Source organism: Cibotium barometz, chromosome 19 (genome assembly GCF_041138505.1).
Source record: "Cibotium barometz isolate CiBa-2024 chromosome 19, ASM4113850v1, whole genome shotgun sequence".
Taxonomy (NCBI): Eukaryota; Viridiplantae; Streptophyta; class Polypodiopsida; order Cyatheales; family Cibotiaceae; genus Cibotium; species Cibotium barometz.
The window spans coordinates 17,153,655-17,225,743 of record NC_141064.1 but is presented as its reverse complement, the minus strand read 5'-3'; the positions used below and the strand labels follow the sequence as shown (position 1 = coordinate 17,225,743).

General features: G+C 43.0%; 1 protein-coding gene across 3 annotated transcripts; it reads left to right on the top strand.

Annotated features, from left to right (window-relative positions):
* Nucleotides 1-31,710: 31,710 nt before the first annotated feature.
* On the top strand, nt 31,711-68,435 carry CCB4 (cofactor assembly of complex C). Of its 3 annotated transcripts, none has more exons than XM_086813357.1 (11): nt 31,711-31,865; nt 32,028-32,068; nt 32,149-32,222; nt 55,738-55,846; nt 56,006-56,169; nt 56,389-56,488; nt 56,569-56,642; nt 67,061-67,236; nt 67,333-67,403; nt 67,498-67,581; nt 67,749-68,435. In XM_086813357.1, the coding sequence occupies exons 1-11, from the start codon at nt 31,820-31,822 to the stop codon at nt 67,845-67,847; spliced, it is 1,038 nt and encodes a 345-aa protein (XP_086669483.1). In that variant the 5' UTR covers nt 31,711-31,819; the 3' UTR covers nt 67,848-68,435. The 3 variants fall into 3 exon arrangements, with proteins under 3 accessions (XP_086669483.1, XP_086669484.1, XP_086669485.1); XM_086813358.1 differs by having other exon boundaries at nt 31,976-32,068; XM_086813359.1 differs by having other exon boundaries at nt 31,718-31,865; nt 31,969-32,068.
* The last annotated feature ends 3,654 nt before the right edge of the window (nt 68,436-72,089 follow it).

Sequence of the window (72,089 nt, the reverse complement as noted above, 5' to 3'; positions counted from 1 at the left end):
TAATTCCTAAGTAGATTAAGGTTAGAAAAATTGAAAAATGGTCAGCCATACAAAGGAGGTTATGGCGAAATTTTCTAAAAATTTGTGAAATAAATTTCATCTTTTATTAATCAAAAAGAGTAATCCCCATCGTTTGTGTATTCTAAAAGTGTCATTTTCATTCATGCATAGAAAGATGCATATTGATTATTTTTATTATAAAAGAGTGATTTTCAATAGAATTAAGTTCTATGCATAGAAAGATGCATATTGATTACTTTTTAATTATAAAAGAGTGATTTTTAATAGAAATAAATTCTATGCATAGAAAGATATATATAGATTATTATTTTTAATTATAAAAGAGTGATTTTTAATAGAAATAAATTCTATGCATAGAAAGATGCATATTGATTATTATTTTTATTATAAAAGATTGATTTTTGATAGAATTAAATTCTATGCATAGAAAGATGCATATTGATTATTATTTTTATTATAAAAGAGTGATTTTTGATAGAATTAAATTCTATGCATAGAAAGATGCATATTGATTATTTTTTTATTATAAAAGAGTGATTTTTAATAGAATTAAATTCTATGCATAGAAAGATGCATATTGATTATTTTATTATTATAAAAGAGTGATTTTTAATAGAATTGAATTCTATGCATAGAAAGATGCATATTGATTATTTTTTTATTATAAAAGAGTGATTTTTAATAGAATTGAATTCTATGCATAGAAAGATGCATATTGATTATTTTTTTATTATAAAAGAGTGATTTTCAATAGAATTAAATTCTATGCATAGAAAGATGCATATTGATTTTTTTAATTACAAAAGTGTTAATTTCAACAAAATGAAATTTATGCATAAATAGATGCATAAAATAATATTTTTTAATTATAAAAGTGTTACTTTCATCAAAATGGATTTTATGCATAAATAGATGCATAAAAGAATATTTTTATTATAATAGTGTTACTTTCATTAAAATGGATTTTTATGCATAAAATGATGCATAAAAGAAAATTTTTTATTGTAAAAGTGTTGCTTTCACTAATATTGATTTTTATGCATAAAATGATGCATAATATTATAAAAGTGTTACTTTCACTAATATTGATTTTTATGCATAAAATGATGCATAAAAGAATTTTTTTATTACAAAAGTGTTGCTTTCACCAATATTGATTTTTATGCATAAAATGATGCATAAAGAATTTTTTTATCAAAATAAGAGTTCACTTTAATCCTGTGTTTAAATCCCATGAATATTGGAAAAATAAATAAGTAAATACTCAATGAAGTAAATACTCAGTGAAGGAAAATTATATCGTTTTATATTCTCTAGGATGGTAATGAGAAAATTTAGAAAAACTATCGAAGTCGGAATTTTAGATAAATGACTAATTTATTCCTCATAGGAATTCGTGTTTAGTTTTGAATTCAGTAAAGTAGTAACTGAAATATTACCTTCGAGAAAGATAGTTCAGGGAGAACCTTTCCAGACTCAAACCCTGAATCAGACTATGACCAAGACGTAACTCCTTCGTCAGTTTCAAGAAATGACAATGTGACCAGTTCAGTAATCTACACTCAAATCACCCACCGAATCTGAAACTAAGTTGAGACCTTTGATTTTGATCTGAGGATCAAGATTACTGAATTCGAGGAATTTTGTTTGGGAATCCAGACCTGTGATCTAGAAGTCTTGGGATACGGAATTAAGATATACTCATTATATTCAAAAGAAAATCAAAATTGAAAACTTGCATAGAAACCCTGTTTTCTTAAAGGACTGTTTTACGCCAGAATGCTGGAGGGAGCATTTGGTATATGTGTGTTCTAAGGGAAGTTCGGTTGCAACAGCTGGCGGGGAGTGTTCAAAGGATGGCTCACACGGCAAAGCCTTGACTAGCAGCCTCGGTATGGTTAAAATGGTGCGCTTCTAGTACGATGGATGAGGGCCGACGAAGCGGTCCCTGAGTGAAGTGCCAAGACACCTAAGGAGGATCCTAGAGGGTTCTAACCAGGTGATGCACGGGCTCGCAGTGCCGAGGACACCCATGCATATGTCGTGGAAGATATATATGTATGATGATGAGAAACTTATTGTAATCTGTTAGTGGATCTCGTTGTTGACCTGCTGGTCTCAACGGAGAGTCCAGAGTGATACTGTTTTGTGAGAAACAAGGATTGAATGGAAATTTTGAGTTGTGACATCTGTACCGAGTAATTGTTTGTCAATGGATTATTTTATAAATTAAAGTCTAAAGAGGAGTGTGTGAGTATCTGTGTTCTAAAGCAAAAGTTAAGAAAGGCTTTCAATTATGGGTGAGTACTTGTCTGGTTCTACTATTCCAGTGGTTGGGTAGTGGCTAACCCATGGGCCGGATGGGGTTGGAATCAGTAGAGTTTTAATAATAAAATTGATTAATAAGATCATGCTTAGAACTCGAATAGTTAAATAATAACCTGAAGACTTCTCAAATGAATAGATCAATGACGGTTGTGTCTAATTCAATTAGAAAAAAAGCGTTGATTCCTTCAAGTTAAGTCTGTTCTAGTTTCCCTTCTATCCGATTTATTCAGATGAAGGTTAGTTCAGTCTTGACCTCGTTAGAAAAATTTGTTAAGAAATTCAAAATGGTGGAATCGTCTCCGCTTTTTGGGTATGGAAAATTTTTCGGTTTCGGTTTTCGGAATGACCACCAGCTTAGTCTCGTGCCCGGACATTCGAGGGGGGCGAGGCCCCGAGTGGGAAACCCTGTCCTGCGCAAGAGGGAGCTGCTTCTGGTGCCAGCAATTTGGGAATCCAGTGCGCGGAGGGGGCAGTGGGATCTCACAGATGGACATGCTTTTCTTTTCCACAGTATGCAACTCTTGCTTTAACTGTAACTTCCTTGCCTTTGTGTTAGTCTAGAACATCTGAAGTAGATTTTGCCATGCATCTGGTGGAGTGTTTGCATCCTATATGTGTCCTATCATAGTGTCTGTGACACTAATTGAAAGCTAGTACATGACTTTTCTTACACCCTGACTCCAATCCTTGAATGCCTTTATATTTACAAGAGTGGCATTCTCCTCAGATAACTCTGGAGGCTGCTCATTATCTCCTTCTACATAATCCCAAAATCCTTTACCCATTAGGAAATTGGTCATTCTGAACTTCCAGGCATGGAAGTTATTCTTATCCAGATTCTCACTAACAATGTGATTAATTCCGTCAGACATGTTTTCCTGCAACAATCAAATAACCTGCATACAGACAACTTTTGTATGCAACCTATAATACATCAGTATCTCCTATTGCCAGCAAAAAGCAGCAGTACTTCAGCACAGCCTGTGTGTCACCAAATGTGACCAGAGTACATGTACATACACCCAAATATCAACAATACATGTGCAAACCCTATCTGCTGTTGAGATATCAAGCTCACCGACTATAGCTGGATAGCATTTATGGTATAGCTGGTCGTATCATGCAGGTTTGGTAGATTAGACATGTGTGGCAATAATGGCTGGACACCCTGGCCGCGTGTGTGGACATTATGGTTAGGGTTACTCTAAGTGTGGACATAACACTATGGTGTGTATTCTCTCTAGTGTGAGAGTGTGGGAGTGCGAGACTATGGCTTCTCTTCATGGCTATGGTGATAATATACATTAGGGTTTGGATCTATGCTTGTGTGTGTGTTGCCTCCTCTTCCTTGTGTGTGTTTCTTTACATGGTATCAGAGCCTGGTGCTCTCATTTAGGGTTTTATGAGTGAGTGAGTGAAGAGGAAGAAAAGCTATGAAGCAAAGCTGCGGTGAAGAACTCCATTGAAGCTTGGAGCTTGGAGCTTGGTATCAGAGCCTGGTGCTCTCATTTAGGGTTTTATGAGTGAGTGAGTGAAGAGGAAGAAAAGCTATGAAGCAAAGCTGCGGTGAAGAACTCCATTGAAGCTTGGAGCTTGGGAGAGTTGTGGAGCACACAGAATACCAGATCTGAGAGCTAAGGACCATTGGTAAGTGCTACAAGACCCCCTCTGCGGACTGCAGGTAATCAAAGCAAGTGAAAGGCAAGATTGAAGTTGACAAAAGAAAGCAAAAAAATTCTGGTTTTGAAGCTTTCATGGAAAGCTTGTGAGTGAATGTATTTTGGCAAATGTATTGCAGGAAATGCAAGCAATAAAGTGAAGGTCTCATGTATTTGGAAGGGCACATGTACTAGCAACACAGGAGCAAATCATTGCAGGCAAAAATTGATGTATTTCATGTAATGTGTGAAGAAAAAATTCTGGTTTTGTGAACTCCTGCAAAACAGTGAACATACCCCCCGATTGATTGCACAAGCTAGAGGAAGAATTGAGCCAAACCCTTCAAGAACAAGGTAGCTTAGGTCATTGCTAAGGTGCTGATGTTGTCAATGAGCAGATGCCCCTTCTCTACAGGCCCCAGGAGCAAGCGGCGCTTCTTCATGCTGTATTCTGGATAGATTGTGGTGTTTTGGGCCTAGCACACCCATTTCTACATCAATTTGGAAGCTTTAAAGCTTGGTAGGCTTAGCAAAAGGTTGATTGAGGGTTGGATAACACTTGGAGTAGCTCATTTGATGAATTTGAAGCTCATTGAACTCAATTAGCAAAGATTTATAGGTTTACAGAAGTGCTGTGCAGAAATAAAGTTTCACTAATCAAGGCATTAATCTTTGCCTATAGCAAATTAGGCAAATTCCTTTGGTACAATTAAAGTCTAAGAGTTGCTAAACTTTTGGTTCAAGAGTTTTTGCATTTGGATCAGAATTGAAGGAGATAGAGCATTTTGAATGACAGAAGGTACCTAACATATGCAAAAAAAGGCAATCCAGAGAGTTACAAAAATTGATGGTTCTCATTCACCTTGAAGAATTTGATCAAACCCTTCTAGGATATGTTGGAGCAATATATCATGAAGCCAATGAATTCTTAAAAATCAGATTTGCACAAGATTTGGAGGAATTAGAGCAAGATCTTTGACTGGTTCTCTGGCGAGAAAAAAACCAGAAAATTTTTTCTTGAAGAAGTATCTCATGTTTTCAACTTTGATCGAGTACACATTGTTGATGAAGCATTGTGGGATGTAAAAGCACATATATTGCAAGCATTTGATGTGATTTGGAGAGATTTGGAGCATCACAGGTACTGCATACAACTAGTTCAATGGGTGCATCTATTGCATTTTGCAATCATGGGAGATGGTCCGGTCCAAATTGTTGGAGAGAAACTGGATAGAACTAACTTCCAAGTGTGGAAGTTTTGAATGAAGAGTTTTTTGAAAGGCAAAGGATTGTGGAGACTTGTATCGGATGAAGATCCGGAGCCACTTCTACCTCATCAACCAACTAATGCTCAAATGGTAGCTCACAAGCAGTGGGTAGAGAGGACTTCAAAAGTGTTGCATTACTTTTCTATTTGTGTTACAGACGCTTTGCTCATACATATTCAAGATGCAAATACACCAAAAGAAGCATGGGAAATATTGTGTCGGATGTATGAAATAGACACAGGTGCTCGAAAGATACAACTTAAGCAACAGATTCATAGTGTGACACGTAGGAATAGAAGTATTCATGAGTATGTTCAGGAAATCAAGGGTTATGCAGATTCACTATCATTAATTCATGCCCCAATGGATGATGATGATTTGGTTGCTCTCACATTGCGTGGTTTAGGCCGGGAGTACAAATCTTTTAATACTTCCATCTCAGTAAGGTTGGGAGGAATGCCAGACTTTAATGAGCTTGTGTCATTGCTTATTGTGGAAGAATTAAAGCTTGGACTTGGTGGTATGAATATTACAGGTGGTGCATCCTCATCCAGTAATGATGAGCATGCAAGGAATCGGGATTTTTACTCATCTAGAGGCCCTCGATGAAGGGGGAGATTTGCCCCTCGAGGCCGTGGAGGACGTGGTTGGAATGACAGGTCTACTCAATGACAGGCCGTGGTGGAGGACGTGGTTGGAATGACAGGCCCTCGATGAAGGGGGAGATTTGCCCCTTGAGGCCGTGGAGGACATGGTTGGAATGACAGGTCTACTCAACCACAATCAAATCAGAATTTTCAGAATTCACAGTCATCATTTGGACCACGTGGAGGTCGTAGATTTCAATCCCATAGGGGGAGAGTTGGAATAGGTGCTCGTGGTAGAGGACGATGGCAAGGTCCTCAACAAAATTTGAATGGGATTGAATGTCACTACTGTGGTAAACTTGGACATATGGTAAAAGATTGTTACAAAAAGCAAAATGATGTCAGGAATGGAAGACCACAACATGGAAATTATGTATCTACTAGTAACAATGATGGGAGTTTGAATCATCTTTTTGCAATGAAGCACATAATGGAGACAATGTATTCTCAGAATGCTGGAGATGAGTCATGGTATATGGATTCGGGTGCCTCAAACCACATGACGTCATGGTGAGTGGTTTGAGAAGATGCAACCATTGGATACAAATGGTTATGTGGTCACAGGAGATGATACTCAGCATCCTATAACACATGTTGGCAGTGTGCCTTTGAGGATGCATGATGGAAATGTGAAGAATATGTCAGAAGTGCTATATGTACTGTCCATTACAAAGAATTTGGCATCAGTAGGCCAAATGGTTGAGCAGGAACTACAAGTAAGATTCAATGAGAATGGCTGTTTTGTGGAAGACTTTAAGCATGGCTGCAGATTGATTGCCAAGGGCAAGAAGGAAGGAAGGTTGTTCAAATTGGATGCAGGCATACCAGAGTTGAACTTAGCCATGTTTTCTAAAAGCAATGGGATTGTGCAAGACATTGATATGTGGCACAAAAGGATTGGACATGTGAACATACAGAGATTGAAGAATATGCAGGTGAAAGGCATTGTTGGAGGACTACCAAGGTTCAAGTATGATGGTAATCATCATGTATGTAAGCATGTTAGTTTGGAAAACAAGCAAGGTTGCCATTCCCTAAAGAGGGAAACATGAGTAGGAGACCATTGGAGATTATACATAGTGATATTTGGGGGCCTGCTCAAACCCCAACTGGGAACAGATATTATATTACTTTCATTGATGACTACACCAGGTTCATTTGGGTGTACTTTCTCAAGGAGAAAAGTGAAGCACTTGGGAAGTTCATGGAGTTTAAAACTTATGTGGAAAAGCAATATGGTCATTGGGTCAAATGCTTGAGGACAGATGGAGGTGGTGAATATGTTTCTCATGCATTTGATGACTATTTGAGGAAGCATGGCATACGTAGACAGCTTACTTGCAGGTATATTCCTCAGCAGAATGGAGTTGCTGAGAGGAAGAACAGGGTCATTTGTGAAGTAGCAAGAGCCATGTTAAATGAGAAGAATATGCCAAATTATTATTGGGCTGAGGCATGTGCTACTGCGATGTATGTGTTTGAATAAGACACCAACGACAGCCATACACAAGAGCACACCAGAAATGAAGCTAACAGGTTATAGGCCAGACATTGGCCATCTCAAAGTGTTTGGGAGTATTGCTTATGTACATGTTCCAAATGAGAAGAGAAGGAAGTTGGATCCAAAAGCAGAAAAGTGCATATTCATTGGTTATGCACAAGATAGAAAGGCATATAAGTGCTATACTCCAGTCACTAAGCAGGTTCTCATTTCACGAGATGTGGTGTTTGATGAGTTGGCAAGGTGGTACAAAGACAAAGTGGATGTCATGGTGGATGACATTGATGCAGATGTGCATGTAAACTTGTCGAATGAGGTCTCTACCTCTTTGTCAGGACGTGCAGGATCATCCAGTGAAGCAAGTAATGTGAGTCCATGGTCAGGGAGACTCAGACATGAGAGTGCTAGCACTAGTAGTAGTGCTTTGGACAAAGGAAAGAAGAAGGTTGAAGGAATTGGCATTACAGGTTATGATTCTTCAAGTTCCGAAAGTCTTGATGAGGAACTTGAGATTCCAGTTGTTCGTACACCAGGTGTTGACAGGCACGAGAGATATGTGTCACCTCATGCCAGGAGAGTGCATAGTGAGCCACAGGTTGTCAGGAGATCACAAAAGGTAAGGTACCCTGTGGAGAGATTGACATATAGAGGTTATGCAATGCACTATGCATACATGACCTCAATGCTACAACATGAAGAACCAACATGCTTTGAAGAAGCACATGGAAAGCATGTATGGGATACAGCTATGGATGAAGAAATGGATGCTTTGAGTCATAAAATGAAACATGGGATTTGGTTCCACTACCAAGAGGAAAGAATGCTATAGGTTGCAAATGGGTGTACAAGGTCAAATGTAACTCAAATGGTTTGATTGAAAGGCATAAAGCAAGGCTGGTTGCAAAGGGTTATGCACAGACACATGGCATAGATTATGATGAGACATTTAGTCCTGTTGCCAAGATGGCAACTGTGAGATCAGTCATCTCTATGGCAGCTTCTAATGGCTGGGAGTTACATCAAATGGACGTCAAAAATGCATTCTTGAATGGTGAACTACAAGAGGAAGTATACATGGAGCAGCCAGAAGGTTATGTACATCCTCACCGTCCTACATATGTTTGCAGGTTAAAGAAAGCACTTTATGGGTTGAAGCAAGCACCTCGTGCTTGGAGTGATAAGATTAGCAAATATCTCATGAGCATTGGTTGTGTGGTTGGTACTTCAGATTCTTCATTGTACATGAAGAAGACAGAGGATGGTATTATGGTTATAGTCATCTATGTTGATGACTTGATTGTGACAGGTGATTCTAGCAAGAGTATTGCCAAGGTCAAAGAGATGTTATGTGCAGAATTCGACATGAAAGATTTGGGAGACTTAAGATATTTTTTGGGCATTGAAGTTGTGAGAAGCAAAGATGGTATATGGTTGGTCCAAAGACATTATGCTTTGGAAATGTTTGCCAAGTATGGCATGACAGGTTGCAAACCCATGAGTACACCTTTGGAGCAAAATGTAAAGCTGCGGGCTGATTTGGGAGATGAGTTGGATGATATTACTATGTATAGGAAAATGGTTGGAAACTTGATCTACTTGACTATCACAAGACCGGATCTTAGTTATGTGGTTGGACTTGTGAGTCAATTCATGCAAAGCCCAAGGAAACCACATTTGGATGCAGTGAGGAGAATAATGAGATATGTGAAGGCCACAGTGCATTATGGTCTACTTTATACACATGGAAAAGAGTTGGATGTACATGGTTTCACAGATGCAGATTAGGCAGGTAGCTCCTATGATAGGAGATCTACTAGTGGATATGCTTTTACTCTTGGGAGTGCAGTGGTTAGTTGGAGCAGCAAAAAGCAACCCACCGTTGCTTTGTCTAGCACGGAAGCAGAGTATAGAGGAGCAGCTTTGGCAGCATGTGGTGCTGTGGCAGAAAAAGCTGCTTATGGATCTTGGAGTGCATTATGATGAGAAGATTGTCATGTATTGTGACAACATGAGCAGTATACAGTTGGCAAATAACCCAGTTTATCATGCGAGGACCAAACATATAGAGGTCCATTATCATTCTGTGAGAGAGAAAGTACTTGATGGGCAGATTGATTTAGCACATGTGAGGACTGAAGAGCAGGTTGCAGACATCTTTACCAAGGCATTGGGGTAAAGAGAAGTTTGAGTATTTCAGAGATAGACTTGGAGTATTGGAGATGGACATTGTGAGCTTGAGGGTGAGTGTTGAGATACCAAGCTCACCGACTACAACTGGATAGCATTTATGGTATAGCTGGTCGTATCATGTAGGGTTTGGTAGATTAGACATGTGTGGCAATAATGGCTGGACACCCTGGCCGTGTGTGTGGACATTATGGTTAGGGTTACTCTTAGTGTGGACATAACACTATGGTGTGTATTCTCTCTGGTGTGAGAGTGTGGGAGTGCGAGACTATGGCTTATCTTCATGGCTATGGACATCATCTGCTGGAAGGACGAGGGTGCATGATGGTATCTTTGGGTTCCACTACAACTTAGCAGTGACAAAGTCATCCACATTGCTGTGTGTTATTTTACACCACGCCAATCCCCTTATGCCACACAACATGGTCAGTCTCACTATTCTCACATTAGCTGTTTTGGCTGCTGAGGGAAGTCCTCCTACTCGAGCACTTCCCTTAGCACTGCTAGCTTTTGAGGGAAGTCCTCTTGCTCGAGCACTTCCCTTAGCACTGCTGGCTTTTGAGGGAAGTCCTCCTACTCGAGCACTTCCCTCAGCACTGCTGGCTTTTGAGGGAAGTCCTCTTGCTCGAGGACTTTAATGCTATGCACTTTTGCCGCACAGGTCGTAGCTGGGGACTTGCCGGACACCGTATGCGAGCCACGAATGGCTGCAAGCATACAACCAGGAAGGCAAGCTCAAACAGAATGCAAAAGGTGTGTCACTCACTGCTCAACCGTCGCCTTGAAGGATTCCCACGTCGCAGTGAAGAAGGAGCCGTCGTCGCCGCTCTACCGCCTCTCCGCCGCCGTGCCGCTACACAGTGCTCGATCGCTCTCACTCTCTCTCTCTCTCTCACACACGCAGGAGAAGGAAACCAAAGAGATAAGGCAAGAGCAATCTTGTATTCACAACACATGAGAATAAGGATTTTAGGGTTACATTTGACTCTTATAGGTGACTTGGCCGTTCACACTTGGGCGCCCATACATGGCCGGCCGATCCTAACCCTTATCCTACTGATATTCAAGGTGCGCCTCTCATCGGCGATCACCCAATCCCCTCATCCTTAACATATGGTGCCGACAAGCCCGGCCCATGACTCAGAATGTTTAAATTAATGACGTAAAACATAGTACGTCTCCATGTCCATCATAGGTTAACATGCCCCCCTTCCTGATGTAGATTCCGTCCTCGGAAGCTATGGTATGGTAAGTGCAAGAGGGTTGTTGTGGTAGACAGTCTGCAAAATAGGGAAGTAGAGTGAAAGTATGCTGGAATTCAAAAGATATAAAGTGTATAAATTCAAGCATGTTAGACCACAATGGATGCTGCTATAAGAACTTAGTTTAAGGGTAACATGAATGAGCTAGTGTAGCAAATTAACAGGAGTTTAAAATTATTGAAAGTAAATCAGGAGTTAGCAAGGTGTCAAAGGTTAATCAAGGTTTATAACTGGCCTAAGTCAAGGAAAATAACCAAGCTTAATAAATAAATAGATGACCACACTGTGTCTACTCTAAGAACAAGTTAATACCACGAGCCTAGGGACACAAGAAACATCAGAGTTACAGGAGCCTTTTGCCTTTATTTTTTTTAATGCACGTGATAATTTTTACACACAATGGCGACCTTCCTAAAGCAAAACTAACATCGATCCTGGTACCATGTTTAACATAAGGCATTATCCAGGAATCTATTAGCTCACTTTAGGCAAGGCTACCCCCTACCAACCAAGGCATCGGTCTGGAGTAGAATACTCCTCGCCTACCAAGTATCAATAAGGCGATAGGCCAACATTAAAGCACATCATAGACTTGTATTGCCATTTATTGTAGGCTTTTTAAAAAAAAAATCTATTTCTTTTGATCTTCGCTCCTGAACTATAATTTGTCTTGCATCCTTTCGACAAAGGGGTAAAAGCTATGTCCTAGAGGTCAACACACACATGGCCAGGTGTCAAACATTAAGATGGTTTGACCCTAGACCTAAGATAATCGTATTCCAAGGTTAACTAAAGACGTCATGCATTCTCAGGAATATATCCAATAAGGTTAAACTTGTTAATGATTTACACTAGCACGTCAAGCAACTTCAAAAACTAAGTAGTTCATTGACAATTTCCATGTGGTCATGCATTATAGTTCATGCAATTAATTGAACAGAAAAAACGAAAGAGAGTGGGTATGGAAGAATTACACCTGTATTTTGGAGATCTCCTTGATTGATGAGAGAAATGCCCGCAATTTCATGAGATATTTATGTATGAGCGTTGCGGCTATCTCAGGACTTGAAAGTGAACCCACCTCAAACTTTTCAACCTGTACAATCAACTAACAAGCACTATACCTCGAGAGGCACATCAGTGTGAAAATTAAAGACTCGTTTAAGGAATCCAAACTAGAAAAAACTTGAAAACACTAACCTACCTACCAGTCACCACACTACTACTGAGGATAGGGTAAGAGGATGTTGTAGAGTCCTGGCTCTAGCCCTAAGGCTAAGCCTCTATCCACATCATCCAAATAAATAAAGTCAGCCTCAGTAGTGCCATGAGTTTCATCCATCCATTCATCATTGTCAGATATTTCCTTTTCATTTTTCCATCCACATAAACTCATCAAGAACGTAACCATGCGAGGATAGTCATCTTGTGGAAAAGGAAAGCATTGGGCTATTGGGGATATTTCCTCTACGGAGTAGGGGTCAGTCATGGTCAATAGGCGAATTAGCCATTCTAATTCCTCAATATTTTCCTCTCTGGCTAGTACATCTATATGATCCCATTCAGTTTCAATTACAGGATAGCACATGTGAAATATCTGAGAAAGGTACAGATGATACCTCTCACCAAAGGTGGGAGTGGATGAAGTGTATGATGATCGTGCATCTGCCATATCTGCAAACACAGATATAGCATCAGTAGGTTTGTGTGACAGGTCAATTTAGTTCTTGATTGTATATACGGATATTTCTGCTCTTAACGTGCTTTGCTCTTTTTACTATTTTTTGTTTTTCTTTTCTTTGTTTTTTTTTGTTTTTTTTAAAAAATGTATGAAGCTATATATATACATCCCCTTGAATTTGGCAATTACATGGTCAGGGGAGAAGGTTAAGGAGGAAGCATTAGAATGTCGAGCGTGAGTACATGCTCCCCCTTTCCTTGGGTAGATCATATTATTTGCAATGATGTTGCAGCCTCTTGGAACCAATTTGTCCAGCGAATCATAGGTTGTGATGTGGGCAGATAGCTTTTTATGACCTTTGTGGCCACATCCAATTGTAGAGATGGTAGTGTACGCTCCCATTGACGAATGGAGGAAATGGTTTCCGACGATACTATTACAAGGGGAGACGTAGACTCATCGGTCTTTTGTTGGGTGTTGACAAGAGTAGGTGTAGAGCATGTAGACACTTCTATATGAGTGTGTGCCTAGCATGAGGAGCTAGAAGCTTCATGTGGCTCCCCCCTTCCTGAGCTAGGTGGTAATGATCGATATCGTTTGGGAATCCAAACTAACTCTGGAAGAAGTGGTGCGGAGCACTCTATTACCTTTCCCTTACCACGGTCTTGAATTGTCATTGGGGTGGCAACAATTGGTTTGCAAGGTTTTACATTTTTAGGGATCCATCGCGATGTTACATTTCCCTTCCTCGGGTGGTTAGCTACTTTCCTTTTACGAGGCTTCTTGGTGGCTGAACGAGATTGAGCAGGGGAGGTAGCTGTTAACGAAGCTTTGGGGACCCATTTGTATGTACTCTTTGGCATAGTAAGTGAAGCTTTAGGGACCACCTTGCCTGTTTCCACTCTTGGCGTTGAAGTGTTAGAGGGGTGGCCAACAATCGAAGATGGTTTTGCCACTGGACTTTGTGATTTTTCATTATCTAATATTTGAGTGTATGACTTAGGTGCAGGATTTTGAGCGGTCAGACCTAGTGTTGGTTCTTGCGTTGTGACTTGTCTGGTTGCCCAATCGATATTGCACTTGGTGGCCATCATCCATTTGCGCCCTAAGTTTACAGTCCCTTCCATGGTACCAGCAGGCATAACCAAAAAGCTTTGAATTATGGTCCCCTTGTCATAAGCAACCGGAGTGTGTAGAATTCCTGAGATAGGCGTTTTCTTCTTGTTGATTCCTTGAACTTGGATAGCGCTCTTGGATAAAGGTGGTTTTCCAAGTTGACACCACATGCCATATGATAGCAAATTATGTTGCGCTCCTGTATCCAATAATGCATTATACATCACCTCCCCGAAAAGAATCTGTAACTCAATTGGGTATCTTAGAGGTGGGTCAGATTCCAGTGAATCCTCGTCTGCTTCCTCGAAAAATACTTGCGTAATTCCCAAGTTGGCTTCTCGTTGTCGCCTACCACGCTGTTGACGTTCTTTGGCTTCGATTCTTGCTTGTATCTTTGTAAGCTCAGCTTGTTCTTTAGCTGCCTTCTTTTGATGGATTGCATGTAACTCCTCTTGGCTCAGGGGGTCATAGTATCTTTTGAATTTACTCCCATTAAGGAATCCAATGGTTTCAACTCCGTCGAGAGTCTCCACTCTGATGGTACCTTGTGGAGTAATTTCACATACTCTATACAGTCCCTTACCAGCATATTTGAGCTTCTTCTTTTCGTTTCGTACTCCATACATCAGGACTTTATCCCCAACCTTGATGTCCTTGTCCTTGAGGTGGCGATCAAGCCATTTTTTCCTTCTATCCTTTTCCACAAGGGCATTGTATACAGTCAATTGTCTTTCTTCGTTTAGCCGCTCAAGGATATATAGACGCTCTACTAAGGGATTACCATCCCAACCCTGTTGAGTAGCAACACGAAGATTAGGAATGACAAATTCCCACGGCATGACTGCTTCTTGGCCATATACCATTTTGAATGGTGTGCAATTAATAGCCACTTTGTACGCAGTACAATAGGCCCATAAAGCTGTCGTAAGCTTTAGATCCCAATCCGTGTGATGAGCTTCAACTGTCTTTGTCAAAACAGAGATTAATGTCTTGTTTGTACTCTCGGCTTGGCCATTCGCTTGCAGATAGTAAGGAGTAGATTTATGATGGGAGATCATGAAATTTGTTGTGAGCTCCTTAATCACTTCATTTATAAAATGCGTACCATTGTCGCTCACAAGTTCAAAAGAACAACCGAATCGTGTGATTATATTTTTAAAGAGGAACTTGGCTGTTGTCCTTGCATCTGCCTTACGTGGTTGCTTTCGCTTCAGCCCATTTGGTCATATAGTCAGTGGCCAATATAGCGAGATTGTGTGTTTCGGGCCGTTGGGCTAATTGGACCTACAAAGTCTAAACCCCACTTTTCAAATGGTTGGTTTACTTTGATTGGATGTAGGGGCATCTGATCTTTCCGTTGGGGTTTCTTGTATCGTTGGCATTCATCACAACCCTTCACAAAGAGTGATGCATCTTGGAACATAGTGGGCCACCAATACCCTGATTGTAAGATCTTTCGCGCAGTTAAGTCTCCTGAGAAGTGACCACCGGCTACGCCCATATGTGCCTCTTGCAAAATGTATAGATACTCATCCTCTCGGGCACAACGCCTAAGAACGTCATCCTTTCCTCTTTTATAAAGAGTCCCGGCTATCAGGCAATAGGGTTCGCATTCTTTGATCAGCTTTTGAGCTAGATCTTTACGAAGCTCCTTGGGTGGAAAGCCATTAACCAAAAAGTTAACAATCTTCTCACTCCATTCAGGCATTGTCTCCACCATGAACAGGGAAGTGTCAGGTAAGTCATCATCAACCCCTGTAGGAGCCTCACCATTAGGTATGCGAGACAAATGATCAGCCATAACATGTTTTTTGCTAGGTCTCACAACAACAGTGAAATCAAACTCAAGAAGAATCAATAGCCATCGTGTGATTCTTCCTGTGGAGCATGGTTTGTTTACCAGATACAACAATGCTTGATGATCCACATAGAAAACAAACTTGGTGGCAAGGAGGTAATAACGAAATTTTCTTACTGCATATATCATTGCCAACCCTTCTCGCTCCGTAGTGGTGTAGTTCATCTCAGCATCGTTCTCCCTGGCAAAGCTAATGGGGTAGTCTAGCTTGTGTTCTCCAGGTTGAGTCAACACACACCCAATAGCAAAGTTTGATGCATCAATATGCACATGGAAGAGTAAATCCCAGTTAGGCATTCTCAAGATTGGAGCACTTGCCAAGGCCTTCTTTAATAGCTCATAGGCACGGTCACATTCTTCGGTCCAAATAAACTCGATGAGAAGCTTATACAATGGTCGAGCTATCTCGACGAAGAAGAGAATAAACCTTCGATATAATAACCAACGTGGCCCATAAAGCGTTGGACTCCCTTGTAGTTGGTGGGTGGTGGCAGTTCCAGAATGACCTTGATTTTACTCTCGTCCATGGAAATCTCATTTTTGGACACTATATGCCCTAAGATAACTCCGTGGTTAACCTAGAATTGGCATTTGAAAGGATTCAAGGAGATGCAATATAATCTACACCTTTCAAATATTTTTCGTAAACACATCAAGTGCTTGTCCCAAGAGGAATGAACACAAAGATCATCTACGAAAGCTTCACAGAAGTCCCCTAGATATTCCTTAAAGGCCGTGTTTATCAATCATTGGAATGTTGCAGGTGCATTGGTCAAGCCAAAAGCCATGACGCGAAAGGCAAACACTCCAAACTCCGTGATAAATACTGTTTTAGCTTGGTCCTCGTCGACTACAATTGTGATCTGATTGTAACCCGAGTACCCATCTAAAAAGCTATATGCCTCCTTGCCTGCCACTCTTTCAAGCACATGCTCAGAATATGGCAAGAGGTAATGATCCCTTCTGGTGGCTGCATTAACCTTTTTGAGATCAATGCACACTCTGAGTTTCCCATTCTTCTTTAGCACGATGACTATCGGAGAAACCCATTCTGAGTGCTCAATTGGGTATATGAATCCACATTTTACCAGCTTTTCAATTTTCTCTTGTACAATCTTTGCGTACTTAGGATTCATTGGGTAGGGACGTTGCTGGACTGGTTTAGCAGTGCTAATCATTGGAATCGTGTGTTGCACCACCGAGGGTGGAACACCCTTCATATCATGATATGTCCAAGCAAATATGTCCTTGAATTCTTTAAGAAGCTTCGTAAGTGCAGCTTCTTCCGCCTTAGTGAGGTCTTGAGCAATAAAAACTGGTTTAGACTCCTCACCCGAATCTGCTAAGTCTATCTCCTTAACTACCGCAGGGCCATCGTAGACACCGCTACTCCCATTGGTGGTAGGCGTTCGTTGGGCTTTTGTGTAGACCACTTTACGTTCCCCTGTGGTGAATGATTTGAAATGCCTGGGTTGGGGGTGTAAGTCTACTGGTTCTTGTTGGGCCAGGCTTTTTTCTTTCAATTTCGCTTCCTTTTGCTTACTGAGCCAACTCTTGGTTTTGCCGCCTCCTTGCAGTACGACTTAGTTTTGGCTTCTCATCAATTTCTAATTGGGCGACGTCATGAGGTTGCGGAATACACCATATGACACTTTGGAGGTATTGTCCCCAATTATCCGCTAACTTCCCCGATGAGCATCAATGGCTCCTACATAACTGAGCCATTCTGCAGTGGATCTTTCCTTGTTTATTGCAGTGCATACATTGGCTCGATAGTGTTGACACTTATGTCTCGTTTTCTTCTTACCAAGTTTTTGATTTTTGTTTCTATCAGATTCGGACTCACTTGGTCGATCTTCACTTTCGGATGAACTGCAAGAGGTCACTGTCCTAGGCCTTGAGCACCCTGCTTCCACATTTGGGTGAATATTTGATTCATCCCCCCCATCAGGCTCATAGTTAGTTTCTTCTTGAGATTCATACTCAGAGTTGCATTGGTCAGAGTCTTCGCTACTTTCAGTGCCAGTGGAGTTTGCCACTTTCTCGCCATCAGGAGTCAAGTGCATAACACCTATCATGTTCATTGGCACTAACAGTGGCATATCTTGCCCCTCAGGTGTTACCCAGCTTGTGCCTCTATTTCCCCATGTGTCTATGGTTGCCGCTAGGTGTACCCAATCCACGTTATCCGACTTAGTCATACCCAGTAGGACATCCATGTAAGGAGAATCCTTCCCATCATCAGTCTCTTTTTTGCATGTATAGCAATACCTTAATGGGGCGGAGTGAACAGTGGTATCCGATCGATTATCGATGATAACCTTGCTTCCTAAAGGATGTGCACGACCATTCTCAAGATCAACTTGAATGACAGAGTCCTGGAATTGTAGATAGACATGGTTTTTCGACCAGTCATGCACCATTTGTGCTTCCCTCATGAAAGGACGTCCTAAGATCATTTGATATGACATAGGATGCTTGGAGAAATCCATTACAATGAAGGTATGTCGTACCTTGTATCCCAGAACCTTGATCTTAAGGTCCCTTAACATTCCAATAGGTTTAGCAATAGTTCCGTTTGCCATCTTAACCAGTATGTTTGTGACTTCGAGGTGAGGTCTCCCCATAGATTCCCAACAGTTTTTAGTCACAATGCTCACGCCAGCACCACCATCAAGGATTCCCTTTAGAGTTAATCCCTTGGTAGTAATGGGGAGGGTTGCATTAGATTCGTCACCTTCAAAGTACTATCCCAACTTGTTAACAGGTATTTCAACGACCGAATCTTCATCTAGGTTGCGTTGTAGATCCCAATGTTCTCCTTCATCTTGAAGCATGTCGGGTCTATCCATATTTGCAAATTGTGGTAGCCTCACTTTTAGTTCTCCATTGAGAAATGCCCGAAGAGCTAAGAATAGCTCAGGATCTCCATATAATTTGAATATGATCGTGGTTCTGATCTCAGAGGACATGAAATCCATTAGCTTGGACACATTCAACGGTACTTTTCGAGACATCGCCCCTTGACTAGGGACTGGTGAAGATGGAATCACTTCCTCTTCGATAGGGTCAGGCATTCCCTCACTAAACATTCTTTCCAGTAGCAAGAAGAGTGTTTGCCCACTTCCTGATGTACTATCCTCACTTTCTTCCCGAATGATACTAGGTATAGCTAACGGTTTATGGTTCCTGTGAGGCTGAACTTACGTAGGAAACATTGTGTCTGGAATTTTGATTTTTCTCGGGTCTGACTCCAGTTCTCTTTGTGTTTCTTCCACCAAACTCCTTAAGTGTTGCACTTGTTCAATCTCCTCAACTGGGTTTGGGTAAGTTCCAATCTTTTTCTTGAGGGTTTTTGGCCCACGTGGCTTGTCTTGGGGAGTCTCAGTTAGTTTGGGTGGTCGAGAGGGCATTAACTGACTTGGTTGTGGGGCTGAGGAAGTTTCCTTCTGTTTTTCCTTATTTATGTACTCGCTTGATTCTCCTTCATTGAGCTCCCGAGTGGGTTCCTCCCTTAAGGTAGTGGCTTTGGTCCCCATGGTTTCTATTGAATCAGAATCATCTTCAGGATCATTCATATACACGGGGTCGTCTTCTGTCCCTATGTTAGTCTTTGAACTAGACTTGGAGCTCGTGGCATTAAGCGATCTCTTCCACCGTGTTTTCTTTTTCTTTGCCTGAGCGATTGATGCAGTATCCCTCTCTTCAAGAATGTAGTTTTGATTTTGAAGCATTGATCGTGTAACTACATTCGCGGGTACAACGGGTGTGGTTCCTCGTGCCTGGTTGGTGACCTCAACCAAATTCAATGGCGTAATAGGCGACGAGTACATGCTTCCAAGTAGAGATAATCTAGTCGCCCGAAGATTGTTTTAATGCTTGCTCAGGTGTGTTAAGATTATCAACACTGTTTTGGTTGGAATTCTAGATGTATATCTTTATGCCAAGTTTGGTACTTTATTCAAAGAAATGTAAGTGCTTTAGGAGCTTCTACATGGATATATATGGCAAGTATAGTGTGTATATATATAGGTTGGAAAGTTGAGGACCATGAGACCCAAAATGGGCTTCAAATATAAGTCTTTATCTCTACTAACTCCCCATGATGACAAGCCTTTTTTTTTATGCATGCCAGAATACTCTTGCCCGTTAGGGACAGGTCATGCCACTAGGTATGGATATAGATGTGTGAGTGTGTAAATAAGTATGTGTGTGTGTGTGTGTGTATAGGTATAGGTATGCTATGTTTGTACTTATGTATGTCTAGAGATAGATAGATGTTGTTCATATATATAGGTGGTCTCTGTGAGATAGATAGATGTTGTTCATATATATAGGTGGTCTATGTGAGATAGATAGATGTTGTTCATATGTATAGGTAGTCTATGTGAGTACCATGTACACATATACGTGTAAATATATGCATTTACATAAGGATAAGTTAAAAATGCATATACATGTATGTATAATTGATTGCTTCTATGCATGGGTACATATGGATGTATAGGTATGAATGCATATATATAATATATATATGTATGTGAACATATATATTTACAAAAACATAAATATGTGTATCTATATGTAGGCATATATGTGTGTGTACGTAAATATATATGGATAGACATTATAGATGTATGTGTATATGTATATATGTTATATACGTTTATATGTGTGCAACTCCTAAAGTATGGATGTATGTGTGTATGTATATGCAAAGAGATTTTGTGTGCATGTATAAACATGAGAGAGAGAGAGAGAGAGAGAGAGAGATTTTGTGTGTATGTATATGCAAAGAGATTTTGTGTGCGTGTATAAACATGAGAGAGAGAGAGAGAGAGAGAGAGAGAGAGATGTCCATGACTATCTTTAAATTTAAGGCCTACTCTATGGTACCCAAACCTCTCATGTCCAGAGGATGGGGGCTGCATTGTCTCCTCAAGATGTCTCCTCAAGAAGTTATCTTTTTTAATGGTGTGCTTAGCTCAGCTCGTTGTTGGACTCTCTCTCTCTCTCTCTCTCTCTCTCTCTCTCTCTCTCTCTCTCTCTCTCTCTCTCTCTCTCTTTGAGTAGGCCTTTGAAACTTAATTTTTTATTTAAATGCAAGTTTAACTCTATAATTATGTAAAAGTTGATTAGCCTTACCCTATCTATAAGGACGTGTAGAGTAAGTGGGCCGCTTAGCTTCGCCGTATGGCTCCTCTCGTTCTTGTAGGCGGGTGAAACTAATCAACATAGAAATCAAGTTGCGCTTAAATCTCCATGAGTGGCATCGTCTTCTACTTTGTTGAATCTAGCCCGTCGCTTAGCATGACCTGGCCATGTGTGTGTGTGTGTGTGTGTGTGTGTGTGTGTGTGTGTGTGTGTGTGTGTGTGAGAGAGAGAGAGAGAGAGAGAGAGAGAGAGATTGCGTAAGGAGAGAGAGAGAGAGAGAGGTGTGTGTGTGTGTTTGAGAGAGAGAGAGAGAGAGAGAGAGAGAGAGAGAGAGAAGGAGAGATAGAGGGTGCGTGAGGAGAGAGAGAGAGAGAGAGAGAGAGAGAGGTGAGAGAGACGGAGAGGGGGAGAGAGAGGGCCTGTAGTCTAGAGAGAAATCATGTGGAGAGAAAGAGAGTCGATAAAATAAATTATGCATGGTACATATGCATGCATAGATACTAGCATTATATGGAGTTATGATGGAGAGTTTGACCTTAGAGTTGATGTTGACTGAGGCCAACTCCAATTAGAGCTTGAGAAGTCATAGTTAAACGAGGAGATGGCTAGAGATCAAGTCCATTAGGCATATGAGTGTGAAGCATTGTGTCGAGCACTTCCACCATTTGTACAAGAAGGTCATGTATCTGCATAATGCCAAATGTCTTATGAGACAAATACAAATAAAAGACCATGTTAGACTTTAGCTAAATCTCTAATATACATGAAAAACGTCCTGTAACTAATCTACTACTAAATTTGTAATGTCAACCATCAAGTATAGTCACTTTATTGTTGAAAGGCAACTTTACTATTGGTTTTTTTGGGGGGGTTTGGCTCAAATATTTCTTTTGGATATATGAAAATCCTCAATGAATGCTCTACCTTCATGATAGAATGCCTAGTTCCTTCTTTCCTAGTTTCGTTGACCTTGGCTAATTATATTACATTCTTCTTCTAGAATTACATTGGGGCAACTTGTAATGAAGTAGATTTGGTTGCACATGCACATGGCGGATGGGGCCTAGGCACTTGGACTTAGGGTCATTTACATGTGAACTTTTGGGGGGGCCTTGGGATATATTAGGCATAGGGCTCATAGTAGACATTGTACCTTTTTGATAATCATCATAATATAATTCGATTACCCTCTCTTTTAAAAAATAATTAACACAAGTTTCATTACTAATCTTGTCCAAACAAAAAATTAGCAAATCTGAAAACTGTATAAAAATTAATTCTGAAAATGATTAACACTAATCCTAATCTAGAAAATGCATTCTAAAAATTGAGTTAAGAATAATGTAAAAATGATTAATCTCCTAATCAAAGCATTAAGATCTAAGCCTAGATCTTCGATAACAATGAAAGAAAGGAGAAACCAGATTAGCCTAGATTAGGTTGATTAGCCTAGGTTTAGTATTTAGATTATTGTGCTGTAGAGTTCTCCTATTTCTGTTTTGCAGAGTTACAGAGTGCTATGCTGAGTGCAGATTCATAGCGGTTTTGAACAGATTTCAGTGCAGATTTTAATACAGTTCAAGATTAATGAAGTTTTCAATAAATCTTGGAGTAAGTGCACAAACTTCAAATTCATTTCATGTTTCTTGAATATTGTGCAACTAAGGGGGTTGCTCAATAAGCAACAAATTGAAAGACAGTGATGCTTGGTGAAAGATTAAGTGCATCTTGACATTTTTTGACAAAGATTGCATAACAATTGTAAAGAAATTGTGAAAGCTTCAAGAACAGTGAATTACAAAGAACAACAATGAAATGATGTAGTTCTTGAGCAAGAAAGTGTACAAAAAGTATTAAATTTTTTTCAAAAAATCAAAAGCAAGGTCCTATCATATATTAGTGTAAATATTTTAAAGATTAATGCTAAACACACTTCTACAACAAAGATTACTAAATGTATGCCCTATGAGATGGATTTTTGCTGTAATTGTTTATTGTTAATCAAGAAAGATTCCTGAGGGTTGAACCTAGACCATTGGCACTAGCCAATATGCTCCGTACACCATAGAGCTTGAGTTGTGTTGGTTGTCAGGAGAGACTATCAACCATTGATTGGTTGGCAACCTTCAAGGATTTACAGCAAGCTAGGAAGCAAAGGAGGGTTCTTAACCTAGTTGGCGAAGGGAGCATCAAACAATATAGGCAATAATTAGCAATGCAGAACTACAATCTTGGAGTTCAGAATGAAGATCTTAATAATGTGTGCAAGATTCATTAAAGTCCATCAAATATTTATGAAAGATTACTGTAGCTTTAACAATATTTTGGTGCTTACAATAAAGTTCAATAGTTTTATAAATGGTTAATATCAATTTATCTTTGTTCTACAAGTTCTAGAAACAGTTATGGTTTTCAAGCAAGCCTAGCTTTAAGCTTAGCAACGGAAGCTACAACAAAGGTTGTTGCAATAGCTTACAACACAAATGGTGAAGACAGTGCATAGCCTCAACAAAGGCATCGGTAGTGCTGGTTGGTAGCTTAGAAAAGGAGGAGCTTTGATAGGAGAAATGAGTGCTGACAGTGGCTGATTGGATACTAAACACCTCCCCAATGGGTAGGTGACAAGCGATGATCAGTGCAGTGTCTCACAACAAGAATGCGCTTGATCATCGCCTCTATCTATGAGGCTCAGCTTCACCACTTTGGGCATCTGTTGTTGACAAGTAGCAACTACGATGACACTCAAAAGAGGACAACCAGTGGCCGTTTCATTTTTACGTAACCCAAAAAAGAAAAAGAAGAAGAAGAAGAAGAAGAAGAAGCGCCGTTTTTTTTGGTTCAGCACATCCTATCTCAGTTGATCGCCAAAGAGACCTTTCACAACATTTTGCACAAAGAAGCTCTCTTCCCTCGCTTGCAACACTTCATTGCCTTTGCTTGTTTCAAGGCTCATCGCAGGCTATGTCAGGTGGGCATAGAAAGGCTACTCGTTGAGGAGAGAAAGGCAAAGAAAAAGGAAGTTGAAGTTGAGTTAAAATAGGCATTAAGATTTATGTTTTTTTTTTTCTTTGCCCTTTTCACACTCGACATTTTTTTCCCTTTTCCCACTTCACACATTTCTTTCCATAAACCCATCTTTCCACTTCAAGGGACCATTGACCTACCTTTTGTGTTGGGGCTATTGGCCATGGTTACAAGTGTTGTTCACACATGAATACATTTTGTGGAGGGTGCTCACATGCTCTTCACAGATTGGGTGATTTAGTGTTGATTTGATCACCTTGGGGTTGTTCACGCACATTGGAGCATTGTTGGGCTTTGTTCACATGCTTTTACACATTGTGAGTCTTGTTCACACACGAGCACATTTGTGTGAGGTGTTCACATGCTTACGGATTTTATGGGGCGTGCTGTCCCACATTAGCACATTGTTGGGCTTTGTTCACATGCTTTTACACATTGTGAGTCTTGTTCACACACGAGCACATTTGTGGTGTTCACATGCTTAGGGATTTTATGGGGTGTGTTGCCGCACATTAGCACATTGTTGACTTTATTTGCACGTTTGGGTGCATAGTGTTCGTTTCATGCACATTGGTGCATAGTTTGGGTGCATTCACACACAGTGTGAGTTCATTGTGCATTGTAGTCCTTGTTCACACGCATTGAGCATTGGATAGTGTTCGCACGTAGCCATGGTTTATTACCATTACCCCTTTGCTACTTGCTATGGTCCTTTCTTTCTTCGGCAACAACATCATCTTGTGACTGTTGATGGTTGGGGATGCATGTGTGATGCTAGATTCTTAGTTGGGATTCTTCGTACGCAGTACCATGGGTTACCCAACATGATGAGATTATACATCACTTTTGCCGACTTTATGTATACATTTGGGACATCTAGACTTCAACCATTGGATCCTTCATCATCTATTTCACATAATGATCAGATTATCTATTTCACGTAATGATCAGATTATCTATTTCACGTGATGGAGGATGGAGTTGCAAAGTTTATTGTCTATACATGTTCGGCATCTATGGGATGAGAGAGATTAGCACATTCAGCGATCCTTTGACATTGAGATATTTCTTGGAAGCAAATGGATCAGTTTTTCTCAGTTGGGATGACTCCTATGGTCGCTTATTCGAGTGTCCTACATTCTTGAGTAGTCATGATTATGTTACTGAGTATGTATACTACATTGACATCGGCACAGATGATGATGATGATGTATCACACCCACATACCTATGATGATGTATCGTGCACACATACACATGATATTGATGTATCTCACACACATACACATGATGATAGTGATACACGTCCACATGATGGCAATGACACATATACACATGATGATGATGTATGTGATAGTTAGAGTGAGAGTGATGTGTATGAGTTAGATCATGTGGGCATGATCTCGAGGTCAGAGATGGTAGCGAGCATACCGAGCATCAGCAGTTATGTGCCTATCATCTTTCTTGTGGATCATGAGGATATTCTAGTTGATCGTGGTGACATTTTAGAGGATCGTGTGCATTTGATTAGTGACACATCCATTAGCACATTTGGGATGGGTGTATCCATTAGCACACTTGAGGATAGTGATACTCCCCATACGAGTCACGAAGACACCTATGAGCATAGGCCTGAGTTACTAGTGTTAGATACTTCAGGCTATTCTTTTAGGATTTCTATTTGTGGAGATAACACTGATAGGACCACTACTCCTGGTATTCATAGCATTTCTGGCAATGTTCATGTGGATATGAGAGTAGTGATAATTTTTCTCAAATTAGACCTCATAGGAGAGGTAGGATTGTGCATATGGATCTAGAGAGCTTTGTATTTAATTTGGGTATTTTTCGAGATCCAGTGATTATAGAGATTTTACCTATCTTTGGATATATGGTATATATGGATACCATTGATGGATACAAACCATGATCATGATGATGATTTTAGAGATTGTGAGGATGACATGGTCAGTGATTTGATGGATGAGATCATATCCATAGTAGATCATATGGTATAGATGTTGAGAGATTTGCATTTGATCTAGACATCTTCTTAGATCCTGTACTATTGGAGATAGATTTATCATGGGATTTAGGTCACATAGGGGCATCATTCATGGAGAAAGACCATGTTTATGAGGATGACCTTGGAGGCCTTGGAGGCCTTGGGGATGCCATAGATGATGATTTAGGAGATGATACCATTTATCTTTCATGTGAGGATACCTCTTCATTTTTTTAGTGATGATTATGTTGATATCTTGGATGATCATACGCACATAGAGGGGCTTCACATGAGGATATAGTTCACAGGTCAGATCACACTCATGCACATATAGATGCAGTGGATCATGCCTTCGACTTTTCGAGTAGAGCTACCTGGGTTGGATATGGCATGGATTTCCATTTGATTCTACATAGGGCTGACCTCGAGATGAGTTCATTTGGCTCCCATGGGTGTCTACATGATCCTATGATCTTTGGAGTTGGGATATTCATCTTTGGGTGCATTCTATGTCACTTGAGATGTATGGTGGATGATTATGTGGCACGACACTCAAATGCACCTGTGACACACCTTTGTATTGGCCTATATGATGATTCTTTTGTGCCAGGATCATTTTTCATTCCGACCATGTGTGATGGTTACATTCGATGGACTCCATGGATGTCAAATTTACATTATGGTCATGAAGATAGACTTACGAGTTTTCCTTATGACCTAGGAGCTACTACATCAATATCGGAGGTCCATGATGTACATCATATCTATTCGTTTGACCCAGGAGGGTTGACCATCCGTTTTATCAACATTCGTTTGACCCAGGAGGGTTGACCATCCGTTTCATCAACATTGGCTCTTCACATTTTCCATTCAATCCAGGTGGTTCAAGGGCCATTTCTTTGGAGTCTACATGTTTGGGTTTCTCTTTTATTCAGGCGGATGTGGTTGTATGTATTACTTCATCTTCGGGGTGACATTCTTATCTTTTCCATTTGACCCTGGAGGGTACCCGACTAGCCTCATCATCAATAGGAGTCCTTTATCTTTTCCATTTGATCCTAGGGTCATGAGATTCATGTATTGGTATTGGTGCTATGCGATGGTGACACTTGGTCATGTATTTGATTCATTATATATAGCCTTTGTATTTGTTTTGTGCATGCCCACCCTTTGATTTCAAGGATGAAATCATTATAGGAGGGGATGGTTTGTAATGAAGTAGATTTGGTTGCACATGCACGTGGAGGATGGGGCCTAGGCACTTGGACTTAGTATCATTTACATGTGCACTTTTTTTTTTGGGGAGGGGAGGGGGTGGGGCTTGGGCTTGGGCTATATTAGGCATAGGGCTCATTAAGCATTGTACCCTTTTAATAATCATCATAATACAAGCCAATTACCCTCTCTTCTCTCTAAACCTAGGCTAATCAAGCTAATCCAAGGCTAATTAGGATAATCCAAGGTTAATCTAGCTGCTCCTTTCTTTCATAACTTCTTCACTAATGCTTTTTTTTTATTTCTTTATGACTTCAATCTCATCTTTTTTCTTACAATAGTGATAATTACATGATTACCTTGTCTTGAAAAGCTGAAGTAAATACTAGTTCCCACTCATTTATTATTAGCACTATTGCACATAGTTGTTCACCTAAATACCCCTCAACTTTAGTTGTTCACCTAAATAAGTGATAATTGCATGATTACCTTGTGTTAAAGCTGAAGCAAGTACTATAGCTGATTGGCACTATTGCACATAGTTATTCACCTAAATACCCCTCAACTTTAGCCATGTACCATGTATAAGGTAAACCACCACATGGAGCTGATGTGAGGTGGGATTTCTATCCGGAGGGACTTGGTGCCCGAGGGGTATGCTAGCCCGCCCGAATATATTGCATCTATATGGGGAGGAAGTGCTAGGAGAGGCAAGGCATGGACCCATGGTAGGCACCCTAGAAACGTACTCACGCACCGGGTAGGCATGTAGGCCTTTCCCGGGTGTGGGTGGTGTTGCGTAGGTGCCGAGTGCCCCGGGGGTTGCTCTCCCCACCTTGACGGATTTGGGACCGAAAACGTCGAGACGGGACCAAAAACGGTGGAAAAACGACGGACCGGCGAGCCGTGCCGTGCTGACGAGACGCGGCGCGGGCCGGTGGATCATGGATGGAAGGCAAGACCCGAGCCGAGGCCCGAGCCGAGGCTGAGGGAGCCGAGCCGGGCATGAACGCAGGTGATCGGTGAGACCCGCAAGGAAAACGCGCGCGACGCGCTCGACGGGCCGATGGAGCGGAGTCATGAAGCATGGACCGTGGAAAGCCGCGTGCGGCAAAGGCATCACGGGATCGTTTTCGCCGGTCCCGTGACACTTGGTAGTATCAGAGCATGGTGCATTTTGGAAGCCCGTGAGGGGCGTGTGATGCCAGGTTGGAAGAAACGGCAAAAACGTCAAAAACGGCGAAAACGGCAAGTTGGGTTGAGTCCAAGTGACGGCCACGAGCCAAAAACGGCAAAAACGGCAAGTCGGGTTGAGTCCAAGTGACGGCCACGAGCCGAAAACGGCACAAAAGTTACCGACTGAGATTTGAGCCTCAAGATAAAGGAATTTGCCCGTGGTGACCTTTACCTATCTCGAGCGGCGGGAAGCAAGGTAGGGCATGGCGTGGTCGGCCCGACCCCAGCGGGACCTCGAGCTGCCGGCGCGAGGCGCCCCAAAACAACGCAGCTCCCGACGGGGGGCCTGAACGATGGAATTTGGGGACACACTATGTATGAAAAATGATCAGTTTTTCGAGGGGATCGCAACCGCGCAGTCCGTTCGAAGAAATTCCAAAATTGGCCGACATGCTTGGGGGCCAGTGGACAGTTGGGTTCCAAGCGAGGTGAGGTCCCGCGGTGCAAGTCCGACATGCAACGTTGGCACATGAGCTGAGCAGAGAAGCAAGCAAACTGGATCCTTGTGGGGCCGTCAGCACTTCCAAAAAGAAGAACAGCGGGCTTGGGGATCTTTCAGAGTTACCACCAAGGGAAGGTGATGCTTTGAAGAAAACGGCGAGGCTAGCGATACGTCAGGGTGGCACTTCATGGACTGGCAGCACCTCAGATGGGGACCGCGGGCTGGTAGCCACTCAAGGTCAAGCAAAGGAAGAAAGCAAAGGGGCCACGCATGCAGAGACAGCGCCGGGAATGGGACCGGGTCTGCTTATGCTAAGAAACTGGATGGGCGGAATGGGACGTCGTGTTGGTGTGGTGCCCAGGAAGACAGAGCAGAAAGCAAGCCGCTGAGCCAATCTTTTGGGAAAAACACAAGCGGCAAAGGCGTCCGCTAAGGCCATGGTGTGCCTTGTGGCAATGGAGCCACTCCCTCTCATCACGATGCAAACGGGCTAGGCAGGAGAAGCCGACGCCCTTCCAGATCTTCAAGGATTACATCTTGGGGAGATGCAGCAAAGCTGAAGCCCCAACTTCTCCAAAGTGCAGAGAGCAAGGTCTAGGCCGAAGGAGCCGAAGCCTTTTCCAGATCATCCCAGGATCAACTCGGGCGAGGCAGCAAAGCCGAGCTCGCACTCCTTCGCAGTGCCAAAGCAGGGTGAGGCAGAAGGCGTCAAATTCTCATGTATTCCCTATCATTTCTTTCACCTTTGTGATAATTTTGTCTTGTGGTACCCATTTTTGGGCTTGATTTATTTTCTAGGGTTGCAAGACAGATCATGAAGGTACCCTTGTGAGTGTAACATTTTTCTTGTTGGTTTGTTCAAGTAGGTAAATGGACCACTAGCTTTAATGAGTGACCAAAGGTCTTCTTGGTGACATCAAGGCAAAGAAAGCAAACGAGAGCTTTGGGGCATATCTATTTTGATCATTCCTAGAGGGGTCACATCTTATTCTAATGCACCCATGACACATCCCCTCCCTAGAGTAAGTGTACTACCAGTTGTTGTTGCGAGACCAGGTGCACCTAATGCCCACATGGCTAGAGCACCTATTGGGGCACTAACACTTCCATTATAGAACATAACTCCATTACAAAACCTTAGTGCCAAAAAGAGGAGACTATGATTAATACTCGTGGAACCATAACAAAGAGAGGAAACAAAACCTAACTAGATTACAAAGCATAAGTGCCAAAAGAGGAGCGTAGACTAAATACTCATGGAACCATAACAAAAGGAGAGGAAGCAAAACTTGACGTAATTCCCATTCCTACATAATACCCTATGTCGTGGCGTCATCACAACTTGAAGTTATTTGCCCAAGTACTTCTAATGTAAGAGAAGGGCACTGATGGAATCGACAATTTGATTAAGACCCTAAATTGCTTGGGTGTTCTCTTGTTGACATCCAATTTGGCTTTCTCCATAGTGTCTTGCTTAGTAGAATGTTTCACCTCCCTTTTATGCTTTGTTGACTTTTGCAGATTCCATGAATCAGTTAGCATGAGGCGTCTCACACTCCTACAATATTGAGACCAAATTCTTTGACATCTCCACAAGATCCTTGAGGTTGCTAGCACCTTGCCTTCTTTCTCTTAATATCCATAGAAGTAGCATCTTCTTGGCATCGAATTGAGTGGTGCTGTTTGTCTTGTTGCACAGGTGTGTGTTGTTGGCTACTACTAGTGGAGCCAAAATGTGGGCCATCATTAGGTGCTACACCACCTTCTCCTATGTATGTCAAAATACAAAAGGTAGGTGCCAACAATACAAAAGGTAAGGTTCCAACAATACAAAAGGTAAGGTATGTCAAAATACAAAAGGCAAGGTGCCAACAATATAAACAAAGGTAAGGTGCCAACAATACAAACAAAGGGGGTTACCAATTAAGAAAACTCTTCATACAATTAGTTGCTGCACCACCTTCTCATATGTATGTTAAAATACAAAAGATAAGGTGCCAAGTACAAACAAAGGGGGGTACCACTTACGAAAACTCTTCATACATTATGCACAAGCATGACAAGGAATATAAAAATGAATTACCTCATATGTATGTTAAAATACAAAAGATAAGGTGCCAAGTACAAACAAAGGGGGGTACCACTTACGAAAAGTCTTCATACATTATGCACAAGCATGACAAGGAATATAAAAATGAATTACCTCCTTGGGCATTTCATTATGCACAAGCATGGTAAGGAATACAAAAATTATTTACCTCATTTGAGCATTTTCATTATCATCGCTCACCAACTCAACAAGGATAGGACCAAGATGGATATTCCAGTTGATGAACATCTTTAAATAGACCTCGAATCGGGAGTCCTTATGTGGTAGGCCGGTTTCTTTCTTGTCATCCATGCCTATGGTCCAAAAGCTTGATCCGGAGGAGACACACGGTGGAGAGGCAAAACTGTTGAGTGTGTCCCGTTTGGACTTGCATTGGGTCTTTGACCAGTTGACCCCTTCGTTCTTGCACATCTCAGAGATAATATGCTAATAGATTTTCATTCAGGCACAAATGCCAACTTTGTGGACATTCATGTCCCCTTCCTTCTTCTCCTCAATGAGCACCATCATCTTGAAAACCTGCCAATTTGATCTCCCTTCTTGAGATGGGTGAACACCTTGATAAGTGAAGTGGCAGCAATAAGGTGTTGCAAGGCAAGTGAAACGTGATGGGGTGCCCTCCTCCTTGGAAGCCATCTCCACTTCCTCACATTAGCTTCTTTCTATGTGCTGGTAGCCCCTTCATAAGATGCCCACTCCTTATTGAGGTTGTGTAGGCCATGTTGAGATGGAGAAGTTAACTGTGCCATGGCAGGAAGCATGAGGGAGAACTCAAGGTTGTGCCTACATACTCCAGCAACGCGCGGGTTGAGTACTAGTATATATAACATGTAATTTGCAGAAGAAATTTCTAATCTCATTTTTAATTATTTTTCATTGGTTGTCATAGTAAAATATCACATTGGTTTTCATTTTTCATTGGTTTTCATTTTTCATTGGTTGTCATAGTAAAATATCACATTTCAAAAAGTCATAATAGGCTTATCCCTACTAAATTTAGTGCAAGCTGTTCACTTGTTTCTCGTTTGAAATGGCAAACAGGCTTTGCATTCTCCCAACAACATTTTCCATTCATTTTCACACTGCCTTACGACCCACCATGATGGGATGCTGCGCTTAGAAAAGGCGAAGATATCTTACTCAGGCCAAACTGGTGAGAGGAATTACTGCATTTTATGATTCTCGGTTTTTTCTCACTGGTAGGGAATTCTTTTTAATCGGGAATTTATCTCATGTTTTTAACCAATAATTCCAAGCGCACAGTCAAGAGCAGACGTTATAGCACTTGTGTTGGCCGCAACTGTGATGCTCACAGGATTAGTGCGGATCTCAATCAAGCTCCAAAAGCTCATATCTGTGAGTATATGTTTTTGTTTCCAGTAACATGTAAATTTTGGCCGTGTGGGCTCAGTCTTCCATATATGAATGGTGGTTAGGTACTATTAACTGGAATCGAATGTCTTCGAGTGGATGAATCTTTACCTGCCAATTCTGCATCAGAAATCATGTGGTATGTTGCTCCTATCATTAGTTGAATCAAAAGGTCAGTCTTAGGAAACTAAAACCGTTCTTAATTTTGGTTTTTACAATTGTGTGTTAGAGATCAATGTTGTAATCTCTGTCTAGCTCTTTTTTGCAAGGCCCATTATGTGGCATAGCCATGGTGGAGCATCCTGGTTTGTACAGTGCTGAATCGGCTAAATGCTAGTGTGGATGGATGTTCATGTATCTGGACACACATAGGGTTGAGGGTATTTATTTAGGATATCTTGTCGTAGTATCTAGTCCATACTATGCATAATGGAGTTGATAGTTATATAGTCTTGTGGGTTAACTACCATGCACGTTCCTAAAAGGTGAATTTGGGCATGTTCCTAGATTCATCTATGTATATATATATATCTTGTGCTCAAGTTGTGGGTTCCAAATGGGTGTCAAGAAAAACAGTTTTTTATGATTATTAGCATGTGGCTTGGTTATGGTTGGTTGGGCCCAGTCATGATGAAGCACATCGTTCGGGCTGAGCTAGGCCAAACATGTCTCAGGAATGCTGAAAAGTAATTTGGTCCTAGCCCATGCCATTACTCTTCCTTCTTTGTGTATGACACCCTAGTTTCCTTTAGCGCACAGCTGACGTCTTAGTAGTTCCAATCCAGCGATCAGAACTCCCTTCATGAGAGCATACAGGTGGGAAACTTTCAGTCATCTGTTGAATCATGTTTCAGGAGTAATATAGTAGTTTATTCCCCATCTCTGTTATTGTTCAATTTGTGCTTCACATCTTGTATTCAGAAAGATTGTGCATTGGCAAGTGTTGTTTTGTGTACAACACAAGACACCACATGTTACATGGTATTGGAGCTTTGGCTTGTTACAAGGCTATTTTACTTGGTGTTGTCTTTCAGAAGACCTGGAAAAATGGCAAATATTGTTTTGTGTAGACCACATGTCACTACATGCTATATGGTATTAGAGCTTTGGCTTGATATAAGGCTATTTTGCTTGATCCTGTCTTTTAGAAGACCTGGAAAAATGGCTGCAAACACCACTAGAATCCACCCACCACCTTTCGGCTGTGAGGAAAAGCTAGACGGCACCAACTATCCCCTCTTGAACAGAAAACTAAAGGGGAGACCGCCATGGGAACCAATGTATATGCCCTCGGATGTTGCCAGTTAACCTGGCCTTTGTTTTGACCTGGATGGGGAGAGATGTGGATATCTTTTGAGCTATCATGATGAGCATTCAGAGACTTTGTGTCGACTCTAGTTCAGCATGTTTTCATGTTTTCCAAAGGTGGGAGATTCTGAAGAATCAGTTTGAGACACGAAAAAGTCAAACATCATGAACCTTCAGACTCAACTTTAGTGCTCAGATGGCTGCAATAACTATAGCATTTAACACACTGTCCCAGTGTGTTGGCAGCCAATTTTTGTCACAGCTTTGACGACTGCAAAGAGGACCTCTTGTCTCAGTTTTGACTGTTAGAAGCAGCCCTCATCCATTAACGCAAGGCACAAGGAGGTCCAGACCAGTCCCAAATCAGTGTTTACAGAAAAATGCACATCAACCAGCCTGTATGGAGGACTTCAATGCCCTTCTTGTAGAGGAGGAGATGTGGCTCAAGGCATGCGAGAACTAAGACCAAGCGTTCTCCACCAGCACTAAAAAGGAAAGGGCTTAAATAACCTCTCTTATTTGAAGAAGAAGAAGACAAAGGGCAAGCATTTCTATTGCAAGGGCCATATGACCAGAAGTAGGTACGTGTAGCATGTAGAGATAGAAGATGGAGAGTTGACACCAGATTGGGTGCCAACTACCCACTTAAGGGCCCCCCTCCTGCAAGTAGGAGTATTTACTTTTATTACTTTGGAGAACTTATTTACAATGTGGACTTCACCAAGAACTTATGGATGACGGTTTGACTATTAAATGTCAAATGCAAGGAGGAAGAAGACCAAATGTCGGCTGAACCATGAAGGCACTTTAGAAGCCACTTCGGGAGTCTATGCACACCCAGATCTGCTGAGGGAATGCAGGACTCATGACTGAATGCTGAAGATAACTTGGACTGTAGCACGCTGAGGGTGCTCTGCTGAAGGTATGCATGTACAAGTCATGGGACTAAGGCACACATGGTAGCTACTTTGTTCACTGCTGAATTATGCAAGAGAGAGATGATTCCATGAATGGGACTTAGGGCGGCTTATATATGCACACCCACAACAAGTTGGCTTTCTCATATTCTGTTGGCCTGCCCACGACATGCTGAAAAATGACTATTATGCAAAGAATTTCCATACACGTGGCTGCCAAGGAAAAAATTAGGGGCTATAGCCAATTGGCTATTTTTCAAGGGTCTCCAAAATTGTTTGGCTCCTTTTTAAAAAGATTTGCCCAACTTTTTACAAACTTTTCAGTTTTTTAAGAAATATTCGCCAAAAATACATTAGGTAGTATCCTTCTTTTTAAGAAATCCAAAAGATTCACCCCAAATTCCTAAATTTCTAGGGCTATAAAGAATATATATTCGCCAATCCATCACACTCTACATTCTTAAAGGTGCCTTATTTTTTGCTGTAGGTCTTTGTTTGCTAGCCGACGAGCTTCTCCCTTGGCATGTTAGCTGACTTGGCCTCTCCCATGTTGGGCATGCTGGCCGACTAGGCTTGATGCCCATGGACTGGCCATTGGGTAGCCCATATGCAAGGCTTCCTAAGGCTGGCTAAAGGCTAGCCTAAGTCTTTGCTTCTACATGCTTGCTAAAGGCTAGCCTAAGTCTTTGCTTCTACATGCTTGCTACATGTGTCTACCCTAGGATGACCTAAATGCTGTGTTCCCCAAGTGGGTTAAGTGACACATACTGATACCCAAGGCTTCAAATGTGACCTACGTAGCTCGTGCTTGACATGTCCCTTGGACTAGAACTCACTATGGGGTCACGACATATGACAAATAAATCCCTAAAAGGTTCTACTGATGTACAAATGTAGCATTGATGATGAGCCAGTCTCACATAGCATCTCAGTGCATGGGTGTGTGCATGTGATATTCCCTCCTGCTTAGCTTGGCGAAAGTTGAATGGCTTCCAAGTAGTCCGCCAATATATGTGGGTACTCCTGGAACAAAAACGGTTTCGTTAGTGCCTCAAGTTCAAGGTTTCCTTGAACGGCGTAAAAACGGTCTCAATGGTTTCAACCATGAGACGTGGAAGACATCATGCATAGCCGACTGTCTGGTAACTTCAATTTCATGGAGACATCACTGATCTTCTTCACAATGGGAAATGAGCCAAAGAGAGCTTTGGACAATGCTTGCCCACTTTGACCATTTGGCCACCCAAATGGTCTTCTCCAGTCTCGTGCTAATTTACGGGGAGGACCAGACAACCTTCCTGCCACCCGTATTGAGGCTAGTGTGTGGATCCGAGCGCCCGGGATCCTAGTATTCGTGCCCATTTGTGACCCAGTGTGTGGGATCCGAGTATCTAGGACTCCAATTCTGCACTTTCTGATATGCCAGACGTGTGCCCGGAAATGCCAGTGCACACTGTACATGTTCCGTAACATGCGGAAGCTCGGTGGATAGAATTGGTAATTTCAATGTTCAGAATTCAGCAATCTTTCGCGACGAAGATAACGCACAACATATATATATATATATATATATATAGAGAGAGAGAGAGAGAGAGAGAGAGAGAGAGAGAGAGAGAGAGAGAGAGAGAGAGAGAGAGAGAGAGAGAGAGAGAGAGAGAGAGAGAGAGTTGTATTAACGTCTTCAAAAGGCCAAAATGACCTATGAGACCAAAAGGTTACATCATATACATGAGGTACATCGTCCTAGGTACAAAATAGTAATAAAGAAAGATAACAAAAATCTAGAACTATAAAATCTGATGTAGGTACATGAGTAGAGAGCTCTCATATCACCCTAATACATCCCTCATGGGCCACTGTGACATGGTGCCCAAGGTGGTAAAACTGAGCCGGCGTGATAAGGTCCTGCGATGATGGGAGATGATGGCCCGAATCCTCCTGTGGTGGCATGGCTGTGGGCGAGGGCCATGGGGTCTGGGGTTTTGATCTCTGCATAACTTAGTGGCTCTGTTGAGTGTCACACCTCTCGGCCGAGCTCCTGCACTAGCCTGTGGTCCAGGTATGGTGGGTGGATTGGCCCTCGGAGTGCTGGTATGGAAGAAGTCGGTGAGAGCTCTGTGTGCTTGTCCTCGAGCAAGTACAGCTGATTTGGATCTCACTAAGGACTCTCTGTGTCTGCGGAGCTCTAGAAGAAAAAGTCCCAGGCATCTCTAATCCGGTCCTAGAAAGTGGTCCGAACCCAGCTTGGAGAGAGAGAGAGAGAGAGAGAGAGAGAGAGAGAGAGAGAGAGAGAGAGAGAGAGGGAGGGAGTCAGATACAGTATTGGGCCTCGTTGGCTGAGAGCTCCCCTTGGCTGTCCTGGCCCTTGGAATTCAGCAATCCTTTGTGAATTATGAGATACTTGACTGGATTTATGCCTTTGCTATTTATAGCCCTAAAAAATGTTGGTCGGCTGGCTCTTACAGCGATCGGCTGCCGGCTGATATTTTCCCCACCACGACTAGGTTGTATGCTTTTTTATCATGTGTTTTCACATTGTTGTGGCTGGCCGCCCTACGCTTGCTGTCCAAGCCTTGCGTAATGCGTTGGTTGCTGGGCAGCCAATCTGCCCTGGCCAAGCCCCATGGGCTGGCCGACAGCCTGCCTAGCCCTTCAATGGGCTGGTGGGCAAAGTCATGGGCCTTGTTGGCCCCTTGGGGTGGCCTAAGGCCTACCCCATGTCCAATGCAAGGGATTCCATCCCTTCTCTGGGGTAGCCCTAAGGGCTGGCCCCATTCTACATGCAACCTACATGCTTCCTATAGAGATGCTTGGTGTTTGGCTGCAAACTTGACACTCTCACAACACCTGACATCATTCCAAAGGGAGACTCACAATACGATTGGCATTGCTTCATGTGCACGACAATGCACACCTCCAAGACCATGTATGGGACTTGTATACTTGACCTTGGATGCTTAGAGCGGAACCCTGGCTGACTTGTCCCGGATTGGGGCTCACAAGGGACTAGTTTCCACTCCAGGTCCTGCACCTTCTGTTCAGATATGTCCACGTGGCATCCAAGTGCGGGATGCACATGACATCCCCTTCTGATTAACTTGACGGAAGTTGCATAGCCTCCAGATAGTCCGTCAATAAAGTTGGATAGTCTTTGAAGAAGTCTTTGTCAAGCCAAATAGCTTCGTGAGTCCCTCGGTCTTGAAACTTTGTGCGGAACTGTCTTTGTCTTCGGTTGGAGCCATGCTTGAAGCGGTGCAAAAGGATCTGTTCAAGAACCATCACTTTAGCTTCGTCAATTGTGTTTGGTTCCGCTTCGTCTTTAACTTCTGAAGGGATTGGACCTACATATGGTTTTAGCCAATAGACATGGACATGGAACACATTGTGCATAGTCCAACTTGGAGGTAGCTTCAACTTCATTGACACCTCATTGGTCTTTCTCTAGATAGGAAAAGGTCCGAAGCTCCTGAACGATAAGTCTGGGCATCGCTTGCCCACCTGTTTCTGTCGTTGCTTCATAATCCGAAGATAAACCCTGCTTCCGAGAACTACACATGCCTTCGGTCTTTATTGGCATGTCGAGTGTAGGCCTCACATACTTTAGCCAACTTGTCTTTAACTAGCTCCAAAATCTCTTGGTAAGACTCCGTCATTCTGTTTGCTTTAGGTATTGAAGACGAGGTTATGGTCAATAGCGATTGTAATGGTCTTCCAAACGCTGCTGCATACGGAGTCTTGCCAATAGCTGAAGAAAATGAATCATTCAAAACTGCTTGAACTAAAGTAAAATATGATTCCCACTTACCTTGCTAATTGAGGACATAACACTTCAGCACATCGAAGGCCAAATGTTTTAGATTTCTGTCTGGCCATCAGTTTGTGGGTGAAACGCATTGGAATAGTTCAGTTTATTACAAAAATTATCAAACAATTGAAAGAGTGCACATAGCGGAAGCAAAGTGGCACTAGAGTGTGCTGAATAGAGAGTGCAAGAGAGAGAGAGATACGGAGCAACTATGCTGAATATATTGAAGCAAAACAGTCCCAAGCAAGAGACACTAGAAGTCTCATAAGTGAGGGAGCAAAATATGTACAAGACTGAATGAGAAATGAGAGGCCAGCCCCACCTATTTATAGGTGAGGAGAGTTGGTTGACTGGAGCTGAATAAGCTGGCCGACTAGAGCTGAGAAGGTGGCCGATTGGGAAAATACCAAATGGGCTGGGAAAAATTCCAGAAAAATATGTAAAATAGGGGTGGTCAGCCCACAACCAAGGGCCATACAAAAGGGACCAAAAGGACACGAGAAATGGGCAGAAACTGGAGATGAATGTGCTAACAACAATGCCCTCCAAAAATGACTAGTAAATTTGGCATGTCAGTGTAACACTATGGTCCTAGGAATGTCGAAAATCGGGTACCAATGCCGAATGAACAAATGGGTAGCATCTTTGGCGGTCACATTGGCCCTTCATGGAATAAGCATAACAAATTCGCTAAATCTATCAATAATAGTTAAGTACTGAGTATTATGCTTACCTGGAGTGGGAGGCAGATTTGTGACAAAATCCATCAATATATCTTGGAAAGGTTCTTCGGGAATGGGTAAAGGCTGTAACAACCCTATCTTCTTCCCACGAGGAGCTTTCACTGTCACAAAATTCCTTACAGCTTCTATTTGTCACAAAATTCCTTACAGCTTCTATTTTTCTACTGTTCATGTGTGGCATGTGGAGCCTGACATGACATACATGTATGGCTGGTGTAGCTTGACATGGTGTGTGTATGTGGCATATGGAGCTTGACATGACAGTACATGTATGGCTGGTGTAGCCTGACATGATAGTACATCTATGGCTCACGGAGCCTGACATGATGTAATTCCCTGGGACTAGCTATCCTAGAGATCTTTTGTATTTATGTGCTGGGAAGGTTCCAGAAGGATCATGAGCCCTGGACATTTAATCGGAGACAACTGAGCAGATAGGTGTTTTTTCCAGTCTAGCTGCACTCATGTGTGTGCATGACTTTGATTTTATCTTTAAATGACTTGTATTGTTTGCCTGGACAATGCTTGAGATTTCTGCCTGCGTTGTCCATGGGGCCGGGGACACCTGGGCACCTTGTGGATGTGTATGTGCACACCTGTTTGGGACTGACAGGTGGTCTACATGTGTTTTGCAGGTGGTAAGTATTCCCAAAAACTCAATTTACAGCTTTATGAGTTCACATGCTAATAATTATTGATGTAGGTTCACACTCACTTATAAGTGGCCGGACAACTTAGAAGTGAGTACACATTGAGTAGGACTTACTTAATACACTTGGCGGCCAAAAGCTGGGCATTGGACAATATTTGAGCCTCCTTCAAGTAGGCGCCCCCTTCTGGACCTAAAAAGCACATGTGGGAGCTAAAACTGGCGGAGGAGCTCTAATCTTGAGTAAGACTCCAGTTTTATGTGAGGCGCCTGCTTTTCTTGGTGCATGGGAGCTGGTCGACTACTTCTGTAGGCTGTTTACAGCCTTCTATCGCGACAAAAACCTAACAAGGTGCATGGGAGGTGCTGGCCGACCCCTTCTGCATGTTCTCCACTGCTGGCCAGCTGATTTACAGCTTGAACAGACCATAAAAACAGAGAGAAAGAGCTGTTCGAGGGCATCTGGACAGTTTTCCTTCTGAGCGGGGGCCTGTAGGCTTGTGTACAGCTGCTGGTTGATTTCTTTTGAGGCTACTAAGGGTTGGCTGACTGCTGAAAACAACCTTTGAGGGTTGGTCGACTTGCTCTATGACCAGACAGGAAGAAGACGACGATGTTGAGTTGTCCCGGGCTGATGTGGGAGTGCTGTGGGCTATCCATAGTTGTCTTGCATGTGCTTGATACTGGGAATGCTCACTTGTGCTGAGAATTATCAACAAATTCAGTTTATGTTATGTTTTCTTGTTTTCATATTGTATTGGAAGAAACAGGTGCAGCCAATGGTGAACCTTGGACACCCGCAAAGTTGTATTGGAAGCAGACTCCTTTTTGTTAATCTAACCATAAATGGGGGGGGGGGGGGGGGGGGGAGTTTCAGCCCATCTTCTGGCCCCTAGTGTGGTGTACTATGCAGATTTGTCATCTCTTTTTGTTTGGCATGCTCATATGTATTTTTAGTTTTCATGATTGATAAGATTTTCCGTGTACAGTTGCCCATCCGTTTACATTGGTATCAGAGCTTGGCTCTCCAGAGTTGTGCCTAATATGATGCTCGATATGGCTGTAAGGAGTCATTATCCATGAGAGAAGGTTGGGATTCTGAAGTAGCCCTTGTCTTATTGTCGCGCCTCGAAAGAGGTTGCTTTTGGTTTAAGCGGCAGTGAGCGTGTGGAAAGACTTCGTGGCCCTCTTGTAGGGGCACTGTTGCACCCTTGCAGTCTATTCGGTATCATACTTGGGGAACTAGTAGAGAGCGATTCCGGGGCACGGAGAATTCTTTTCTTTTTGAAAAGCTGGAAGATATATTATGGCCAGTTAGTCAGATCATTCTGTGGAGGACTCTTATCACCCGTACTCACCGTATGCAGGACGAAGATAGAGACAGGGATCATGTTGGGGCTTTGGCGGATAACGATCCACTGTTGTCCGCTAGGGCTGAGGATCAGCAGGATATTGATGCCTTGATGAATGAGCTTGAAGAGCTCCGTGCTTTGCAAAGAGATCCTGATGTACAGAGGGCCATTGAATTAAAGTCTCATGTCAAGGTTGATGTGGTCACTTTTGATGCAATTGCCCAACAGATGGGAATCGACAAACCTCGAGAGTTAGCTGTTGCTTATTTAAAAAGCCGTGGCGATGTTGTTTCCGATGATGAGGGCAAGTAGGTCTTCACACGGCAGCCTCGTAGGCTATCCCGTGAAGGGAACTCCAATGATGTTGTGAGAGGGCATGCAGCTCGCACCAGTAATGTAAGAGGGCATGCAGCCCGAGCAAGTGATGTAAGTGGGCATGCAGCCCGAGCAAGTGTTTTGAGGGGGCATGCAGCCCGAGCAACAGATGAGGGGGCATGCAGCCCGAGGAGATGATGTACATCGACATGCAGCTTGTGGGGATGATGAGGGGTTTTCAGCCCATTTGAGAGATGCAGAAGATCTTCATGCATTGTCGGTGGTGTCTCCATCTTCTAGGTATGTTCTTGCTCCTAAAGTTCCATCCAGAGTGGAAGGTGTTACATGGGAAATCAGCCCTAGATCTGGGCACTGTCGCCATCGTAGACATGACGAGGAGGATGACATATTAGAGTGTCGAGATGCTCGTCATAGCAAGAAGGCCAAAGAGTTCAAGTCAGGGAACAAGGACATCAAATTCGAGAGCTACCAAGGCACTTGCTTTCATAAGGCAATTTAAGATAGCCTTTTGCAATGAGGAATTTACTGAGAAATCTATGCTCAAGCATGTGGGTATGCATCTTAAAGAGACTGCAAGTGATTGGTGGATGGCAAAGCTTTTGGATAGGACAACTGCCCGTACATGGAGTGCTTTCAAAGAGCAATTTTATGATCAGTCCCTTCCTCCTCACTTCGAGAAGGATGTACGAAAGGAATGGGATTGGCTAACACAGGATGAAGGCGAATCCGTTTCCTCTTATGTTTCAAAGTTTTGGCGGATTCTTCTCAAAGTCACACCTTTCATGATGATTAGTGAGGATGAGAAGAAAAGGAAGTTTGAGTCAGGGTTGCAATGAATCATTCAAAAGAACCTTGCAGTGTATCCCCACAACACCTTACAGGAGCTCATATACTTAGCCACTATTTCTAAGGAGTTGCATGGCAAGGGAGCGTCAAAAAGACAAGAATTCAGCTCATACAACGGAAAATTCAGAGCTGGAAAATTGGAAACGAGCAGAAAAAGGGTGGACAGCCACCTAAGTTTATGCGTGATGAGTCCAAGTGTCACCATTTGGCCACCTGAATGGTTCACTCTTGCTTTCACACTATGTATATATTGGACTGGTGTCCATGGCTTATGGAATGTGCCTATGCATGTGATTGACACGTGTCATGCTGTATAGTTGGATATGATATTCCGCTGGGACTTGACGTTATCATACCCGGAATATCCGGAGGACTTGGCTTTCCGCTGGGACTTGTGCCTTTGTGTACATGCCCGGAAACGCCTGGAGGATTGGCTTTCCACTGGGTCTGGTATCGCGTATACTTGCCTGGAAGCGCCTGATCTTATATGGTTTCATGAACGGAAATTGCTCATGCCAATGCTGCATTGCATAGCATCTTTATGTGCTTGCCTGCAAATGAAATTGCATGGTGTTTTCATGCCTGCATGACCTATGTGTAGTTCCGGGCTAGGGGACGCCCGTCCCCGTGAACCGTGCGTGTGAAACTGTCTGCTGACATGGTTGTGTGGCATGTGAACAGGTGGTAAGTATTACCCAATCTAGGCTCAAATAGCCCTTAGGACTTAGCCAATATTTATAAGTGAGTGCGTTCCCACTTCATTAAAGTTTGGGCGCCCAAAAGTCACTTATAAATTATGACCGCTTCCAAGTTCACACTCACTGAAGTTCCGAGGCGGACAAGGGACCTGATCGTCCCTTTTTACTCATAAATGGGCATCTCCCCATGTCCCCTCACCTGATTGGATCCCAATTCACTTACTTATTCAGAGAAAATTCGTGTTTTCTCTTGATGAGGATTTTTGGAGGCTGAAAACTCTGTTTTTCCACCATTTCTCTCCATTTCCAAGCTCTCCATAGCCATACCCAACTTGCTAGGGTGTTTTCCAAGCTTCCAAGAGTGTTTCCAAGTGCTAATCACTCTCCTACTCACTCCCAATGATGACTGAAATTCAGCAAAACAGCTCTCATTTTTGCTGTAATTTTTGGTCTTTTTTTTGCTGAAAACCCTAATTTCAGCCTTCTTTTCTCAAGTTGAACCATAGGGGAAGCTTTCCCAGGGTTCCCTTCATCCTCTTGAAGACTTTTGTCGCGAAGGATTGCGGCAAATCGAAGATATCAACACTTCTAAAGCTTCCAACCCGAAGGCTTTCGCTTGCAACAACTTCTATGAAGACTGGTAAGCTAATTGGACAATGTGTTGTCGTTACTTATTCAGTAGAAGGGTAGGACTCCTTGTTTAGCCGCCCTGTGTAGTATTTCTCTTGTCCTATGTGCTCTTGAAGATGTTGCTACCTTGCTTGGTAGAACATAGAGCCAATGGTAGAGAATATGGGCACTGAAGTTGGGCGGGCATCAAGGCAGCTCCTTGGTGATCTACATACCATTGTTTTCTAAATGCTGAATTTCATATGCATTGGCATGGAGGATTTGGCAATGGATGCCCGTGAAGCTATGTATTGAATTTCTCCAATAGTAATACAATTTACTCAAGGGAGGGGTCGGCCGTTCCGGCTCATTGTGTGTCTCTTGTCAATTCAACAATTTACTTCTTGTATTTGAGCAAGTGTCCTTCAAATCTTAGTGTATTTAAGTGTATTGATTAGCATTGTGTTCAACTAAGTCACATTGGTATCAGAGCATACGGTTCTCTTTCACTTCTATCGTGAGAGACGATCACCGTGAACACTAGCTATCTCTACACTTGGAACATTATGGACAGCCATACAATGAATGTTGGAGATGCTAATACAAGAGGCAGGGACAATGAAATGCATGTCTCCAATGCTTTACAGGATGAGCAAACTCATGTGGTGCACAATAGGGAACATGAATATGTGGGACAGCCGTCCCGTGGCAAAGAGAAGATGCAAGAAGAAGAGTCCATAGTCTTGAGGGCTGAACTTACTCGTATGCAGGCTCTTCTCCATGCACAACAAGAAGAATTGAATCTCTATCGCCGCGAGGATCCATTGGTACATGATCGTTTGAAGGCCAAGAAAGCTGAATCTTATATGGATCATGCAATGACAATGATTGCTCAAGAGTTGTACATGCAACCGAGGGATGCAGCACGTGCATACTTGGCTTGTACCGAGGATGCCTATGCAGAAAAGGAAACCATCCCACATGTCTTGGAATCCCCACTGGTGCCCGAACAAGAACTTATGTCTAAGAGGATAAATCTCCATGCTATGGGAGAGGAACAATCAGTGACTTCACGCCATGCAGGAATACCTTATGTAGCCCGTGAAGGATACAATGTTAATGGCAGTGGTCAAAATGTATGTCAAATGCCATTGCCGGCTGAAAATGTATATGCACAACACATGCAACATGGGCTGCAATTTTATGTTGGTGTAGATATTCCGCGTATCTCTCATGCCACTCATGCCTTCGAGTGTGCTCGTGAGGCAGAAGCTATGGCTGAAAATGTATCAATGCATGTTGAGGGGCCAGCCATGCCTCATGCTTACAGGCTCATGCTTACAGGGCACATGTATCTATGCCTTATGCTTACAGGCTCATGCTTACAAGGCACATGTATCTATGCCTTATGCATCACCTTTTGGTCCAAAAATGATGCCAGTTACAATTCATGAAAGGCACTGCTGCCCATTGGTGGCTCACGGAGAAGCTCTCACCGAATCCTGTTAGATCATGGGAAGAGTTCAAGGAGAGGTTCTATGCTCAATTCTTGCCTCCCAATGCATTGAATGAGATAACAATGAAGTGGGATTGGGTAAAGCAAAATGAGGGGGAATCGGTAAATGCATATGTACAGAAGTTTTGGAAAGTGCTCTTGGAGGTGTCTCCATTTATGCATGTCACCGAGGCGGAAAGGAAGAGAAGGTTTCAATCGGGATTGCAACCCGTGTACAAAGCGGGATTACAAATGTATCCTGGTCATACCTTACACCAATTAATCGCAGCCGCCACCGCCACCGCCACCGAGCAATTGGAACTCAAATTGAGTCGATCCAATAAGGCTAAACCCTCATTTCAAGGCAAAGAGAGGGCTGTCCAAAACCTGCAAAATGATGGACAGCCACCTAAAAGGGAAAACCAAGCCAAATCAGGTCCAAAAGCTGAAAATAAGTTTGCTAAAAAGCGCCCTTATAAGCCGGCAAACTGTGGTCTTAGTGCTGAGAAGAAGGAGCAATATATGCGTGAAGGCAAATGCTTTACTTGTGGCAGCACTGAGCACATGGCAAGAGCATGCCCAAATAAGAAGAACAAAGCTGAAAATGCTAATGTACCGAAGCCTAATGTGCATATGGTTCCGGATGTGCAGGGCAACACTTCACATGATAGCAGAGTTAGGGTTGTATGCAAAGCTTGGGGACAACTCAAGAATCAGCCCGCTTTGTTTATGTTTGATGATTGTGCAACGGAGAATTTCATATCCACTCAGATGGCAGCTGCTTTGGGTATTGAAGTGGAGGACATGGGTCCTCAAATTGAAGCAGGGGCTGCCTTTGTTGGTAGAGAAGTGCAGGTCATGCCTATTTTTGGCAAGTTGTGCATACACATTCAAGGCTATGTGGATCATGAGGATTTTCTTGTGGCGCCTTTGAATGGCTGTGATGTATTGCTTGGAAAGCCTTGGCACACGTATTGATCCGTGCAAGGCTTACAAGACTAACAGGATCACCTTCATGCATAAAGGCCGAGAACATGTAATTGATGCTGGTGAAGAGGGTGATACCATTCCCCTTGTATCTCATGTACAAATTAAGAAAGTAATGAAAAAGAGTATTTTTGCGTACTTGATTTTTGTACGAGATCCTGTTGAGGAAAATGATGTACATGTAAACACTCTTTGTAATGATAGGCTGAAATTTTTGCAAGAGCACAATGATTGTTTTGCTGATGAGTTACCAAATGAGTTACCACATGTACGACCGGAAGATCATCGCATTGATCTTGTGCCGGGTAGCTCACCACCTAATAGGCTAGCCTATCGTGTAAGTGCATCCCAAAAAGAGGAGATCATGAAGTAAGTAAATGAGCTTCTTGAGAAGGGTTTGGTTCAGCCAGCTCTTCCCCATATTGTTCACCCGTCCTCTTAGTTCAAAAGAAGGATGGATCCTTTCGTATGTGTGTGGATTATAGAGCTTTGAATAAGCTTACCATCAAGAATCGGTTTTCGATTCCACGCATAGACGACATCCTTGACAAGTTGGATGGATCGGCATGCTTTAGCCGAATTGATCTCAAGAGTGGATATCATCAAGTGCGTGTAGTGCCTGAGGATGTACACAAAATTGCTTTCAAGACAACTTTTGGGCTTTATGAGTATCTTGTTATGCCTTTTGGTCTTACAAATGCCCCGGCTACATTCAATAGAATGATGGATCGCATATTCCGTGGGAACAGGAAATTTATAGGTGTCTTCTTTGATGGCATCCTAGTCTTCTCGAAGACCGAAGAAGAACATAAAGCTCATTTGGCTATTGTTTTTGAAGAGCTCCATAAGCATAAACTCTTCATAAATGCAAAGAAGAGTGAGTTCTTCTTGTCAGAGATACATTATCTTGGGCATATTGTGTCCAAAGATGGAGTGCGGATGGATCCTGCAAAGATTGATGCAATTCGGAATTGGCCCGAATTGAGTTCCGTGCATGATGAGATCTGTAGTTTTCTTGGATTATGCTCTTACTACTGCAGGTTCATTCGGCACTTTGCATGGATTGCTTCTCCTTTGCATGATTTGACAAAGAAGAAGGCCGTGTTCAAATGGACTAATGTAGAGAGAGATGCATTCCTCAAATTGAAAGATGTAACTACTCATGGTCTAGTGTTGATCGTTCCGGATTTACAAAAGCCTTTTTGTGTGGAATGTGATGCATCTGGAAATTGCATAGGGGCTGTCCTTAATCAAGAGGGACATGCCGTGGCTTATGAGAGTCGTAGATTGCATGATGCAGAGCTATCTCTTGGCATTTATGAGAAAGAGCTCTTGGCTGTAATTCATGCACTTACTATATGGAAACATTACCTTCTTGGGGCTGATTTCACTGTGAAGACAGATCACCAGAGTTTGAGGTATTTTCTTACTCAAACTAAGTTATTAGAGAAGCATATGAGGATGGCCAATTTCCTCTCTATGTTTCATTTTCAGATCTTGCACACCCCGGGAAAGAAGAATGTAGTGCCCAATGCATTGTCACGAAAGCCGTATGTAGCAGCTATCTCGGTTGCCTCTCATGGGGACTTGTCTACCATGCGTGATTTGTATCATACGGATGTTGATTTTGCCACTATTTGGGCTGATTTGATGGCTGGTTATGCACATGCCTCATATGTGATCAAAGAGGGTTATCTCATGAAAGATAATTGTCTATGTGTGGTGTCTGACATGAGGCAAAAGGTTTTGGATGAGTGCCATGCTCCTCCATATGCTGGTCATAGAGGCATAATGCCTACTACGCACATGATTGAGCGGTACGCACATGAGAGAGAACAAAATCCTGACAATTCAACATCAGAAAAGAGAAAACACGACGATCATTGGCGTGCCAAATATCAATCTGTGCTTGAGTCACACTATCGGAAGCAAGGGTGGGAGGCGTGGCATTGGTAGGTGTAACAATTCAATCCCAGAGATCCATGTCACGCAAGGCTGATTTCACCTTCACCTTCCACAAAGTGTAGTTGGAACCATCCAACTTTGCAGACTTAGAGAACATATGAAGTGTAGTCTGGGCAACCATCACAAAAGCTTGGGCTCAATCTCATAAGAAAAATGCACAATCTCGGAAGAAGTGTCCACCAGAGGTACCGGAAGCCACCAATCCTCAACTCAGAACACTAACAACTGCAAGAACCACCTGTAGGGAAGAAAACGTAGCAAAACAGATGTTGTAGCCCTGAAAAGGAGCAGCCGACAGGTGAGAAGGGGGTTCTCAGGGATCAAACCGGTGAAGGAAGACCTGAATCTGTAGTGGAGAAGCGCCGGAAGAAGCCAACCAACCAGCAGCAGATTTGAGAAGAAAAAATGCAGAGTTGAGGGTGCTGAAAACTGAGGCAGATCTGGGGCAGCAAAGTAACGCTGACTGGAGCAGCAGATGAACGCTGAATCGGGAGCGATGATACCATGAACGAGTGCACAGAGAGGAAGCATACAAGCACTAGGGTGTGCTGAAAGAGAGAGAGAGAGAGAGAGAGAGAGAGAGAGAGAGAGAGAGAGAATGAAATGATATATTAACGTCTTCCAAAGGCCAAAATGACCTAGGTTACAACAATTGGTGGATTTGATACAATGTCTGTGTAAGAAAAGCTAAAACAACTAAACAACTAAATGAAACTGAAACAACAACTATGAGGAAAAGTAAGGTACTAGGAGCTCCTAATGGATAACATCTGGGAAGGAAAACTCCAGCAACAAAGGTAAGCATCATATATATCACTATCCAAAGATGTCTCTCATCGGTCGATGGCGGATATCCTCAATGTCCTCCATGGTGAGTACTCTGACTCGACGTCTCCCATGCCGTGCTAGTATGGTCCTGATCCTCTGTTGTAGTCTCCGTCGGTGTCGAGATGGGCCTCTCATCTTGGGGCGCTTGGACCGCCCCAGCTCTATAGCCCGATCAATCAGTGTACCTCTGGTGCGGCTATACTCTGGGGCTAGCTGCAATACCTGTTGGCCTGACTGCTCAATCTCTGTCGAAAGAAGTCTGTGATCTGCCTCTGTAGGTGTCTCTCCCTCTCTGATCCCCTCCCTCTCAAGAGACCCTCTCTACGTCTATGCAGCTCCAGCAAGTATAATCCGAGGCATCTCTGATCTTGGTATCTCATGACTCTGGAAAGTGGTATGAAGTAACTATGCTGAATATACTGAAGTGAAACAGTCCCAAGCAAGAGACATGAACAGTCTCATAAGGCAAAAGGACGACTAGACTATGAAAACTGAAAGAGGCAAGCCCACCTATTTATAGGTAAATAGGGTTGGCTGACTGGAAATGAGGAAGCTGGCCGACTGGGCATGAAGCACCCGACTTGGAAAAAATGCCAGAAAAATATATAAAAATAGGGTGGTCAGTCCACAACCAAGGGCCATGAAAAGGGACCAAAAGGGAACTCCAAAGATGAGCAGAAACTGGGGATGAATGTGCTAACACTCGATCATACTACCAAATTGCTGGAAGAATTGACTCTAGTGGTGTTGACAGTCACTCCAATGGGCACTTGGCATGGTCTGAATCCAACGCAATACCTGATGGTCAGTGAACCTCAAATTCCCGGCCATAAAGAAAATGCTTCCAATGTTTCAAGGCCTGAATTACTGCTAGGAGTTCCCGATCGTAGATCGAGTAATTCTTTTATGGGCAGTAGCTTATGGGACATGTAAGCTACTGGATGACCATTCTGTTGTAAAACAGTTCCAATCGCGATGTTACTCGCATTGGTGATTACTTGGAACGGCTCGTCCCACGAGGCAAGTGCTAGACAAGAAGCTTCTGACAAAGCTACCATGAGGTTCTTGAATGCCTCCAATGCTCGTGGAGTCATTCGGATCCGTTGCCTTCTGGTCCTGGCACTCTTAAGTAGATTTGAGAGGTTAGAGAATCTGTCAATGTGGGTGGAATATACTTGGCATATGCCCACAAAGGATTGGATGTTGTATGTGGCGTCTGGTATCTCCCAATTGACTATCTCTTGGCCAGGTCAAGTCGGATGTCCTCCGCATTGATTAAGTATCCAAGGTAGTGAACCTCAAACAGATGATAAAACTCCAACTTCTTCTCATTGACATAGAGCTCGTTGCTTTTCAATAACTTCAAAACTTTCTCCACATCAATGTCATGTTTCTCAACCGTAGCTGAAAATACCAATATGTCGTCCAAAAATATGAGCATATACTTTCCAATCAAGTCCCTGAATATTTGCATCATCATGCAGCTGAATGTGGTTGGGACGTTCATCAAGCCAAAAGGCATGGCCACAAATTCAGCCCGTTCCATACGGAAGGCTATGTTGGAGATGTCTCCCTCAACAATCCTAACCTGGTGGTACCCACTCTTCAAATCCAGTTTCGAGAACACCTTGGTCTCATTCAGTCTCTTGAGAATGTAATCTATTCGAGGCATCAGGAACTTACTCTTGATGGTCAGCTGATTGAGTGCATGATAATTGACACACAATCTGGAAGAACCATCTTTTTTCTTGACGAACAGGATCGGGGCTGCAAATGGTGACACATTAGGTCGCATGAAGCTAGATTGCAACAGTCCTTGGAGTTGGCAGTCCAACTCCGATTCCATTGCTTTGGATAGGTGGTATGAAAACTTACTCGGGGGATCGGAGCCTGGGAGGAGGTCTATCTTGTGGTCCTCCAGTCTAGACGGGGGGAGCTGGGGAGGGAGATTGTCCCGAAGAAAAATCTTTTGGAACTTTTCATAGAGAGCCTGGTACTTCTTGGAAGGAGTCACAAAGGTTACCTCGGCCCACCAATGAGAAAATGCAAGTCTTTCTCTCCTCTATAAGACTTCAAGGGAGTAGTATCTATTTTGCTTATCTATGGAAGGAGCCATAAAAGTTATCTCGGTCCACCAATGAGTAAGTCTTGCTCTCCTCTAAGACTTCAAGGAAGTGGTACCTTTTGCTTATCCATGAAAGGAGCCACAAAAGTTGCCTTGGCCACCAACAAGCTCTTCATACATTATACACAAGCATGACAAGGAATATAAAAATTAATTACCTTCTTGTCATGCTTGTGCATAATATGAAAATGCCCAAGGAGGTAATTAATTTCTATATTCCTTGTCATTTACACTTTCAGTTGAACTAATATCATTAATTCTAGCTTAATTGTGTGTTTTTTGTTGAAATTGTTTGCATTAGAGTGTTAGCAAGCATTAGGAGTAGCTTAATCTTTCAAAAAATATTTTAAAACCATAAAAAAAACCCTTGAATTCGACTAATTTCTCTTAATGGACTGGTTTTTGTCATTAAGGGATGTTCAATAGGTAAAAAAAATTTAGAAAATGTGTTAATTGGAGTCTAAATTGATCACGTGAATAGTCAAAATTAGTGTTTTTGAGTGTTTTGAGAGCATCTAGATGTATTAAAATACCTAATTATATCAATTGGAGAAATTTGACTCTTTGCTTAATTTTGCCTGAAAAGAAGAGACCAAAATTAAGAGTCTAATTGATCTCTTATTTTAGATTAATTTACACATTTGTTGATGCATATAGATTAGCATTCCTTTGCTCTATTCAATGATGTGCGCAATTGTGTGAATTAATCAGGGATTAGTGGTTAATTAGAGTCCTTGATTAGTGTAAAAGAGGAAAAGATTAGTGAAAGGATTAATCTTTGATTAATTATTAATCACTTTTTTTTACATAACTCATTAAGCTAATGAGCATTCAATGAGTAGATGCTCATGAGTTGTCAAGAAGATAAACTTTACCAAACTTACTTATTTCTATATTTTTTGAACCGACGCAATCTACTTTTTATTAAACACAACTTACTCTCTCTCTACGTGGCTAAACGAGAGAAAGAAAAGAGACCAACGGAGAGGATTTTTTGCATTTTTGAAATTTGATTGAAGGTATAATTTTTCATACTTGGCGTGGCCGTAGAGCAATGCTCAGGTCACTTACTTGTTTCTTTCCATTCAATTGTAACCACCAATTTTAGATTTTCATCCGGAAAGATTTCAAGGTGCTAGAACAAGTTTCTATATCATTAAATCTACTCTTTGAAGTAACGATAAATAAGTGACATCATTTATACATTGATATTTAAACATACAAAAAATAGGAATGATGTGTCTTAAAATTTACTCTTTGAAGTAACCATTAAGAAGTAACATCATTTATACATTGATATTTGAATATAAAAAAAATAGCAAATGATGTGTCATACATAGCAATTAGCTTATATTGGGATTCTCTCTCTCTCTCTCTCTCTCTCTCTCTCTTCACTGCCTCTTTCCCTCTCTTTGCTGCCCCAGCTGCGCCTCCTTTCTCTCTTTTCGTTGCCCTACCCACTCCTCTTTGCTGCTCCAGCTGCAGTTGATTTCTCTCTCTTCGCTACTCCAGGTGCGCTTTCTTTCTCTCTCCTCGCTGCCACTGCCTCTTTCTCTCTCTTCTCTGCCTCGTCCTCTCTCGTCCCCTTTCCCCACCCGCCCTTGCTCAGGCCCCCAAGGCAACAACATAATCCTATCTGCTACTCTCTCTTGTCACATGTACTTGTCTCCCTACTTGCAGCTGGCCACTTATGGGGGCCACCAACTGAGGACCAGAATCGGTACTAGAAGGGGGACCCCTTCAGTCCAACATGGACAGCTCGTCGGAAACAAGGACTAGAGGTGAGAAGGAGAGGAAATACAGCTCTATTTGGGCGAGCACACAGAAGATCGGCGACCCCCATATCAAAACATGCCTGACCACCATGAGAGAAGTATGCAAAATGCAGGATACAGACATTGAGCACCTACAAAAGAAGCTCGGGGAGAACAAGGATAGTGATGCATGGGTTGCGTGCCTCCATGCAAGAGGAGATGGATAGGTGGAAGGCAGACATGCGGGTACACATGGCAACTCAGCTAAGCAAGATGTAGGAGGAAATGGTCCAAATGTTGGACGCAAAAACTAGCCACCATGCCTCACTAATCACGGACCTAAGGCCCAAGTCGCCACCCTTAAAGTGGAAAACGGGACCTTGAGGGCACGTACTCAATTCGTAGAAGGAGAAATTCAGCCATCCCTCAATGATGAGCTGAATACACTTAGAGAGCAAATGAAGACCCTCCAGGAACAAGAGGAGAAGAAGGTAAATGAGGCAACCACCTGGGCTGAGATGATTACGAAGACACAGAAACAAGTGGAAGTAGTGGGCAGCTGGATTGAGGTTGCCAAGAAGCAACGAAACCCACCATCATCCCCAAACATCATCAATGACACACTTGAAGAGGAGAAAAGAAGGAAGATTAGGGCATTGAATGTGCGAGTGGTGGGATGGAAGGAAGGAGCCTCGTTGAAAGAGGATGCCGTAGCACTATGCAGAAAGTTGGAATTCCTTGATATCCCCTTCATCGAGGCATGGAGGGTGGGCAAAGACACCACCAAGGAATGTGCACTCATCCTCAAGTTTGCGGGGTTGGAGGTGAGGCAAGCATTCCTTACCAAAAGGCGGGTACTACACCCCCACACTCACTTAAAGTGGGGTTCCTCACCTTGGCCCCTAAGTGGGTGCCCAAAGGGGGTGCCCACATTTAAGTGAATGTGAACACCCAACCTTATAAAATAAAAGGTTAGAATAAAATATTAAAAACTACATGTGCAACATACTTACCACCTGTTCACATGCACTAAAACTCGTCAAAATACAGAGCAGACTTCACGACTCACTGGCAGGCGTCCCCGCTCAGTAAGTAACACGTCAAGCAGGCAAACACACAAATACATGTCATGCGAAAACAGTTTCAAACATGCAAAATATGTGTGCATGTGCAAATAGTAACATGGACATATCTCCCGTTCATGGAACAAGTACAAAATATCTGTCGGCACAAAACTGGCACGACATAAAAACATAAAAACCTGGTCTTCCTATGGAGTGACAGTCCCATAGGTAAGACACAGTTCCAGGCACGAGTCTCCCTATGGTGTGACAGTCCCATAGGCAAAACACGGCACGAATACTGGCTCTTCCATGGCGTGACAGTCCCATGGGTCGAACACAGTCCAGGTCATACACGGGTGGCACTGGTCTGGCTCCCGTCCATACGACACCATCCTGCTAACACACGGGTGGCACCAGTCTGGCTCCCGTCCATGTTAGCAAAATACTGGCCTCTTCACACGAGACACCGACCTGGCCTCAAGTGAACGAGACACAAAAACTGGAGATGGACCAAATGGTCGGCCAATTGGTGACATCAGTTCTTGATGTGGAAGGCTGCTGAAGCTAGATCGATGAGGGGATATGCAGCCCTTGGCTCGCTATAGAGATGCTCATAGATACAGTTTCAGAATCTGAGGACGAAGCTTTGGCTATTTGATACTCTAGTTACACCTACACTATATGGTGGGAGGAGACATAGGAGAGAGCCAGCCAAGACATATACAGAGGAGGTATATGAGATTGTGCTGGTAGAGATGGGGGCTCCACTGATAGTGACAGAGGTTCTATTCCAGATAGTGACATACTGGCACAGGCTATGGGAGCTTCCACTAGATAGATACCCCCAGCTAGCCCTGGAGTCCTCGAGATAGCTGACACTCGAGGGAGATACAAAGTGCTGGTATGCATAGGTAGGCACTTGGTTTGGCATGCACGACATGCAAATGGAGGCACTCCCCCCATTCCAGTATGGCATAGAGGCCCCGTCTTTTTCTCTCAGCCGCATAGAGCGGAACGGGGTTATCAGGAAAGACATTGTCAGACTGGATACTCAAAGGACATGGAGTTCACCTAGTCGTCCACGGGGGACGAAGATGGCCTTCTACATAGATCACCTCCTATGCCTAACAGAGGATGGCTTCATCATCCGCCGATGCTACATGGACACACACCTATCTTTTGGGGTGAGATGTGCGATCGGCAAGGTCCACAGCTCGTCCCACCAGCTGAGAGTGGATACTGCCAGATATGGGTCCAAGGCGGCTGCACCAGAGGATAGGATATGCCAGCTCTATCACACAGAGCCCGAGACAGAGGATCATTACATATGCCGATGCCTTGTATACTATGAGATTCGGGAGAGGTTCCACCGCCTCTTCCGAGTTGGGTTCGGGCCACTTTCCAAGATCATGGACTTCCCGGATCAGAGATGCCTTGGACTTTTTCTTCTAGAGCTCCGCAGACACAGGGAGTCCTTAGTGAGATTCAGATAAGCTGTACTTGCTCGAGGACCAGCACAGAGCTCTCATCGACTTCTTCCAGACCAGCGTTCCGAGGGCCGATCCACCAACCATACCCGGACCATAGGCTAGGACCATAGGCTAGTGCAAGAGCTCAGCCGAGAGGTTTGACAATTAACAGAGCCACTGAGTTGTGCAGAGCTCGACGCCCTAGACCCCATGGCCCTCACCCACGGCCACGCCACCATAGGAGGATACTGGCCATCATCTCTTACCATCGCAGGACCTTCTCGCACTGGCTTAGTTTTACCACCTTGAGCACCATGTCACAATGGCCCATGAGGGATGTATCAGGATGATATGAGAGCTCTCTGCTCATGTACCTAGATCAGATTTTATAGTTCTAGATTTTTGTTATCTTTCTTTATTACTATTCGTACCCAGGATGATGTACCTCATTGATATGATGTAACCTTTTGGTCTCATAGGTCATTTTGGCCTTTTGAAGACGTTAATACAACTTTCTTTCTTTCTTTCTCTCTCTCTATATATATAAAATGAATTAATTTGTAATTGGCAGATTTCTAATTTCAGATTTTTTATTTTTCATTGTTACAGTAAACTCACATTTCAAAAATTCATAATAGGCTTATCACTACTTGAAAAATTTAATGCAAGCTGTTCACTTGTTTCTCATTCGAAATGGCAAACAGGCTGTGCATTCTCCCAACAACATTTTCCATTCATTTTCACACTGCCGTACGACCCACCATGGGATTCTGCACTTGGAAAAGGCGAAGATATCTTACTCAGTCCAAACTGGTTAGAGGAATTACTACATTTTATGATTCTCGTTCTTCTTTTTCTCACTGATAGGGGTTAATATTATTTCTGTTAATTGGAAGTTTATCTCATGATTATCTTGAACGTATCAAACTCTTTTGATTTATTTGATTTAATTAATTGTTTGAGATTAATCAGGTAGGAGAGTTGTCTGGGAAAATAAAAAATAACCTTGATAAATGGGTCAAGCAAAATGATGAGACGGTGCGGGCAGCTCCTGTCATTCTTGGAGGCACTTCCTTTTTTCTTGTTCTCCTCAACAGAACCCTTTCAGGCATAGCTCCAGTCGCAGATGCTAGCAGGTACTGGATTTTGCTTACATTACATATATAGATTTTTAAAATCACTTGGTTTGTTTTAGAATTTCAAAACAAACAAATAAACAAACAAATAAATTTCTTTGCATAGAGCAAGAAAAGATGGGGTTTGTGTCAAATGCAGAACTGGAAAAAATTTTAGTTTTTTTTTGGTTCCGGTTTAAACTCCTCTGCCCCAATTTATTTTTAACCAATAATTTCCAGCGCACAGGCAAGAGCAGACGTTATAGCACTTGTGTTGGCAGCAACTGTGGTGCTCACAGGATTAGTGTGGATCTCTGTCAAGCCCAAAAAGCTCACATCTGTGAGTATATGTTTTTGTTCCCAGTAACATGTAAATTGTGGCTGTTTGGGCTCAATCTTCCATATATGAATGGTGGTTAGGTACAATTAACTGGAATTGAATGTCTGCGAGTGGATGAATCTTTACCTGCCAATGCTGCATCAGAAATCATGTGGTATGTTGCTCCTATCATTAGTTGAATTAAAAGTTCAGTCTTAGGAAACTAAAACCGTTCTTACTTTTGGTTTACAGGTGGCTGTGGTTCTTTGTCTGCTGCATGCTGGCCGACTAGGCCTTCCATGTTGGGCATGCTGGCTGACTAGGGTTGATGCCCATGGGTAGCCTATATGCAAGGCTTCCTAAGGCTGGCCAAAGTCTAGCCTAAGCCTTTGCTTCTACATGCTTGCTACATGCATCTACTCTAGGACGACCTAAATGCTCTATTCTCCACAATACTGGTTTTAATGATGATGAATACATCTCAATGAGCAACTGGGTTAGATCTCCGGATTTCCCCAAGTGCCATTATCACAAGGTGCTTCTTCACTAGAAGGTGGCCAATGCTGGCCTCCCAGATTTCCTGTTGGTGATTGGATGCGCTAGAGACCCCAATGGCTTCCTCTTCTTTGCAATGACGCAATCCTCAAGAATCTACTACCTCTGTTGGAGGTTGTATATCACAGAGGAAACACCGTGCCTGTCAAAACAACACCGGGCAATTCCCATAATGTCGGTGATGCCTCAGATCAGATGGTACATGTTACATCCCAGGGCTAACTAGGGTTAAGACCCACGGGTTGGGTTAGGAATCTTAAGTGGGGGGGATTAGTAGCTTTTATGAGACGTGCTAAATTTGGCTCCTGGTTTATAGGAGGTCTATATAAGTCACTTTATGGGTCAGTTTTGAGGGAGAGCTATGTCTTGGATGCTACTGTCCCCCTTGCTCGGGAGTGAGCCTGAATGGCTCTATGGTTGGGTGGTGAGCTTGATGCTATGTCCTTTTGTTTCCATGTTTATGCTTAATCGTATGATTTATCTAGTTGGGGCTTCACATTGGTATCAAAGCCAGACCTGCTTGGATTAAGCTTGGAAATTTCCGAACGGAGGAGAGGAGAAAATCCATCGCCTGGATCTTCCGGAGCTTTAGTCGTTGGGTTGCTTTTTTGCTTTCCAAGGTCTGGGTGGTATGGGACGCTTGGACGGAAGGCGGAGAGTAACCGGGCTCAAAGGAGAAGATCGGTGTGGTTGGATGTGTGAGAGTTTTGCGAAGAACTCCATATGCATGTGAAAAAGCAGAGAGAAAAGCATCGTGCTTCTGGTGCTTTTTTCAGTTTTATGGGGGGGAATTCTTTGCCCTAAAACCTTCTGTCTATATCCGCGCTTTTGCATCTCTAGGCTTCATCTCATAGCTTTTTTCTCCATGGCTGAACTATTAGGGTTTCTGTGCGAGCATGGTCACCCTGTCTACGAGTGGTATGCGTAGATGGGAGGTTGACTTAGAGCTGCTGTGAACAGCCCTGCTGGTCACCATGAACAGGAGGAAAAGAGGGGTGTGAAGAGATCAGCATGTGTGGAGGATTTGACATGTAGAGAAAGTTATATGGGCCCTGTTCAGAGCACAGAGAGAGGGAAAAAGCATTGCTGTGAGCCGATTCAAGCTGTCCTGTGTGACTGCCCATGTGTGGTCGTGGTACCCATGAGTGGGCATGCCCGGGTGTGAAGGGGGACGCCCTATAACTGGGCTGGATGGCCAGAATATGGGCGCATATTAGCAAGGGCCGAGTACTCTATATATGGCTGGTAGGTGCGTGGTGTGTGTAAAAAAGCACACGTGGTGCTTTTTGCCCAAAAAAAAAAAGGTTGATTTGGAGCTTTTTTGGTGGGTGTGTATATGAGATGCTTATTTTGGCATCAAGTATGCTTTTTCTGGGTGTCTGGTCACTTATGCACACAGAATTCTGAAGTTGACCAGAATTTGTGCCTTTTAACACCCCGAGCTGCTTTCTTTTGATCTCTTTTTGTGCATCACCTTTGCTCTCGCCTGTTTAGACAAGTTTACACCTCCGCCTCAACAAGCTTTTACTCTCTTTACAAGTGCTCTTTCATGGCTGAATACATGGATACCTCAGTTTCGTCTGTGGAGGTGTTTGGACCTTTGTCAACCTCTCCTGCAACAACTCAACTTGGGGTAACTACAGCATCTATTGCTCCTACGCAGGGTGGTGATACAGTTCAACCTAGTATACCACAGGTGTTCCCTCAGTATGTGGGACAACCCATACCTGCTTTACAGACAGGTGTGGATCCCAATTTTATACATGCTTTTTCTCAATTTGCTGCTCCATATTCTCAGCATACAGGCTATGTGCAACCTCCTCTACCTTCGACACACAACCATCTCCTATTCCTCAACCTCCTGCATCTCCACAAGTGGATACTTTGTATGCCACTGTGCTTGATCTACAACGACAACTCACGGAGCTATGCTCCCAGGCTCCCCAAGCTATAGCTGGAATTGTTTTCCGGTGAGAAGAGCTTTACTTGGATAGTTGGCTTGCGAAGTGGAATGCCTTTTTTGATATGTACAGATACATTGATGCTCAGCGTATTAGTCAGATTCAAATTATGCTTCAGCATAAGGCGTTTGCTTGGTGGAAGACCTTCGTGAAAAGCCGACAACATGGGCTGATTTTCAGCAAGTGTTTAAGCAACAGTTTGTCTCGATCAACAAAATTGAAAACTTTCGTAAGTTGTTCAAATTGGAGATGGGAAAGAAGAGCCTGGACAACTATTCCCAGGAGTTCAAAGACCTAGTGAACCGTTGTAAGGCCCTTGAGGAGCCTCATGTGTTGGTGTATATGCTTTATTTATTCGGACTACCTCCAGCTTATCAGAATGAGGTTCTACGGAACCGTATTCATTCTTTGGACGACATCTACCACTATGCCAAGAATTTTGATGACACCCTTGCTGTCAGAAGAGGTGGTGAGCCTGTGGGTGAGTCTGCACGCAAGAACCAAAAATCCTCTAAAGACAAGAAGTGAGGTAGTGTTGCAGCATCCCAGGATGGTCAGTCGTCACAGTGCAATCCCAAAAAGGGCTCGAGAGGCAAGAGAAGATCCGCTCCGCAAAAAGAAGTCTTCAGGGGGTAAGACCTCGGGACATATTACGGAACTACAAGGTAACTCTTTGATCTCTTCTGTTGAAATTCATCATTTGGCCTCAAGTAGTTGCCATGGATGTTAGATAAGTGAATCTGCCTTCGGTCCGCATGATCTCCTTCGAGTTGAGGGATCTGTAGGCGGTCAAAGGGTGCGGATTCTATTTGACAACGGTTCTACTCACAATTTTATTTCTTCACGTTTGGTAGAGACACTCCGGCTACCCACGGATACAAGTGATCATCGGTTTGTGGTCAACCTTGCTCAGGGTGCAGACATGGAAGTGTGGGATCGAACGGTGCCTAGACTGGAGGTCCATATTCAGGACTACCGGGAGGCTTTGGACTTCCATATCATGAACCTTGACAGGGTGGATATGATTTTGGGAATGTCCTGGTTTTTTGACTAGAGTGAGACGATAATGTTAGATTATCGGACTCATAAGCTCGATAATGTTAGATTATCAAACTCATAAGCTCTCGTTTGTTCATGATAATGTTAGACGATAATGTTAGATTATCGGACTCATAAGCTCTCGTTTGTTCATGATGGTGAACTCTATGTAATCCGGGTTGATGTCCCCCGTGGATATTTTGATGTAAACTCAACTCAGGCTTTGGCCGAGGATATATATGAATCACTTTTTGATCCAAATTCTGTTGTTTCTATGATCTTTTCAATTCTGAAATTTTGTTAAGATCATTTGCTTTAGAGTGTAATTCTATCTCAAGCAATAGTTGTATTAAAGAACAACAAATTTTGGACGATATTTTAAAAGAGTTTAGTGATGTATTGTATTTCCTAACGAGTTACGGTGTTACCAGATGGTCCGCCACCTGAGCGGGGTGTTGACCATGCGATTGAGCTATTGCCTGGTAGCCATCATGTCTCCTGGCAACCTTATCGGTTTAGCCAGAGGGAAGAGGACGAGATTGCTCGGCAACTGCAAAAGTATCTCAATAAAGGTTTTGTTCAGTCCAGCAAGACTCCATGGGACGCTCCCGTTCTTCTGTCACGGAAGAAAGATGGTAGTATGCGCTTCTGTGTGGATTACAAAGGCTTGAACAAGCTCACTATCAAGAACAAGTATCCTTTACCAAGGATGGATGACTCGGTGGATCGTCTTCAGGGTGCTAAGTATTTCACCAAGATTGATCTACGGTCAGGCTATCATCACATAAGGATTAAACCTGAGGACGTGCCTAAGACTGTGTTTCAGACGCGCTATGGCCACTATGAGTTTTTAGTCTTACCTTTTGTGTTTCAGACGTGCTATGGCCACTATGAGTTTTTAGTCTTACCTTTTGGGTTGACTAATGCTCCTGCTACTTTCCAGCAGATGATGAACGATTTATTTCGTCCATATCTGGGGGAAGTGTATTGTTGTCTTCTTGCATGACACACTGATTTACAGTAGGTCATTAGAAGAACACATACAACATCTCAAAGTCATCTGAGAATCTCTCAGACGACTGTATGCAAAGGAGTCAAAATGTGACTTCTTTAAGCAAGAACTCTTGTATCTAGGTCATGTCATTACCGTTGACGGTGTGAAGATTGATCCGGAAAAAGTTAGGAAGGTCCTTGAATGGCCTATTCCAGGACGATTAGGCAAGTGAAATCTTTTTTGGGATTCACTGGCTGTTTCAGGAAGTTCATTAAGGCTTATGCCAAGATTGCCACCCCTTTGACGCAACTCTTAAAGGGGTGAGAAGCAAGAAAGGCAAGCTAAGTCCTCCGGTGGTTTGGAGTGACAAGTTGGACCAGTGTTTTCGAGCACTGAAGAAGCTTGTTACCTCGGCGCCTATGTTGCGGATTGTGGATCCCAGTAAACCTTTTGTGGTTGAAACAGATGCCAGTGATTATGCAATAGGTGTTGCCCTATTCCAGGATGGGAGGCCTATAGCATTTGAAAGTAAAAAGCTTTCAGATGCACAGATGAGATACCCTACCTAGGAAAAGGAGCTTTTGGCAGTTGTCCATGCGATGAAAATTTGGAGACACTATTTGTATGGGTCTCGATTTGTAGTCTGGACAGATCACCATTCGTTGAAGTATATTTGTGATTAGCCTGACCTGAGGGGTCGGAAGGCCAGATGGGTTGTCCTCATGGAGGAGTTTGACTTTGAGATCCGTTACCGTAGGGGAACAACCAATCGGATTGCTGATGCCCTTAGTAGGATCCCCGAGGTTAATGCTATCTCTTTTGCTGAGATAATGATTGACTTTTCTCTCTCTCACAAAGGGCGTTGCCAACAAGATTTCCATTTTGGTCGAATTTGGCAATTGGTCCAGGTTGGAAGCAGCCTGCGAGATCCGAGTGTTCCGGACACTCCGGTGAGTGCTGCTGAGAGAGAGATATTGGAAAAGTATTCCATTAGAGGTGGATTACTGTTTAAGTATGGCAAGGTTTGTATGCCTAGTGATCTGGACGTCCAAACTTTGATATTGCATGAGTGCCATGATGCACCTAGTGCAGGGCACCAGGGCATACATAGAACCTTAGCCTTGGTTGGCCGGCATTTTTACTGGCTGTGCATGAAGTCCTTTGTCGAGGATTATGTGCGGAAGTGTTCCCAGTGCCAGCTTAACAAAGCTGAAGCCTGAAAGGCTTAGAGCTAGTGGATTGTTACATCCTTTGCAAATTCCTGAGAACAAATGGCAAAGTATCTCGATGGATTTTGTAGTTGGATTACCCCGAACTAATAGGGGCCAGGACTCAATCTGGGTTGTTGTAGACCGATTGACGAAGATTGTAAGATTTATCCGTACTAAGTCGACGGTGAAGAGTCACGAGTTGGCTCAGCTCTTTGTGGAGCAGCAATTGTACAAGCTTTATGGACTGCTTGAGGAGATTGTCAGTGACAGGGATCCCAAATTCACTGCACAATTTTGGCAATCCGTATTTTCCAAATTGGAAACACGCTTGAGCATGTCATCTTCGGATCATCGTGAGTCGGATGGTCAAACAGAGAGGACTAACCAGACTATGGAGGATATGTTGAGGGCGTATGTCTCCAAGAGACAGTCTGAGTGGGAAAGGTATCTCCCACAGATATAATAATAGTAAGCATGCGGCTACTGGTTATAGCCCATTCATGCTTTTGTATGGTTATCAACCAAAGTTACCTATAGCCGTTGGGGAGTCAAATTGCAATCAGCAGAGTGGACTTCTTGCAAGATATGCAAGACATGCTGAAAATTGCAAGGGAAAGCGTAAAGAGTGCTCAAGGTCGCGCTCAGTTTTACGCCAACCAACGACGAACTCCTAGAGCCTTACAAGAGGGCATGTGGGTGTATCTTAAAGTCCCAAAGGACTCTAAAACGATGAGAGCTGGAAAGGTTTACAAGCTGTCTTCTCGATGTTGTGGTCCTTATCAGGTCACAAAGAAGATTAGCGAGGTAGCTTATCGGTTAGCATTTCCTTCTAGAATCAAGGTTCACCCTGTTTTTCACATCAGTCGTTTAAAGGAACGTCTGGGTGAAGGTGATGAGATTGTCCCAGTGGAGGAGATCCCTAACCTCCAGGATATGACTAGGTATATTCCCCTAGAGCTCGAGTTGGTTCTGGATCAATGTGCAAAACGGTCTCGGAATACCGTTTATTCAGAGTACTTGATCAAGTGGAAGGGACGGTCTGAGGTCGAGGCTACATGGGAGTCAGTGCGTAGTTTGAAGAGTCGATTTCTTGAATTCATTGTTGAGGACATCAATGGTTCATAAGGGGGGAAGTATGTTACGTCCTAGGGCTAACTAGGGTTAAGACCCTCGGGTTGGGTTAACCATAGCCTAGGGTTAGGCATCCTAAGTGGGGGGATTAGTAGCTTTTATGAGACATGTGCTAAATTTGGCTCCTGGTTTATAGGAGGTCTATATAAGTCACTTTATGGGTCAGTTTTGAGGGAGAGCTCCTTAGAACTCAGGCCTTGAGGCTACTCCGTGCTTACATCCAATGGGTGTGTACTGGTGGTATGGGATGCCATGGACTTTGCACGTGGAGCCATGTCTCGGATGCTACTGTCTCCCTTGCTCGGGGGTGAGCCTGAATGGCTTGATGGTTGGGCGGTGAGCTTGATGCTATGTCCTTTTGTTTCCATGTTTATGCTTAATTGTAGGGTTTATCTAGTTGGGGCTTTACAGTACAGCTGCTGCAACAGAGAATCAATGCCCTGTGCATGAGTGACTGGCTAGGCTGAGCACTGCAATGGTGTTGGCAGGCTGAGCTAGGCGAAAATGGGCGGCATAGCTCTGGGCACTGGCGGTTGCATCTGAGTAGGGAAAAACAGGGCAGAACCGAGCGGAATCAAGGCAGAACTGGGCTAGAGCAAGGCGGATTTGCTGGCAGTTGGTGGGCAGCGCTGGGTGACAGCTGGCATTGTTATGATGGTGCAGGGGACCTTGAAGCAAAGGCGTGGCAGCTGGCGGGATGGTGGTTCCGGGGGTCTAAGGTGGCAGCTGCCCCAAGCTTGAAAAATGAAACACTTTAATTGTGGCAGCTGCCCACACAAATGTCTCGCATAGGTGTAATGTGTTGGGTGGCATCCCACATTTGGCAAGGGGGTCCCCAGCACTGGGTGGTTGTTTGCATGTGGGCTTGACAAGCCCTTTCACACCCACACTAATGACATGGGTGCCTTTAGACTGATTTGCCTGCCCACTCATTAACGTGCGGCGTGAATACACTTAAAAATGAACTTACTTTTCCCAGAAGGTGTCGCTTTGATATGGCCCTCTAGGATCGTGTGGGAACACATGTATGTAGTCTTGGAGAGGTGGTATGTTGTTGCTCTTCTCTTTTGAAACAGCCCCTTAGCTCCCGATCAGCTCTTCCAAGCCAGACTCAAACACAAACCGCATAGATATGGTGCCGATGGCTCATCACCCAACCATAGCTCCATCCGGAGCACCCCCCTGAGCTAGAGGCTAGACCAACACCGTGGCCATGCTTGTCTCCCAACCCCAACCTCCCATATTATTGGATCCTATTGTCCAAGTGTGGCTAGAGCTCGATCCCTACACCCTTCCATGATCTTATCTGTGAGTTTTCTTACCAAAGATAGATGATTATGCATCTTAAGATATCTTTCTCTTACCATGTAAGAGGAGTTTGCTGTTTCATCCCTTGTGGTAGCTCCTATTGGTACAAAATTCTCATCCAAATGATAAAAGTCACGCGTTTCCATCGAAAGATGGAGACCCTTTCGTGGGTTTTGGGACCCCATGAGGTGCTTGGTGTATCTCTCTCTCCTCTCTTCTCTCAATGTTTGTCCTCCAGTAATTGTAGTGTAAACTCAATTATGTAATTTGCGATGACTACTAAGGCCATCTATATGGTAGATTAGGGAGAGAGAGAACATTGTGAGTTCTATTGGTAAAGGGATAGGGTCATCTGCCTTTGAGGAAAAGGCCACCCCCTTCTCTTCTTTACAATTCAGTCTTTCTTAATCTTAGAAAGATTAGTTAAATGATTAATTAAACTTTCTTATTGTTTACTCTCTTGAATTCTAAAAATTGAGTAGATTTGAGTCCTATACATCTAGATTGGGTTAATTTAAGTTGAAATTAGAATGATAAAAATGAGAAATGGTGAGCCATACAAAGGAGGTTATAGCAAAATTTTTTCAAAATTTTGTGGAAAAGAGAGTTTGTTGCTCCCCTCCTAGTGTTAACTTCTCAAGTCTAAGCTCATGGACTCCCTCTCTCTCTCCCTCTCCCTCTCCCTCTCCCTCTCACCGAATAATAACCAATAAGAGATGAGAGCAATAGCACAAGCCAATAAGTAGATCCCATAATATGCCACCACTAGAGTATAATAACTGCGTATCGACAAACAAACATAATAATTTGTATTACTAGCAAGACTTGATTACTGCACGTGGGAAGTTGCACACCTATGTACTTTTGTGAAGGGAGCTTTGATGGATGGACTGGAATTGCTAAGACAAAGGATAAAATCTCAAATAAACTTGGGCATAATACAGTGTAATCATATTGTTAAAAGATGGTATGGGCTAGCACCATAGTCACAAGAAACGTTTCGTGGACAAAACGAATAGGTTTTAAAGTAATACTTGTCAAATCAAATTGAGAAAAAGTGAGAAATTAAGGAAAACATAGGATGTGAAATTATATGCAATTGAGGTTTTAAGTACGAAATTTGGATTTATAAATTGGAGGAAAATGATTTTAACAATTGATTGTGAAATTAGCTGCAATTGAGGTTGAAGTAGGAATTTCGGATTGGAAGTTAAAAGAGCTAGTGACACACTCATAGGAAATTTCAACAATTGGGAGTGAAATTAGGTGAAATTGACTAAGAATTCGAATTTAGGAAAACTTAATTTGAGTTTGAAAGCATGAAATTGGGATTTATATATTGGGAAAAATTGAAGAGCTACTTGTAAGAAATTTTAACAATTGGGTGTGAAATAGGTGAAATTGACCGTGCAGTCAAATTTGGGGAGTGCTACACATAGTCAAAAGAGACGTTTTGTCATTTTCATCATTTTGTCTTTATGGGTTTTGAGTTTACACTTTAAACCCATCTATATTTTAAAATTTATCGGGTTGAAATTCTAAACATGCCTATGACTTTTCTCATGCCTAAACTTTGAGCCATTAGGTTTAAAAAAAAATTCAATTATGGAAAAAATCTCAAATTCGGGTAAAATTGCTTTTTGATGTGGAGTGTTCCATTTCGTTTTGAAATGTTTCGTCAGTTTTGTTTGTTTTGTGATTGGTAGGGACAAAACGGGTTTTCATGTGACTATGGCTAGTATTGAGCTCTTTGTAAAGCGTTCTTGGACCACATTTAGCCCAGGTTGGCCGAAGGTCAATCGTGGTTGAACCGAACTGACCATAATATGGCTGGTAGGTTGATAAAGATAATTATAGGAGAACCATAGTGTGCATGATTGACGTGCCCACCAATTATGCCTCACGCTGCTGGGTGGGGCGCCAATAAGAAGCCTCTTCATCACCTTGGGCTGATGACAAGTAGCGGGTGACGTGTTACGCACGCCCTCACCATGCATGCCTTCCACTTTGTACGACAAGGGTTGCCCATGCGCTGCATTCCCCCATGCACGTTTCAAACCTCTCCTTGGGCTTTGTAATACCTCAATGTTTCTTTCTCACCCTTCTTCCCAAGGAAGTTGCAAGCAGATCCCCTATGTCAAGTGTAATTTCCTCTGGAGTAAGTGTAACCTTCCCTTCTGCACCTCACACCTCTCTATGATGATTCCCACTTCAAGGCTAGCCATGTGCTAAAAGATTCTTTATCGGTTTGTATTCAGAAAGATCCTGCATCCATGAGTGTTGTTTTGTGTACACCATGTGTTGTATTTTTGACATTATGTAGCAGTCCAAGCAGGTGAAGTTCACTACATGCATGTATATTAGAGACAAGGCTAATGAGTGGGAAGTGGGGCAGGGCATGGGAGGCTATAAGAGACGCAACATGCTGCCAAGCTCTTGTGATCGTGTATCAAGGCCGTTGTGTGCTTCAGGCTGGTTTAGCGTCAGAATCCAAAGGCGAGGCTGAAATTGTCGACTCTTCAAAGCTGGTTAAGGGGTCGTTGTGCCAAGCTGCATGGGCTTCTGGAAAACGTACAAAACTTTGCAGATGGTGCTGGAGTACCAAAATCTATTTTACGCTAAGCACATCATACATGCAATTTGATGGATTTTTTGTGCTTGTTACAGAAAACTATTTGGCGAATCTTTCTTTGTATCCAGGGCGCTTTGAGCTGGGCTTCCTTCCATTAAATACTCAGGTTTGGCATCATGGACAAACCTTTTAAGAAATATTTCTGGCTTAATACTACATGGTAGTCTTCTGATTTACACGTTCCAACGATATTGGTGCAGGCAGTTATTCTTCAGCCTCTTGGAGATGAGGGCATCATGATTGTAGCAGGCAACACTGTCCGAGGTTTTGGGCCGACAGATCAGGTTACAAATTCTTCTGCCTGCACACATGTTTGCGCGCACACGCACATGTGCACACACCCCCACAGCTCCACCACACGGCAGCTTGCTCCTTTTTATCTAACAGTAGCATTTGTAGACGCTTGTGGTGTGCCTTCTGATTTGCGATGCTTGCTTCTGTGCATGTTTAGGCATGGATTTTGTCTATCAGCGAGAAGTTAGATGCTACGCTTGGGAAATGTGATTCTTCAATTGCAGCGAATGCAACTGCATTGAACTCGTTGGCTTAGGAAACTGCAGTCGCTACCCAAAATACTGTTGTCAAATGGTAGGGTTTTGCAGCAATGGACATTGCTGGTTGGCGCTGTATTTTCAGAAGATTAGCTTGTTAGCTCATTATGCAGACTCATACACAAGCTATGCAATTTTGGAAGACATCTGTTGGTAGGTGTATTGTCATGGAGGCTGTACTATGTGCATTTTCGGAAGGCGCTACAGTTTTATGAATGGTACAGAAGTTGGAATGCACATTCTTTCAGACACATTGGAAATGTAGTTCTTTCAAGCTTTCTATGGATTAAGCTAGTCTTTTTCTGGTTGGCCACTTGTGTTTGATAGGGTTCAGACCTTGACAGGGTCAGCTCAGCTTGTGTAGTGTTTTGAGTATATCAGAGTTCTGTTTTTACCAAAAGAATGGCATGGCCCTGATTTGTTGAAATCATTTTTGAAAGGGCTCATACCTTGAACATGTCAGCTCAGCTTGTGTATCATTATGAGTATATTGAGTTCTGTTTCTTCCCAACAGAATGGCATGGCACTGATTTGCCAAAATTGTTTGTGCAAACTCTTACTATCATGAATAATTTTTGTTTTTGTCCTAACTGTTAACGATTGCTGCCCAGGTCACTAGTTTCCTTTCTTTTTTTTTGGGGGGGGGAGGGGGGGGGTGGGGTGGGTGGTGAGGAGGTTTTGTAAGGTTTCAAATTGTGGTATTGTTATGTCCCCAAAAGACTTAACTAGACTGGTTGCACTGATAAGGCTACATTTAGAGTCTTCAATACAACATACTTACTACTTAATGAGTATCAGTAAGTTACTACTAATGAGCTAGTGTTAAGTTCAGGACATTCTTACCTAACATTTATTTAAGTGAGGCTTAGGCTTGTTAATGGACATTCCTATGGGTGGAGACCTAGGGAGTGAGGCCCCAGGTCTGGCTCAGGCTCAAACCTAAATTGTGGGCCCTGGTGGTATGGGACAGCAGGGCTTGGATAAGCATGCTGTTGGTCAAGCCTCAGGCTTGGTAGAGAGCTATGGCTGGGTGTTGAGCTACCTTATTCCTCCTCCATGGTCCTAGAATGAACTATCAATTGAGTTTGGTGGTTGAGAGATCCTCTTTAAATCCTCATGACACATGCCAGAAGCCCTAATTCGTCGTGTGTATGTTTCAGGTATGGTGTGTGCATGTTTTGTGACTTATATGAAGGGGTCACACCTACAATGGAGTAATTGGGCAGGACTCAGTTACATGCCCAGTGCTAAGCATGTGAGATTTGCACTGACATCACACTCTCAGATAGAGACTGTCTGGATAGACCATCACTTACATCACTTTGCGGATAGAGACCGCCCAGATAGACCATTACTTACATTTACCACATTTTTCACATTGGATAGAGACCACCTGGATAGACCATTACTTACATTTACCACATGTAATCACTTTGGATAGAGACCTGTCACTTCAGTCTTCCAGGCAGCTTGCAGAGGAGGGACATCATACATGTTGGTATTCTCACATTGTCAGTTGGCTTGCTTCACATGGTCTCCAGTGGGATTGCCTCCCCCCATTAGGCTAGATGCACCTTTTGTGGATTTCTTTCAACAAGAGATCAACTGCATTATCCGCCTAGACACGGCTCACCTTCACATGAGTTGGGCATGGCTATGTCCACTGGAGCTTCCCACAAAGCTTCAGTTTTACAAAGAGCACTTTGTGAGAGTTATGGAGGGGTTTGATTGAAGAACTAGGCTATCTATTCAGACATGTCTTGTGCTGTCATGGGGAAGCGCGGATCTCCGAGCAATTAACTATTTACTTTACTGATTAAAATGGCCACGAAACCAACAACCCCACACTGAGTTCAAAGATGAGCCGACAGCAAAGCCCCCCACCCCCCTCCCCCTTCTGGCCCCCCGTCCTCCTCAGTATCTTCTATTACAAAGGAGTATCCTTGAATACAATCTTGAGGATGATCAAGGGACCAATCAGAGTTCCAATACAACTGAAATGATAAAAGCAAAGCCAAAATAACAGTATTGATATGGTAATCACAAGCGTACTTGTAAAGGAAAGGGTGACCCCCCTTCCACAGAGTACCTTGGTTTTCCTCCAATTATAGGCGTTATCTGTAAATGGAAGGAATTTTTCCCAAAACACCCTCATCTCCAAAGCTTTGGAATGATGGGACCACTCAGACAGCCATGATGCTCTCCAAGGATCCCAAAAGCCAAGTGGTCCTGCATTCAAGTCTTAAGTGCTTCCTGAAAGCTCTCTAAATTTGCTGTAAGTCTTCAATGGTTCTCTACAGAGTTATGGGCAGCTCCAAACAGCTTGAACACTTGAAGGGCGGTCACCTTATAGTAGGTACACTTCATGGTCAGTCTCCCTACAGCTTGAACATTTGTTGGGCAGCCTCCAAACAATGTGCAAACTTCATGGGCATCTTTCAAACAATTTATACTTGTGGACGAAGTGGTGAAACTTTTTGGAGGTGTGTTTTTCACTCCTTTGGATGCAGGGAAGGATGTACTAGACGAGCTTCACTCCCGGTCTGGAAGCCATCATTTTAGCAAGCTCACCACCCAACCATTGCCCGAATTCGTTGACCTCCCTCGAGCCAGGGCTAAGGCTCACTCTGACAAGTCCATGCCATTCAGCCTTGACGTCCCATACCACGAGTGCCTGCACGTACAGGCCCTCAGCGAGGCTATCTGAGATCCACCATGTCCATGGTAGGCGTATGACGACTCTTGGTCTAGGCATAGACCAAATGTCAACAAGCCTTAATGATAATAATGCATAAGTCACTTATATAGTGACTATTGTTACTATAAATAACCATCCAGTCATAAATAGTTAGTATCTGTGAATTTAATAATAATGAATCCTAGCCACCTGTATTAGCCTGCTTCCCCTATTCTCAGGGCTCCCCTAACCTTGCGAGATTAGGCTCTAATCTTGAGGATTAGTAGATACATGACATATTTCCTCTCATTTGACATTTACTTCTAAATGAAGTCGGAGAACCGATGTTTCAACTTGAGTCCTTCGCCCTATCTTTCCACATAATTTTATATACAAGAATCACCTTATTTCTAAGATGCCTCGCTTGGAAGTCAATAATGAGCTCTAGCTCATGTGGAACAAAGGACAAGTCCTCAACCTCTACAAGTTCTTGTGAAGTAACAACATTACCCTCTCTCTCCCAACTTGAGTCCTTTGCCCTCTTTGCCCTATCTTTCCACATAATTTTATATACAAGAATCACCTTATTTCTAAGATGCCTCGCTTGGAAGTCAATAATGAGCTCTGGCTCATGTGGAACAAAGGACAAGTCCTCAACCTCTACAAGTTCTTGTGAAGTAACAACATTATCCTCAGCCCTAGTTTCTCCTTGAGTCTACTCACATGGAAAAGTGGATGAATCGCACACATTAGGAGCTAATTCTTGCTTAAAGGCCACCTCACGAATCTTTTTCAGAATCCGACAAGGTCCACACGACCTAGAAGGTAACTTCCCAACCTTTCCCGTCTCTAACGTTTCAAAACCCTTGGGTACTCTCAAATACACTAGCATTCCCTCGGATAACTGTCACATGCATCCCGCACTTGGATGCCATGTGGACATATCTGAACAGCAAGTGCAAGACTTGGAATGGAAATTGGTTCCATGTGAGCCCCAGTCGAGGACCAATCAGCTAGGGTTCCACTCTAAGCATCCAAAGTCATGTGTATAAGTCCCATACATGGTCTTGTCTTGCATGTGAAGCATTGCCAGTCCATACTGTGAGTCTCCCTCTAGAATGATGTCAGGTGTCCTGAGTGTTTGGTTTGCAACCAGATGCCAGGCATCTGTCTACAAGCATGTAGGTTGCATGTAGAAAGAGGAAAGCCCTTAGGGCTACCCAAGGAAGGGGTGTTGCATCCCTTGAATGGGCAAGGGTTTGGCCTTATGCCACCCCAAGGGGCCCAAGAGGCCCATGGCCTTGCCCAGCGACCAAGAGAGGCTATGGCCCTATCGGCCACCCATGGAAGGGCTTGGCAGGCTGTCAGCCAGCCCATTAGGTCTTGGCCTAGTCAGACGACATACCTAGAGGCTAGCCTAGCCAGTCGGCTAGTGTTAAAACCCGAAGATCTCTCTAGATAATTGTTATGCATAAACATGCATAAATCAGGCACAAACTCATCCACCCAACCACCCCCGAGTCCAAGGGATGCACACATGAATTATGAATGAAATACATCATAC

What these genes read in the sequence shown, in the direction of transcription:
- CCB4 (XM_086813357.1), top strand. Translation starts at nt 31,820, where the DNA reads ATGCTGCGCTTAGAAAAGGCGAAGATATCTTACTCAGGCCAAACTG. An exon ending in ATCTTACTCAGGCCAAACTG is followed by an intron (nt 31,866 to 32,027) that starts GTGAGAGGAATT and finishes TGATGCTCACAG; the next exon opens with GATTAGTGCGGATCTCAATC. An exon ending in AGCCCAAAAAGCTCACATCT is followed by an intron (nt 56,489 to 56,568) that starts GTGAGTATATGT and finishes AATGGTGGTTAG; the next exon opens with GTACAATTAACTGGAATTGA.